This window comes from Ammodytes marinus (assembly GCF_949987685.1).
Source record: "Ammodytes marinus genome assembly, chromosome: 22".
Lineage (NCBI taxonomy): Eukaryota > Metazoa > Chordata > Actinopteri > Uranoscopiformes > Ammodytidae > Ammodytes > Ammodytes marinus.
The window spans coordinates 10,671,037-10,743,125 of NC_137226.1; the positions used below are offsets into that span (position 1 = coordinate 10,671,037).

Sequence of the window (72,089 nt, forward strand, 5' to 3'; positions counted from 1 at the left end):
ATTTTGGGGCGATTTACTTTGAATTCCATTCATTTTCTGTAGGATTAGGGTTGGGCTAGGGTTGCTATATCCCACAAGGAAAGTCTGACACTCATGAAACTTACTCCACTTATTAACATCAGTCATGCAAATATACCCACCAAATGATTTGATTCTCGGATGAAGAGAAATCCATTTTGAGAGGGGGTGCTTTTCACAGCAACCCAGTCCATTTTTGGGCTTACTTTACTACTCTCACTTGTTAACATTAAGAAATAAATTTTGAGAGGGGGTTCTTTTCAAAATTGATTTCTCTTCATCTGAGATTCAAATCCTTTGGTTGGTATATTTGCATGACTGATGTTAATAAGTGGAGTAAGTTTCATGACCCTAACCCTACAGAAAATGAATGGAATTCAATGTAAATCGCCCCAAAATGGACTGGCTTGTTGTGAAAAGCACCCCCTCTCAAAATGTATTTCTCTTGATCTTAACATATTCTCAGAAGGGGGTGCTGACTAAAAAAAAGCTCAGCCTGCGCTTGACTTGCAGCTCGCTACATTGATAAAAAAACAATGCTATATTGTTACATTCAGCGGTGATGGTCATATACCTGCTTGTATACGAGTTCTACTTGTCTGTGGCGTTAGCCTACTATGTTGCTTATTGTGCCTAGATGTTTTTTTTACTAATCCCACACTGCGCTCCCACAACGGAGCGTAGTCTGAGAATGGCCTTTTTTTTTTACCCTGTCGTTGTTCTGTAAATGTGCAATGACAAATTAAAGCTGATTCTGATTCTGGTCCGAATATCACCACCATCACAGCTTTTCACCGGGTGATGCGCTTGCCTTTGAGTGTAGGCTATGCGCAACTGAAGTTGTGAGAGACGGAGAGGAAGAGAGAGAGAGTTTCGTCTCACACTTAAAGAAAAAGTGATTAGTGAATATCAAAATAAAATTTTATATTTTCCAAATGACCACATTTGACTATTATATTATTTCCCTTGTAAAAACAGTATCACACATATTAACTTAAATATAGCAAATAGCAGTGGTGGGCCGTCGGGGCCAGCAGGGCCTTCTCTGCAGGCCCTGTCAAAATCCAAATAATATATATATATATTTTAAATTAGATTAATTTGTGTTTAAATGTGTCTGAATTTAATAAAAAATGTCAGTACGTTACAATAATAATTCCACTTTCTTTGGAATATAGTTATTTTTTGTGAGGCTGAGCTGGATTTCCCAGGCATATCTCATCTAAACCTATTATTTACTATCTATGATCTAAACGCATCACAGCTATGTGGAGCAGCGGGACCTGCACTAGAAGTAGTAGAAATGATGTGCATACAAAAAAAGTTACTTTTCTAGTATACTTCTACTATGTAAAGTTTTATTGTGGTAGGAGTAAAGGAAAAAATTAAGCCTATTTGGGTTTATTTTGGGCATGTATGATTAGTGTAGCTCATTTGCATATTAAAATTCATTTTCAAAGAAACTTGTAATAGCCTACAAATAATGTTAATTATCATGGATACTTTCATTGTGAAAAGTTTCATTTTGATAGGACTAAAGGAAAAAATAGCCCTATTGGGATTTATTGGTGTATGGCCTTATTGGCACACATCTCGGATTGATGAGAATTAAACTTCCTCAACTAGGATTCCTTAGGACTTTTAGTATGTTGTTCTGGACACCTCATAGAAATTATCTGAGCTGAAAAAAATTATTTTACAATTTGTCTGTCGTAAAACGCTATTTTGCCGGCTGGACTAGCTCCTCCCTCCGAACGACAGCTATGCGCGTTCATGTTGCTCCTAATCTGGCGCTTCATCATTTTGTCAAAAATGGTTCAAAGCGCCCAACGCACCTACGCAGCTAGTGTCCCCTCCCCCCCCATATGTTTATTCCCCTAATCAACCATGGCTGCGATCAGACCCGACCCGACACAACAGCGATCATGTCCGTACAAAAACAACAACAACACGGCCAACAATTGTGCCAAAAGACAAATTAACAGCAACTGAACGGAACAAATAGCCTAGCTTGAAAACAGCATTGCAGATTCACACAAACAGCAAGGGAGCACCATACCAAACACATTTAGGCTACAGCAGCATTGTGTGCACGGCAGTAGAAAATAAAGGCAAGTAGCCTACATTACCCTACCTGGCTGTGACAGGACCGTGGCTGGCGTAGATAAACACCGGTGCTTCGCTGTACTTTTCGTGAAAGTTCCCCGGACTTAGCCGTTATGTTTCGGTTCATTATATGGAGCCGGTGGCCGCACACAACCGGGTGAGTTAACTAATGCTATCCGACCGGTGCTAACTTGGTTTATCGGCTAAAGCACAGCCGCACATAGGCCTCTCTGAATTAACCAGGAAGCCCATTCCCCTGGCTCACTTTCCACACGTCTTCTAACCCCGAGCGGCTTCATACAGCAACAGCTGCCCGCAAATACATTTCCTCCTCTGTGTTTCTCAGCCTCTGTGTACACACTGTCCTCCCACCGTGTTAGTTGTTGGTATCCGGGGAATGGTAAATTGAGGGTTCGTCGTTGCATAGATAGTATAGTATAGTTCGTTGGTGAAGACATTGCTATTCGCTGTCCGCCGTAGGAGAGCCAAACAGTAGTGTCAGACTGCTAGGGTCGTGAACGCTCACGCAACCGACGCATCAACGTCGTTGCCAAGTGAACGGACAGTCCCACAGCCAATAAGAACGGAGAATCTGAGCCTCGCTCTGATTGGTCAAAATTTACATGAGCGGTGGCAATTTTTGGGGGCAGCACACAGAGGCAGGGGGGAGCAAAGTCATGAAAAAATATTTTCAGACCACTTCACCTACATATATAGCTGAATGGCTATTATGACAGTTTTGCCAAATATTACAGTGAAAAAATTATCAACTCTAGCTTTAATATGCTGTTGTGAAATATTTGGCATAAAAGACCCCTCTTGCATGTTTAATTTTTGTTATTGAAGTGAAGGCGGGGCACTGGTAATATTGTCGCTATTAGTCCAGGCAAAATAGCGTTTTTCGACAGACAAATTGTAAAAGAATTTTTTTCAGCTCAGATCATTTCTATGAGGTGTCCAGAACAACATACTAAAAGTCCTAAGAAATCCTAGTTGAGGAAATATGTTTAATTCTCATCAATCCGAGATGTGTGCCAATAAGGCGAAACACCAATAAATCCCAATAGGGCTATTTTTTTCCCTTAGTCCTATCAAAATGAAACTTTACACAATGAAAGTATCCATGAAAATAAAAAAAAATTGTATTACAAGTTTCTTTGAAAATGAATTTTAATATGCAAATGAGCTATACACTAATCGTACATGCCCAAAATAAACCCAAATAGGCTTAATTTTTTCCTTTACTCCTACCACAATAAAACTTTACATAGTAAAAGTATACTAGAAAAGTCACTTTTTTTGTATTACAAGTTGCTTTTTAAATGCATTTGAATATGCACATGAGCTCCACACTTATTGAATATCCAATCATCCTACTGCCAATGGGTGATGGCGATGCTGTTTTTAGACTGGCCTCTAACCTGAAAAACTGCCTGGCTTACCTGCCAGGGGTATAACAGGTGCCTCTCATGAATTAGATTAAACCCTCCCTTAGCTAGTGTAATTTTTTACTTTTTTCAGTGCCATTCCCTTTCCTATGCCAAATAGACGAGACTGAAATGGCATGGATAACGAGGAGATTGTCAGACACCTTGGGACCAAGTAACTCCTTTGTCTACTTTATGCACCATACAGTGCTGCTTGAAAGTATGTGAACCCCTTGAGCCTTTATGAATTTTATTTATCAATACCAGTATTTTTTATATGAAATAACAGATTTTTGTTTATCAATTAAACATTTTTCTTTTCCAGAAATCAATTGTTAAAACAGATTTTAAAAAATGATTTGCCAACTTTTGTATGTGAAAAAGTTTGTGAACCCTGAGCTGCATTGGTAATCAGGTGGGCCAAATTTGTGATGAAATGGACCAATGTAATAAAGAAATTGGGTGGCACTAGATAAAACAGAGATCAAACCAGGTCAGTGTAGGCCCACCAAAGTGAACCCATACAGATCAGACTTGCCAAAAGGGAAAGACAATCTCAGAGGATCTCAGGAAGAGAGATGTGATGTTGCACATTTGTCTGGGGACAGCTATCAATTAATTTATTTGGTTCTTGTGCCATAAACAGCTTGTGTGCATTAAGATCAGCATGATGAAACAAGAGTACTAGCAAGTCTGTGTCATCACCTACTGAGACTGTGTCTTTTGTTCTGGCAGAGGCAATGGCAGTTTGGACAATGAGCACATCTGCATCGTGCTTTGTATGGTTTGTGATACACCATTTTTTGTCTTACAAGTTTCTTTGAAAATGAATTTTAATATGCAAATGAGCTATACACTTATCAAATATAGGCTACCCAAATTATATCCGCATAGGCTTAATTTGAACCTTTACTCCTACCACATTAAAACTTTACACAATGAAAGTCTACATGAAAAGTAAGACATTTGTATTAGAAGTTAACCTATAATGGTCAAGGCTTTCCAGAAGGGGTTGGTCGAACGTCAGAACAGGGGTCACATCATACTGCAGAGCTTGAGTTGCCACAAACCTCAATGTTGAGTATATGCAGGATTCATCACTGGGATCAAGATCAATCATTGGAAGGAATGTTACTGAAGCTCTCCCAGGGTGTTCATCTAGAAGATGCAGGATCTGCATCTTACCAGACCATGATGGCCTTTGAGAGTGAAGGAGGAGGGTTGTCTTCCACAAAACATCCAGCTGTGATGTTTTGTTATCTGCTGGCAACAGAGCCAGTGGCTGATACACAATAGGTTCACGTATAGGAGGAATCATAAAGTACTGAATGTGTATGCGACCAACTGCAGCAATATCTGCAGCAGTCACTTGGATCTTTAAAAGAAAAAATGAAGCCTATGCGAATATATTTTGGGTAGCCTATATTTGATTAGTATATAGCTCATTTGCATATTAAAATCAATTTTCAAAGATAAAAATGGAATATCACAAACCATGCAAAGCACGATGCAGATGTGCTCATTGTCCAAACTGCTATTGCCTCTGCCAGAACAAAAGACACAGTCTCAGTAGGTGATGACACAGACTTGTCAGAACTCTTGTTGCATCATGCTGACCTGAATGCACAGGAGCCGTTTATGGCACAAGAACCAAAGAAAGCAACAAAAATAAGACGGATATGGTGCATAAAGTAGACAAAGGAGTTACTTGGTCCCAAGGTGTGTGACAATCTCTTCTTTCTCCATGCCATTTCAGGCTGTGATTCTACGTCTCGTCTATTTGGCATAGGAAAGGGAATGGCACTAGCCTGGAAATCCAGACCTGCCACTAGGCGCTGGCAAGTTAAATGTGCTGCGCCTGTTGGTCTGGGCACTCTCCATTGAAGCTCATTAAATATGTCAAGAAATCCTGAGCTACATTTCAATTGGTTCTATCTGATATGGGCGGGCCAGAGCCCTATGTATGGTGCTCTGGGGCGGACGTAAACGGATGACGACAGTGCGCCGTCGAAGCCGTGATAGTAAACATCAAAGATAGCTGCGGATATGTTGTTTGAGTTTGAGACGGCTTTGGCCTCGACCCTTTACAATTTGGAAGACGGCACTCAATCTTTCATTAGCAAGTAAGAGGAATATTCTGTTTTGCAGACGACCACGGCAAAAGTTAAATTTAACAGTTAATCCCGCTGTTCGCTAAATGAACGGGGCTTAATACGGCACATTGTTCATTGCTCTGATTGGTTGTAGTGCTATCAAATTGCGTGCAGTGGCATTTGAAGAGACAAATCTAATTCATGAGAGGCACCCCTGGCAGGTAAGCCAGGCAGTTTTTCAGGTTTGAGGCCAGTCTAAAAGCAGCATTGCCATCACCCATTGGCAGTAGGATGATTGGATATTCAATAAGTGTGGAGCTGATGTGCATATTCAAATTCATTTAAAAAGAAACTTGTAATACAAAAAAGTGACTTTTCTAGTATACTTTTACTATGTAAAGTTTTATTGTGGTAGGAGTAAAGGAAAAAATTAAGCCTATTTGGGTTTATTTTGGGCATGTACGATTAGCGTATAGCTCATTTGCATATTAAAATTCATTTTCAAAGAAACTTGTAATACAATTTATTTTTATTTTCATGGATACTTTCATTGTGTAAAGTTTCATTTTGATAGGACTAAGGGAAAAAAATAGCCCTATTGGGATTTATTGGTGTTTCGCCTTATTGGCACACATCTCGGATTGATGAGAATTAAACATATTTCCTCAACTAGGATTTCTTAGGACTTTTAGTATGTTGTTCTGGACACCTCATAGAAATGATCTGAGCTGAAAAAAATTCTTTTACAATTTGTCTGTTTTTTGGCCCAAAAATGGGTTACTTTGCCTGGCCTATATACTAAATTCCCTACTGAAGGCCCTGACTGAAACCCCACGGTACGCTACTGGCAAATAGGCATTAGGCTCCTTCACTAAATGCTAAATGCCACACGTATGGCTACAAGAATTGGCTCAGGCACAAAGAGACAATTTATAGAATTGTATTTTAGAACGTGTGACTTGTGAAGATAGAGATCTAATGCAACGTTCGAATCAGACATTTTCTAACGGGTAGTCCAATGTATTTTAAAACAGAGATCAATCATGTGACGTGGGGAAATAGGATCTAATGCAACATTCGAATCAACAATTTTCAAATATTTCTAACTCCTTTCATATATATATATATTAGCATTCAGTTTACCCCCCAAATAACATTGCTACAAGGATTTAGTGAATTTGGGTTGCCAGGGCCTTTAAATACAGTGCTACACTGAAAAACAAAAATAACCAATCAGTCAACATCCATTTATTTTATTTTTCTTAAAAAAAAATAGACCTTGTGGACAGACCAGTTCACAAAAAAAGAAAGAAAAACAAATGGAAATCTTCACTCTTTGAAAACATAACAACATAGAGTCCTCTTCACAGATTAATTTCCATACAGGTCAAAACTTCTTAGTTCCTTTTTAGAATAAACAGTAAAACGTGCCTGGCCTTTTTCCAACGAGCGTGAGAAACAATCTTTTACATATGAATGTTGAAAAGAGCAAAAAAAAAAAAAAACAGATATACAAACTTAAAGGGATTCCCAAATGGGTAACAAATAGTCTTAAAGCAAAATGCTGCAAAATACATTATTTTTTCCAGCCGAGACGAGCAAAAAAACAATAAAATAAGCACTTTGGTCTTCCTCCTCACACATACTGACGATGATTATGCAAGTATTGTTTGTGTAATGTACTAATGTAATGGAAATGCTACAGCTTGTCACATTTGAGATTTTTTCTGAGGGCGCGATGGCTTCACGTACCATGTAGGATTTACTTCAGAGAGTGACGTGAACGCTGCTTTTTACAGTTCAGAGAAAAAAATTAAAACGTACTGCATCGAGTAAGGTGAGGTACAAAAAAAATATCTCAACATTGAAACAAAATTTTGTTTTCTTCCATTTTCAAACCGGTTGCTTTAAAAGTGGACATCTTCACTAGTGCTCTAGTTAAAGCAAGGCTAAAAACTGGGAAATCCCAATTAGAAGAACTTCAAAAAGTCTATTTAATTCACATTTAGTGTTTTCCTTGTATTATATATTTTGAATGGTTTGACGTGCATAGAATAGGCCGATGTCCTAATCTGCACTTAACAAAAAACAGTATTGAAGTGACATATTTGAACTAAATCTCATTAGTTTTGCCTGTTTTAATGGATGTCTTATGAAAAAGGTTTCTGTGAGGAAATAACCTACACACACACACACGCACGCACATTGCTAAACATACTGTCCAGACACTGATATGGGCCATGAAATTAAAACATGTATTGTCATTTTTGCTAAACCATACTGTAAATGTCACATTTCGTCTGTTATTTATAGTAACATGGACTAGATGATTGTTTCTATGCAGTGCTGATGTCGTTCAGCATTTCACCCATTTTTCTCTCTCTCCCCAGTGAGAACACATTCCTCAGGTAGGTCGGCAAATTAAGAGAGATGGTAACAGAAAGGTAATTGAAACATTTAAAAATGTCTAGCTTTCTTTACATGTTAAAGCTGGTTTTGAAAAAGGTTAGATGTAAATTAACTGAGAACTTAAAACTATACCGGAGGATCTACAGTCTGACTTGACAAATAGCAGGAATTACACAAAACCGATCCTTAATTTGAAGTTTTCTGAGATAATGAATGTATCCTTGTAACTGTACTTTGATCACAATATATTACAGCATTTGATGCACCTTTATAAAACGTTCTTACATATTTCAGGCTGAAATAAAGACACCGTTAAATTTAAGGTCATAACAATTACTTGAAGTTTTGTTTTGAAACACGCAAAATATAAATAATAGCTTTCAGTTAAAGCAAATAAAACACAGAAATACAACAATTTTTGCCTCATCGTCGGCTCAATACTTTGCCTACAGATTTGTGAGAAACTGCAGCTGAGAACCTAGAACGATCACGTTTAACATAATAATTTATGTTTAGAATAATAATACTAACACTTGTTGTAGACAGGTCCAAATATAGCATCGTCTTGTGTTCCCGAGAACACAACAAATGGAAACAAACTACAATTCAAATAAAGCCTAAGTAAAAACACTGAGCGGGTAAATAAATAGTTTTTGAATTGCACAAAGTGGGAACGTTGAATGTCGGGGCGGTCCGATATGTTGGATGCCGACGTTCAGTCTTACAGTCAGTCGAGTGTTTGGGCGAAGGGTAGTCACATCCGCACACTGTCATGATTTGATCTTCCACAGCTGTGAACAAAAGTTTTACAAAACGCTACAGGTTAGAGTGCTTTTTCACTTTATCTTCAAGTAAATATACTTCAGGTTGAGAAGATAAATAGCAAAAAAGGGATTTATAATATATATAGGTACTGTAAAGTAAATCTATGGTGGAACAGTTCCTACTCTAACCTTTAAAACTTTGCTCTGTTCCCTCAAACAGCTCTGGGAACGTCATGCAAGGCATTAGTGTAGATTTAATTGTGCGCCGAAAAATAGATCTCACACACTTTACCTTCAGGTTAAAACCTAACAGGTCAGATATGACTCCGGACACGGCGGAGAGGATGACCACCTGGGTGATGTTGTAGAGCAGAGGGTTCATAGTCAGGCCATACAACCTGAAGGGAGTGTCTAACTCCTGCACAGAGAGGGACATAATGGGTTTTTAGATGAGACAGATTTAAAAAAGGTGACAAACAGTGTGAAGAATCCTCATGTATTCGCACCTTGAGTAGTTTGGTCGCCAGTTTCAAGACGTTGTTGACCAGCGTCAGATCCTCTTTCTTGTTGGGCTTCTTCTCCATCTTCAGATACAGGTTGATCTGTGAAAACACACATTCGAGCCATGTCAGCCGCTGCATTCCAATACCCACACTTCCCTGCTATTTAGTAAGGTAGAAAAAGACTTAGGATGTCCTAATTCATGTGGTCAGATGCTGCATGCTACAAAATACCCGGTCATAACATCATGCAAACACCCGTTCATAATTTTTGGTATGTAAATCAGCAGGCTTTTTGGCCGATTCTGACCCACAAGCAACAGCGCACCGGAAGATGGGTTACATTCAATCCAATTAAACCTTTATTTATACAGACGGAGCGTATGAAAACAGACGGCAATGCAACGGATATATAAGCAAAAGGCAAGTTCAAGGTGCGATGTGATGATGAAATGAATGAGCAAAAAAATATGTCCCAATTGTAGGCCTACTGCAGACTAACTAATCTGTTTTATGGGTTAGCTGTGGTATGTAGAATAGTAAAAAAGTATATGATTTGGAATGCAGTGAGTTTTCGCATGGAGTGTTTTCCAAAGGCACGTATGCTGTGTACGAGGTTCCTTGAGTGTGTTACCTGTTCAGTGAGCAGTATGGAGGTGTTGCTGTACTTCTTGCTGGTCTCTGAGCCCAGAGTGACAAACCTGAGCAGGAACAGAGACAGACTGGAGCACCAGATCACCAGCTCCCAGTTATAGTGACACTCTAGGAAGGTTTCATGGACGTGGAGCAGCTGCAAGAAGAGATGAAGGGAAAGTTATTCACTCAGTGATAATGTTACGTTTTCAAACGGCCTGATGAATGGAGGCGCTGTGTCAGAGACCTGGGCGCAGCAGATGAAGACCACGGACAGCGTGAGCAGGAACGCCGAAGACACAATCACGTCCACAGAGCGCTGAGGACCCCGTCTCTACAAGACGCAACAGAATGGCAGTCATTCAAAACTGTTAACGTTTGTCAAATACTTGAGGTTGATTATTAGAAGAAAAAGAGAGTTTAAACCTTGAGGTAGGAGCGTAGCGACAGCCACATCTTGATGTTCTGAACTTTCTTCAGTCTAAAATGGGGGACCTCAGACTTCCTTGCTCTGCGGGCCGAAGTCAGGTGACCAAACAGCTTGGCGAACAGCAGCCTCTGAAACACACAAAAACATGTGAACATTGAAGACTACATCTCCCCAGTCTCCACAACAACTAGATTAAACCCCTTTAACAGCTACTCTATAGAAAGCTATGATGCAGAACATTACGGTCTCACCTGTTTGTACGTCCTCTCTGCTACGCTGAGCAGGAAGAAGAAGAGCCATATAAGGCAGACACGCACCAGGAAGCTGAGCGTCACCATGGTGAAGACCATAGGGTCTGACCCAGAGCCCCCTCCCATTGCTACAGACAGCAGCTCACTGACCGTGACTGAGGTCAGCTGATCCAGGTCGCGATACTGAGCCAGCCTGCAGGAGAGGGACCATGGGAGTTTAACAGGCAGAATATATAAATACTGACTATTTGTCATAACGTTTAGCCTATTAAAAGGTGGAGTGTGCAATTTTGGAGATTTTGGTGGATGCTTGTTTTCGAAAAATGTCAAAGCAAAAAGCATTCTCCAGAATCACCCACTCTACCTTTTAAAGGGAGATATCTGCAGTATCTTTCAATGCTTTTTCCATTCATTTCCCCCCATGTTATTTGACGGTGATGTGTTTAGTACCTGTATGCAAAAGGTGTGAGGCCGAGCGTCACTGAAACCACATTCCCAAACACCTGGTAACCGATACCAGGAGGGTGGAGATTGACCTGTGGAAGATAAAAAGTATTGTGGTAAAAAATAATACTTTTGATGACACGTCAGTGGGTAACACGTGAAAAGTGACTGACTTTGTTCATGATCATGCCACTGATCTCCAGGACTGACATGTCGGCCTTCTTACAGTCGTTTCCCTCCCACACGATGGCACTCACTCTCTCCAGACCGGGGTTAGAGCTGTGCAGCCAGGGAGTGTGACCCTGAAGACATTTAGACCACCACATCCACAGTATTACTGACCTGTCTTTTTCACCGCAACAAAGCTGCTTGGTAATAATAATTTTTAGTATTCCTAACTAATGATTGAATATTTTTATTTTTTGAGAAAAGAAAAATGTATTCAGGGTTTGTACAACTTTAACACTAAACCTAAGAGCTTCATTATCCGGCCACATATGGTATGCAAGAGGCTCCACAGACCTGATGGAAAGGGTCATCTCTGTATTCTTTTTTAGCAGGAGGACAGACGGGCGCAGTTCCTCCTTCTCCCTCTGCAGAGAAAAGAAGTCACAGCATTGATTTCAATGAAAACCCCACAGATTATGTATGAACAGTAAAAGCAGAGCTGATTATATTTCTGCAGCTGGACACATTTGCATTGATCCCAAGCTAGTCTGTCACCACTGACCGGTCTCTGAGGTGCAGGAGGAGCGGCACTCGGCACAGTGCAGGAAGTCTTCCCACATCAGGTCCTCCGTCTCTGACTCGTGTCTCGTGCTCTCAGAGTCCTGAGTCCGAAGACTGGAACATCTGGAGCTGCAGCTGGTACCAGACTTAGGGACGTCCTGATTAAAAACAGAGCGGACATGTTGTCGTTTTGTGAGAAATATAAAACATTTCCCGTTTTCATTTAATTTTTTTTGTCATTTGATTAAACTGCTTCGAAAAGTTCATTTGTGTTTGTGTCTACCTCCAAAGGATAGTGTTTCTTGTAGTGGTGTGTACTCTTGCGGTTTCGGAGCGTACAGTCACTGTTCATTCTCTCCACTCCCCTGCGGAGGGCGGTGTAGGACGCCTCAGGATCCTCCTCACTGGACGCCTCATCTGACCCTGGCTCCTGAAAGAAATCCTGCTGTGATAAGTCCATACATTTGAAACAAAAACTATTCTGACAAATATGTGTATAGTGAAAGCTCTGGTGTTTAACTTCTGTCGCAGAGAAAATATATATTTTTTTATATTTACAGAGGGTCGATCAACTTTGCGTCAACTCATTTGGCAACGGCTTGGATGTAATTGTCATTCATTCATTCATATGAAAAAGTTACACACTATAGCTCTAAACAGCACTTCTTCTGTCTGTGGATTTGATGGATCACCTTAGTGCCGCTCGCCAGCATCAGTGGAGCGCCTCGCGGTGCGTGAGTGTGCGTCGGCGGGACGAGGGAGTTCCAGCTCGCTTCGTCTGGCCGGCTTAGCAAATCACACCGCGGCTCGTGGAGCTGAAGCCCCTCCTCACTGCTGCGATTGGTCACACGGCCGTCCAGCGACACATAGCCGTTGTCAGTCTCTGTGGACTTGTCTATGGACAGCTTGGACTTCTTTGATCTGGAGGAGGAAGTGATGTATGAAGAGTGGGGGAGCGAGGGGGGAGACCGATAGGAAAAGGACAGACATGTGTAGACGGACAGATTGAGACGAATATTTAGATAAAAACAACGGCAGGGCGGTGAGAGTTTACCAGCAATGGAGACGGTCTCAGAAGCAGGGCATGCAGGATGCGTTGATCACAACACTGTGGAACATTCATACTCAAGTGAAAGTGTTGCATGGAATGTGACGCAATGCATGAATGGATTAGAATTTTTAAATCTCAAACCTAGTTATTGATAATTTAGGTTGCACAAATACGTCTCAGATAAAATTATAAATAAGGTTAATATGTGAGTAAATCAGAGAATGAATGAATGAATGAATGGTGGTGTGTGTTTTTTAGCAGCAAATCAATAGATGAAGTTTATTTAGTTCTCAGAAACGTTCCACACTGTTGCAGTCGGCTGAAAGCTGCTCATAGTAAAAGCTTTGTGGAGACAACATCTGAGAGGATACTATTCAGATTATAAACTTTGAATTGTTTAAAAAAAATGTGTGTGAAATGTTCTGATTTATCGGTAGAATTCCCCCATCGCTTCTTTTGAACGCAGCTCAGTCAGCAAGTCATGCACATGAGAATCAGCTGCAAAATCCCTCATGAAGTCAACACTGAGAAATGTTTACATCTCAACAGAGATGAAAATGTAAAGCATGTGAAGAGGGAGGGATGTTGCAGCTGAAGCAGCTCAGGTCTGGGGCGAGGCTGGGCTTCAGTTCAAGACGCCAATGACAGTTTATTTACCGTCTAAACATACAACTTTTTGTGAAATAAAACTTTCATAATTTGATGAAACTCCAGATTGGGAATTTCCTGTTTTTCACCAACTCAAACGATTTAAATCTGGATCATTAGGGCAAACTGAAGCCGAGCCCCCGTTCTTTTTGTACGTCATCTTGTTTTTTTGTTTTGTTTTTAGGAAATTGGGAAATGAAAATACACACCCAGCTTTACAGATATCATGCCAGAAATCTTGGAAGAGTGCACCCAGGCTGTAAGTGGTGCTGGCTGAGCGGGAGTGTGGCGCCCCCTCCTGTGTGTTATCGGTAGTGCTAGACCCATCACCTTCCCTATGCACCTCCATCTGAGAGGCCTTCCTCAACTTCCTTTGGTTTGGAAAGAATAGAGGGGTGGAGAGAGTCTTAGAGCGGAAACTGAAGGCTAAAGAAGAACTGAAACTACAGCAGTGTGTCCACCGGGGAACCTGGATTTGTAGTAGTACATTTGTTATTTATTTAAGGACGCAATGCAGCCCCATCATGTTTCAAAGAACCAGACTCAGGCACCCGCTGGACACAAAGGCTGACACAGTTAAAAAAAGGAATTCTACAAAACTCCTCATTTATGTTTTTATTCTGCAAAAGTAGATAATTTTTTTTTATTGTGCGAGTCTAATCTAGAGAAAATTGAATCGGGAAAACAAGTCTTGTATTCATAGACACTTTATGTTTTTCTTAAGTAAGCAACTTTTAAAACGTGATTGAAAACGTTTATTTATTTTTAATTTTTTTTATTTGATCAGGAAACAGCACATTTTAAAATATATTTTGTGTTGGTCAACTTTTGCAGGATATAAACATGAAAATCAGATTTTGCAGAATTGCTGCTTAAAAATTTGGTTACTAACAAAAAAAGGACACAGAGGAGAGGTGTAGGTGTCTTTAGGATTTACAAAATAACAGGCAGGAAGAAAAGGTTGGTTCAGAAAGGCTTCCATCTAAAAACCAGAAATTGCAGGTTTTGAATCAGAAGATTGAAATGAAAACGAAAATATTGAAGCTAAGATTTTCCATGAACTGTAATCTTTGCGTCGATGAGATGAAATGTCTTTTACACTTGGACGATGAAAGAAGAAAGACAGAAATGTACTGTACAGAGGAAAAATAATAGCACCGTTTTTATGACCAAATATCCTTGTGTAAGTGAATGAGGAAACGAGGTGGATTCGGACGGTGGCTACCTCGCTCCCCTGAACTCAAAAACCTCCCCAAACCCTTTCCAAAAATGTGGCACGGTCCAATTTTCTTCCCAAGAGCCTGAAAATCTTATTTTACATAATTTTTATACCAGTAAAATAGCAGCCGCACACTGACAAAGCTTTATAACCACACACTGCAAGTATAAAAAAAAATACAAAACACAAAGAGTAAATGCAAACTACCTTCTACTTTCACACACACAACGGATCCCATTTATTCACAACCGGTGACGTTAGCTTCATCATGGAGAGATTTCCTTAAGACTCAAAGGGAACTTTAATTCTCAATCAAATGACTCCTTGTCTAATTTTCATTTAAAAATAATCCACTTTGCATGTAATCTATTCTAGATACAATGCTAATATATAAATGTAATCTGAGAAAAAGAGATTTAAGACCGAGTTGCTGACTCCTGAAAAAATATCTCCATGATACACATGCTTCTGTGAAAGAACTTGGCAGGAAAACAATCAGCCAAAAAAAAAGACATATTCATTTCATTTCCACACATTTCTGATAGTTTGTGTTCCAATTATTTTCTTCTGTGTATGATTAATCTATTCATCAAAATGTATGTGTATTATTCCTACTTCTTCTGTTCCCTCCTTCCTTCTGTATCAACCACCTCCCCCTATACTCCTGCACTGTTTCTTGTCTCTTTTTTTTTAACCATTTCTCTCCTTCACATGCATTGTATTTTCCCTGTTGTGTACCTGCGTCTCTTGCCCCCGCTGCTGGACACAGGTTTGGGCGTCCTGGTGGAGACGATCTGACAGTGGACGGTCCCCAGAAGCAGCATGAGCCAGGTGGCTCCAAACACCTCGGTGGCAGGTATCCCATGAGGCTTAGGGATGACCACATACAGGACTGCTGCTGCCACTGAGAGAGAGAGAGGGAAGCAACATGGTTAACACAGGAACTAATTAACAGTGTAGAGGTTATTTTTTAACACCAAACTTTTTTCATTTTTCTTTTTGACCTGATGAAGATCCATCTGGGTTCCAAACGTAAACCATTTAAATAAATGTGCACTTTGGCGTCAGTGTGCGTGGATACGGATTTCAAGTATCTTTCTTTTAACATGTGATGTGCATAGAACTAAGCTCCTTCTATGACGGGGAAAGATCCAGATATTACACCAGATAAATAAAAGTCAAATAAAAACTGACACATCATTTTGCAAATATGTAAAACATTGCTCATAATTAAAAAACTAGTTCACACACACACACACACACACACTTACCTTGCACCGAGTACAGAGCCAGCAGTAAGAGGTAGATGGCTCTGGATGTGACCTGGATCCACCATCGGTAGAAGAAGGGGAAGAGGACCACCCTGACAAGGCCCTTCCTGGTCAGCGACGTCCACGGACTCTCTGGTTTGGCTTTGGCAAACGCCGAACCTGCATACAGGAAGATGGTCAAATCAATACACACTCACAATGCCTGATAAGGAGAATGCATTAGGACCAAAAGACTCAGCGTTGAACAGGATAGCCCATCACCTAAATCAAAATGGAGTCACTTAAAATCTATCTTTAAATCAGTCCCTTCTATCTATCTATCTATCTTTTTTTTTTTAAAGATTTGTTTTTGGCATTTTTATGCTCCATTGATAGTGTAGAGAGAGTTGAAATGGGGCAGAGAGGGGAGTGACATGCAGAGAACGACCACGGGCTGGAATCGAACCCGGGTCCGCTGCTGGCTGAGGCCCATGGGGGGGGACGCCCTACCAACTGAGCTAAGGGCGCCCCCAGTTCCTTCTATCTCATCCAAAACCTCTTCTATCTACCAGTCAGATACTTCTCTAGTTCCCCCTCTCTTTCTCCATTTCTTTCTTGATCGTCTTTCCATCCTTCCAATGCAGTGAAATAGAATCGAGGATATATATCTGCGTGTGTGTGTGTGATCACACCGATTGGATGAATTATTAAAAGCGTGATGAATATGAGACAGATAGAAGAGGATGAGAGTGCAGGCAGAGAGGAGAGGAAAGAATGAGTGAGGATTAGGATGAGTGACAGGATGTTGGCACGGCAAAGGATTGGGATCTCAGGTTCATGTGTTTGCGTTTTACAAAGATGTTGTGTGTCTGGTGGTTTTAGCATTAGCGAGAGGCCTGTCTGTCTGTTATCTAATCTCATTAGCTTGATGGAGAGGGCGTTTGCGCGCGCGCGCGCGCACACACACACACACACACACACACACACACACACACACACACACACACTCCACTCACCTCTAACCAAGTCCACGTCTATAAGATCTGGTTTGACATGTCCAGTCTTCTTTGGCTTGTTCCTCAAGCCCTGCAGGTGGAGACAGGGAGACACAAGAGTCAAATGGCAGACAAAGAAAGGAACAGGAATACTGATGTAACACATTTTCACACGTGTGGTTTTACTGCAAATCAACTATAGGAAGCTCTTCGTGCACTTAATGCCTTCAGAAACACACATGCACACTCAAGTGTTTGAGGAGGCACACGGTGCATTCAGGCTCACACAGCTCATCTACTCACATTTACTAGATTTACACACCACATGTTCAGCCCAATAACGAACAATTCTACACTTTAAAGCATTAGGTTGGTAAACATTTAAAGTCTTTTGTGAAACCAGCTGTGTCACTTTAAAAGCAAGTGTGTACGCGCAGTCGTTCATCCCAGTGAGGTTTACCGTTAAAGCTGTAGAGTTGTGCAGTTTATTGACCCTGGGAATAATGCTCCCCTGTTGACTTCCTGTGCCAGCCACTCACTTCCTCCTCCGACACATACCCCTCATGTCTGTGTGTGTGTGTGTGTGTGTGTGTGTGTGTGTGTGTGTGTGTGTGTGTGTGTGTGTGTGTGTGTGTGTGTGTGTGTGTGTGTGTGTGTGTGTGTGTGTGTCAGCTCTGTCAGCTGTCAGGGCAAAACTGTATGAGCGACTGTAAAAAAGAATTTGAATGAGGATTCACATCAATGGTTAAGTCGAGTAAACACTGATACGACCACAGCTCTCTATGAAGGTACACTATTACCGATATTATCAATTACTATACTAAAATATTTTGTGTATGGTTTTTTTTCGTGATTATACAAATTATTTAATGGCAGGTCAGATTGCTCTAATCTCAGCTAAAGGTGTTGTGCCTTTATATAAAAACATGGAGTCATGGACTTGTTACGTAATTTTTTAATGTAGAGTTCAAATTGAATATCCATTGTATCCTATTAAGGTCACATCTGTCCCCGAGTGCACTGTGGCAACCAAAGCTGTGAATAAACAACTAAACTGATTAGATATTTCTAAAACGTCTTACATTTTAGACTACATTATTATTTTCAAAATAAGGTATCAAAGAGTGAGATAGTGCACATTTTAATCCTGTGAGTTCTATACAACTGGACTGTGCAATATCACACCAAGCCGACCACTTGAATCTGAACGGCTCATGCTAATATTTACATAAAGGACAATCAAGTTCTGTGTTATCAGTCAATGGTCTGATACAGAGCACCGATGGAGGCCCTTATCTCTAAACAGCAGAACTAAACGAGATAATACACTGCGTGTGTGTTTGGGTGTGTGAAAAGAGAAAGTGTAAACGAGCAGGGTAGCAGAGTGTGTGTGTTTTCAGGGTGTGTGTGCATGTGTGTGTGTATGTCTGGGCTAAAAGAAGTCGATCAATAACTTCCTCCTGGCAGTACATTTACTGCAGCAGTGACGTCCATTACAACAACAAATCATTCATTTGCATTCTGAGTGCAAATTCTGAAGACAAAAGTGTTTTATTTTACAGTCTAAGGCAACTTCTCTTGTTGCACTTCATGTATTTTAACAAAGGGGGAATTTGAACCAAAAGATCAAGTAGAATAAATTTAAGTTTTCAGTTTGCACCGGCAGGTGGCGCTGGGTTTCCTCTGCTGAGCTTCCAACTGTTTTTTTTTTTTTTTTTTTTTTCACTAAAACCCCAGGAATAAACTCAAATTAAGCTGTGTGAGGAGCTCATTTGAAATATGTTCACCTCGATGAGAAGGTCAATCTTTGTAAAATAATTGAAATCCTTATATTGTCAATTTGGGTTCCTTTATGCTCGACTTAACAATGGATGGGCTTCAGAATGAATGATCTATCGGAGCAGGTAAAGTTGATGCAATAAAACTGTTGTGATATAAGGATTCTTGTCTGGTTTGTTTTTTGCAAAGTCAGATGGGAAACAAAATGGAAAAAAACACTTAATAGATAAGATGGACGGATGGAAGATGGATGATCTTCTCTAAACAAAGCATAGGAGCCATAAAAGTCAATAGAAAGCGAATCTGCCACGCCTGGCTTTAAAATGTCCTGTCTTTAGCAGACAACAACTGAGGTTTATAGTGACAGCTTATCCAAAGTTTTTACGAGCCTATAAACACTACAATTACCACTTTGGAGGAGGTGCAGGGTGGGCACATGTTGTATTCATACCATGCTGAGATAATCTCTACTGCAGCTCCAGAGACCCTGGGAAACCAATTACCACAGCCAAGGTCGCAGCACTGTTTACTTTTATGTGTGTCTGTGTGTGTGTGTGTGCCAGCCTGTGCGAGTGTGGACTATGAGTTCATTAATGAGAGTGACTCTAACCTCTCAGTTTACAGGACCAGAGGTACAGTATGGAGGTAGAGAAGGGACAGTAAAAACGGCTGAGCCAACAAAATGTAGATGTAAACACAATTTTGCTTTCCGTCCCACTCATTCATTTAGAAAAAAACTAAAAGTAATCCTGCTCTAAAAGCTCTAAGAGACTGATCATGTTCTCTAACCACCCATTGGGAATGTTAGGTATTCAGATAATGTGTTGACTATCGCCCCAGTCTTTCCTGAAGAGAGACACTTTACCGATATTACACATTCAAATCAGTTAACAGATGTTGACATAATGTAATACTCTTGTATAAAGCCTTTCATTAAATAGCCTTAAGTGATGACACTTGACTTGAGTCACCACAGGATGCTAAAATGTTTTTTTTTAAAGTCTGCTTGAGGGGCTAGTAGCTTGAGGCTACATTAGTCCTTAATAGCACAACACACCCAAGGCTCTTACGAACCGTTTCTCTGTGGATTTACATTGTGAGTAACATGGGCACAAGCTTTTGACAAGGAAGAAGAATGAATGGAATTTAAAAAAAATAGTTGTACTCGTTTAAGAAACTGGTGGCTATGAAAGAAAAACAGCTTCTTGAAACTCACCGATTCATGTCAACGTGACACTTGTTTTTCCCTCTTGTTTCTATGACGATACCGCTCCTCAGGGTCCCCCCTCCTAATATTATATCCTTTTTATGGCTCGAACTGTTTACATGAAATAGTTTGGAATATCATAGCACACTAAATCACACCGAAAAAGAAGGAAGCCGTGACAGCAAGTGACTTCCTGTGCACACCAAAATAGCTCATGTCCAAGCTTTCAATCTTCAGATTGAATTTATCTCAACTCTTCTGGTAGATTTTCCATTTATATAACTTATCCTATATACTTACATCCTTTATCCCCCTTTAACATTGTTTTAAATGTCGTACAGTTTCAGGGTGAAGTCAGCCAGAGAGGGTTTTGTGTTGTTGTCATGTATGAGTGAACAAAATAAAATATGAAATCTGTCACCTAACATAAATCATTGTTGTAATTTTTTCATTCATTCATTCATTCATTCATTTATTTTATTTTTAATTTTGAGTTAAAGAAGTTTGCTTGGTGTCACCCTGATCATGAATCATGCTAATCCAGCTGTGTGTTCACACCATGTAGGCCACAGCTGCGAGGAAACCACTTTGTCCTGCAGCTTTGCAACAGTGTGAACACAGAGTGTGAGGTTAATAAACACACAGGGGATTGGACATGGCAACTGGGCTGAGCGATCAAAACCAACCAATCACAGTCTACATCGTGGGGGAGTGACGTCCCGCCCTCCCGCCGTGTACTCACCAGAGAAATAAACTGTAGAAGAGGAGGGAAAGATGGATTGACAAGAAGAGGTGGAGATGGAGAGAGGAGAGATGTGCAGGTGACGCCAGGCCAGGAGGGCGCAGAGCAAAAGAGTTACAAAGTAAAAACACTGGAAAAGAACTGGCAGTATGGTGAGAGGCAGCAAAAAAAAACAAGAGGACAAGAGAAGATGTTTGACAATGGAGGAAAATAAAAGGAGGGAAGTCTTTTAGAATAAGCAGAAGACGGAGATAAAAAGAGAAACGTAAACATGAAAACATAAGAGAAATAGTAACAGAAACATGGAGGTGTGTTGAGCAAACAAACGACGAAATCAAACGTACCTTTATCTCCCGCTGCTCCACTGATTTCTCCCATATCTGTTGGTCATAGGCGCCGATCTGGAGAGAAAAGAGAAAAGATTTATGATAAAATGATTTTCTTAACACTCGGCATGCCTGTTAGAGGGACAGTTTAACCCTGGAAGGCTGCATCCAACTATCAATGGAATCAAAGTGAACTGCCAACGCCCCTCCATTTCCTACAGCTGCACCACTATCATCATGCAAAGCCTAGATTACTAGAGTCTGTGGAAACATATCATTATGGTTAGAGTTTTGTTCTGTGTAGGAGTTCAGGATGAAAAAAAAAAAAAGCTCTTGCTTCATACAAGCGGCACTGTCACAATCTCATAAAAAAAACAAATCATGTCTTTGCAATAAATCTAAAGTTGGCAAGTTGTTGAATTATTATGTTTGCCTTGTGAAGTGACTGAGTGTCTAGAAAGCACTTGCAAGCACTATAATGTTAAATCTATTATTAAAATGTCACAGTAAATTAGGATTTTACAAAAGGCCCCAAGAGAATTCCATTTCAGCAGGATACATCTGAAAATGAATGATTAAAAAACCTGTAATAAACCCGCTAAACAATATTATATATACCCTTAAAGTAGCGTTTGAAACAAACATCCAATGCCACACCTTTTGACAATATTACATATTATGTATCAACTTATGTGGTCATTAAAGCAACATATACGCGGTGTTAACCTTTAGTTAAATAATAAACCCAAATGTATATTTTTAAGATGCCTTCAGTTGCCTTATATATGTTTTACCCCAAAACCATGTCTGATATTACCAGACATATTTAACATACTTAAGCACCAAACCCTCAATAAAGCCTTTCTGTATAACAGTTCCTCTTCCTCCTTTTCTCTCTTATTTACTTTTCAGCACTCTGGACTAGTTTCACAGGTTCAGTAAAGACAGAGAGGTCAGGGAGTGCACTGACAGCTCGTTCTTTTTACTACATTCATTTATCAATGTCATAACACACACACACACACGGAAGTGGGGAGGGTGCAGCCCTGGGGAAATGCATAGAGCGCCAGCCTTAAGACAACCCAGGGACCTACAGAGTTCATACACATTTATATGCCAGCTCATAATTAGTAGATAATACTCAGCTTTTACTGTTGAAATACATGCATTTTTACACCATGTGTGTGTTCAGAGACTTAAGAGAATCAGCCAATATACTGCCCTAAAGCAGATGAATGTGTGTGCGCGTGTGTGTGTCCAAGTCAGTGAGTCTGGGTCACCCCGCAAGCTCGCCAGTGGAAACTCTGCATCTTTAATGAGACGTCATTAAAGATGGATAGAAAGATAGGAAGCGAGCGAGAGAGAGTCTTGAATCTGTTCTTCAAGCTGCTAATGATTTCTTGTTACCAGTTACACCAGCATGCAGCAGTGTGTCTACATTGTGTCCTTCCCGCATTCCATGCACATGTACGACCTACCTTGCGCTTCTATTTTCTAGTGCATCACACTTTCAAGGCCTTGCTTAATTAGCATTTTTAAGATACTGATATTTTACTGCAGCTTGTGGCAGTCATGACAATGCCACTATGCAGGTCACACCATCGTACAGACAGGGACTGCTTCTTCCAGGTCAAATCAAGGCAAACAGCAGTTAAACAGGGACCAATTGAATGAAGGCTGCAGGGAGATCATGTGATCCCACTGAAAATAACCCAAAGCAGATCTAAAATAAGTTTGTGGTCAGACCGTTCTGAAGATATTGGTCTACGATAAAACAGGGCCAATTTTAATAATATGAGAAAGTCACATTTTCTTCCTTTCCTCCCATTTTAGCAAAAGGGCGACAACATAGCGTGGACTGTACAATACCAGAAGCAACAATGACCTGTTCACAATTCTCCCAAATGAGATTACCAGTTTGTACCGGTTTGTAAAGATCTGTTTTAAGTCTTGTCTCTGTCCATCTCAGCAACAGGAATTATAGTTTGGAATGCCTCAGAGACTTATTTCATATTGTTGAGATTTTTCTGACCTCAAACACACTTCGTCGTGTCTTTTAACGCTGCAATAATGCACTGTAGAATACTCCTGTGGGTGAGTTAGCTCCAAAATTGCAATTCTTAAATCTGACATTATGATTGAGGCTGTGACTTCCTGAGCACAAATGGCCCATTATGAGAACAGGATGGCATTCAATCTGACGTCTGACTTGGTTTTACTGTGTGACATTTGGTCTGACAGCTTATTTTCCACATCACCCCGCCTATTAAAAATAAAAACACACACACGCGCAGACACACACTGACAGATTGAAGAGGATATTGTTGAGTACATGCTAAAGGACAGCCAGAGGGCAAACAAGAGCAGACTAATAGAGAGCAAAAGATAAAGAAGGAGAGAGAGGGTGTAGATAAGGAGGAGTGTAGGTATTGAAGGAGGATAATTTCTCTCTCTCACACACACACACACGCACAAAATAGTAACTGCCATGGGATAGCTTTGTCTTGGTTAAATTGCACATGAACTTCATCGAGAAAAATCAGACACTCTAGCAATTTGACAAGCAAATGGAGCGCCGAGAGTGCACCAGAAGGGATGATGACAAGGCCAAGTGTGCCGCTGCGGCAGTGCTGCTGGGGTCACCATGGCGACGGATGGTGGGATGATCCAGGGAGAGAGAGAAAGAGAGAGAATGGAGGGCGGAGGAGATTATGTCCGTTTGTTATGCAACTGCCTCCTCTGCAATCAAGGGGGTGTCACACACATGCACGCTCACTAGTAGACACGCACGCACATCAACATTGGATCAAATGAGCGTCGTGAAGGGTGTGTCAGTCAATGCAATAAAGAGAAAGAATAAAAACCCGACACTCAGAATATGTATTAGTAGCTAACCGTTATGGGAAACCTTCGTACTCTGCACTGTGATCCTGTGGCTGTGATGGAAAATCCCTCACCTATTTATTTACATTTCCAATAAGACTATTGATGACGGATCAAAGCCAAACATATTCAGCTTACAGTCAACAAAATTAAACAATTACTGCAGGTGAACTTATTAATTTATCAACCATTTCTTCATAAAACCCAAATATGTGGTCATCTTGTAGACAACTTCTGTATGTAATACTATTATCTGACAATTTATTTAAGATGAAAACTAAACATAAATATTTTTTGAATAAATAACTTCTATTAAAAAAAGCAACAAAACAACAACAAAAAGAAATTTAAAAACACTGCGACAGCTGGTTGTGGCGTGAAGATAAACCCCTCAACTTTGTTTTTGAGGTGTGACCATGGCAACACACACAGGGAAGGTGTTACTAGAGTGTGTGTGTGTGTGTCTGTGTGTGTGTGTGTGTGTGTGTGTGTGTGTGTGTGTGTGTGTGTGTGTGTGTGTGTGTGAATGTGTGTGTGTGTGTGTGTGTGTGTGTGACAAATGGAAAAATCCTTCTTTAGCAGCCAGACACATAAAGGACATTTACCATTTTCTATGTTCACTTGTCAATTAATCAACTAGACGTTACAGCTCTTATATTTCTTTGAATTATAACCATTAACAAATAAATAACAACGGGTTACGTATGTGTTGTCTCCTCTATTCTTAATTTACTCATGTCCTATTTACATCCACACAGATCTTGCAGCCCACATACCAAGGATCTGAACTGTGTCACTTACGTCTTAAAATAGGCCTTTTTATTTATTTTTTAAACCTCAAATATATCATGGACAAGTCCTAGAAAAGCTAGGCAATGGCTTCCCACTGGGTATAGTAGGAAGCACTAGATATCAGGCATTTAATAAACAAATACAGACAAACGAACAAGGAAGTATGTCTGGTGCTTTGTAACGGATATAGACAACATGGCAGCATGGGTCTTCACTGTGACATGGGCATGTGGCATGACACTATGGTGAGAGAAGGAAGAGAGAAAAAATAAATAAAGGCAGCCTCCACACAAACATCACGCTGACTCTATTTGTAGCCCGTCTCCAGACATAACACACACACAGTTAGCTTCACATCTTCAAAGGCCTGTTTGGAAATTTGAACCTTTCACTACAGAAAAAAAAAAGTATTTCCCAAACCATCACAGCCCCCCCCCTCCCCCCATTCATTTTCCCACAGTTCTTGTAGCTTCACAGTTTTAAAAATCAACACTCAAATGTGAACAATTTGGTTTTGTCTGGCCAGGTTTGTGGATTTCTGTCACAACAATAGAGGTGATGGCAAATGTTGTATGTGGAGTTCACACAGCATTGAAAACATACACAACATTTTTACATGGAGTATTTATTCTGTATAGAAAGTAGTCCAGAGGACCTTGGAACTACTTTCTAGTTTTTTTAGTCATGTTTTGTGAAGTAACATGGACTTATTGGTTTCTGTAGAGAGATGCAATCTGTTGAATATTTTCAAATGCCATATGCCGTAAGCAAGACAAAGGGCAGTGCATTCACCTCCATTTAAAAAAGGAAATGTACTCACTTTACGAGGGGCTTTTTTTGCCCATGTGAAATATGTTTCAGGGGCATTTTGGATCATTTCCAGGGCAACTTGATCAAATGTTGGGAAATATCTTGTCTCCTCTATCTGGGGTTACCAAATCAAATGAAAGACTTTAAGCCCTTTTTTTAAAAATACCACTTAGAATGAAATTCAATGCCAAGTGCACTCGCATGCAAGTTTACAGAACATAATGGAGGATCAGTATCGATTCATTGTGTGTGAAGGGAAGTACTACTGATGTCTAAGCTGTCTGTTTTCAACTTTGGCATTGCAAATGCATATTTATACTGTTAAAATTCCCACTATTTTTCAGGGGCATTAAAAGACCTCACTCCCCCCCCCAATTTCCTACCCTGCTGCATAGCTTAATAAATCATAACATATCGCCCACTGTTGAAAGTCAAGTTGAAAAGCATGCAGGTCTGAAATGATGCCACCAGTCAAACAAGCCAATGCTACATAACTACCAACAGGTTTTCTTTCCACCACGCGCTCGTCAGGAGCAGCAAACAAATTTAACAACCCTCTCGCACCTAAATACTCTCCTGAGGGCAGTGTTTGTTTATTTGGCAGGATTTCAGGTGTTTGCCTAATGCCAAAAGCCAAAGCCTCTCCCCTGTGCTCTCTCTTGTATTTTTAGCCAAGCCTATTGCTGAGCCGGACGGAATATAATAGCCGAGATGAAAAGGTGTTATGCCCTTTGGTCGGGCCGCCTATCACGGGACCTGGTAGATATTCTGAATTATTGAAGATAAATCAAACAGTCCTCGTACTGGTGACTCAAAAGACGGGAGGGACAACTCGTACTTGTCTTAAAAAGGAATGTCAGCGATAAAGAGGCCCGGAGGACAGTCAGACAGGTGCGATCTGCTCCTAAGAAAGAGGGATTTATTCATTCATGACTCAGCAATTGGCGTCACTGGTGAGCCTCTGCCCAGACAAGCTCAGCTAGAAACACACAAACTGTGTGTGGCGAATGTGTACCTCGAAACCTAAGAGCTATCAAGGTTAAATCATTTAAAGGAACAACTGATTATCTGTTTCTAATCCTAGGTTCTTGGACTAATTTTACTAATTTGTAGATTTAAAAAGGCAAAAGTTGGAGATTTGAGACGTTTGATGGTACTAGCAATGAAATTTAAAAATATTGTCAGCAATTCTGGAGAAAGCTTTTTGTCAAAAGCATTGCACTTTTACTCACACTCCGCTACCTGTCCATACTGTATGCACGCTGGGAAAAAAAAATCAGGTGTTAATACACAGACTAGGCACTGTAAACCGGCATGTTGCTAGCTATGGTGGTATTTTTTTCAGTACACACACAGTACTAGTATGGACAGGTAGCAGATCATGAGGAGATATTCACTGATCTGGACAAAAGGTGATCTTGTAAACAAGCTTTCTCCAGAATGGCTGACTCCACCTTTAAGACTAATTTAACAACAGAAAGTTGGTACAATACACTTGGTACAATACACTTGACACTTGTTCTTTGTCTCAAGCATACTGTGGTGTTGAGGCTTTGTCTCATGTTCATATGAGTCATCTTCATAGTGGTGTGATTCAAGGGAAAGGTTACGTCTACGTCCGTATCAAACAACTGCCAGGTGCAAGCAGAAGATCAGAGAGACGGGGCAGGTTGAATGAAAAATAATAACAGGCGAAAGCAGCTGAAGAAGAGACATAGAGGGGGTCCTAATGACAGACAGACAGGTTTGTGAGGACAGAGAGGTAGACAGACAGGTGTGTAAGCTGAGCAGCGCATAAGTCCAGCAGAGGATCTGATATCTGAGACCATGGAACAAAAAAGACACACAAGACCGGTCCGGTTTCACACTGTGCCCAACGGAACACAGCAGAGAGAGGGGGAGGCCGAAATACTGAACATCACAAAGAACCTGCACTCTGAATATCTGGACATTATGTCGCCAGGGGGAATAATATAATAATAGGAAACAGTATTGAAACGACAAAGTAAAAAATAAATAATAAGTAAAATAATTAGTCTCCACAACATGCAGCAGACTGCTTATTAAATTCAAAAGTAACATCCCGTTATGAAGCAAGGCTCTCAAGAGTGAATATATACAAATATTTAACAGCAAATGTAGCAAAATATGACTGCCATCCTATCTCTTGCTATCCTTTCAAATATCTAATGGTGTATGAATTTCTTTAGGGAAAATACACAGCAATAATACAATCAGCACGTACATTCTATATAGTGTGTTTCTCTTTTATGTTTTTGCCAGTGTGCAAATGCAAGAAGAGAAGAAGAAAAAAACAGCGACTTACCTTTTTCTGGTACCACACCACAGCATCTTTTACTTTGGAAGCCATTTACATTTCCCTTCTCCCGGCCTAGGGCATCTTAGACTGAAAACACACAGCAGGAGAGAGAGACAAAGAGAGAGAACAGTGTGAGTGACAGAGTAATGAGGAGGACTGAGCTCTATATACCTGGAATGACAGTGTGTCACCACAACTGAAGAAGGAGGGACACAGGGACACACACACACAATCAAGTGTGATTATGCAGATTTGAGCTAAAGGAGATCACTTTGTTTTTCTTCCTACATGAAACACCCAGACACACACACACACACTATTAATAAGGCCAGCCACTATTACATGTCGTCACCCTTGACAGTGACACCAGTCAATTATAAACAAGCACAGTCTGTCTATAAGCTGGCCTAAGAATAATTATCACTGCAATAGTGTGTTTGTAGAGCTGGTTGATCCCAATGAATCACAGTCTGAAACACACACGCTGGCGCGCGCACACACACACACACACACACACACACACACACACACACACACACGGTGTTATATATTTTCCGGGAATAATTTGGGAACGGCTGTTGGATCCCTTGCGGTGGTTTGGGCGTGTAATTGATTGGCGAAGACAGAACGTGCTAATAAGTTATACCAAGACAAAGTGTTGCTGAGCAATTCTCTGAAACACCAGAAACCAGGTTAGCTTAGCTTGCAGTACCCTTATGAAGGAGGAAAACAACAGCTAGCCCTGCTTTGTACTTTGGAAACCAAACGTCCTACCAGCACTTGTAACCATGTGTAACAATAGGTTGCAGTTTTACAGAGAATATGCAAATAAAATGAAGCTCCAATGTCCAGCTCTTACTTTAAGAGTCATGCCTGCAGCCTGCATAAAAACACGATGTATTATAATCACATGTGGAGTGCACTCCGTAACTGCTTGTAAATGCTTGTGCTCGTCAGTGCTTGATAGCAACTATTACTCTCTAAAAGATTTATTTTTCTAAAGGGCAGATAGCAAACAGGGAAATAAAGAACATGTGTGATAAATACAATATGTAGGACCTTCTCTACTCATCTGTTTCTCTTCCATCCTCCTTTGTCTTTTATTCTCTTTGCTTCTCTTTTCTAGTTTGCCAATTCTAAATGCTGTGTGAGTGGGATGATATGGAGGAGCATAAAGATGGGAGAGCGGTGTGGGCAGTGGCTTCAGGCCAGGTGCAATTTCTGCTAAAATATGACTGAGCCCATGAAATATTGCACAAGCAGGAGATTGTACACTTGTTTCTATTCTCAAGTTTGAAGCTTTAGTCAGAGGTGGCAGAGTGAAGAAGTGATTTGCATGCAAAGGCTTGTTTGTGCTGCCAGCCTCAGTCTGCAGCAGCACAGTCCCTTCTTTATAGCTTGCCTTCCCAGGGAGTCATCCTCTACAATGCATTTGCTTCTAGTAGAAACAAATCGTATTCTCTATTTTTCGCCATTTTATGAGTCAATATTGTGGGGGGCCTGCAGCCTGTGTGACCCAGTTTACCATGAGAGAGATGTGTGATCACACTATGGGGACGTTTGACAGCTCAACGGTTGATCTGCATTAACCAAACCACAACACTCTTTACATGCGATAGAGTCCCCACCTCAGACAAAGAGAGGAGTACTAGTGTGTGTGAGCGCGCTGCATGTCACAGGCCTTCGTCTTCCAGCAAGCACAGTGTGTCACGAATGGCAAGTTCAAACAGGAAGGAGAGAAACTTTGCAGTCAAACACTGAAGTCTGCTAGAGTTTAAGCTGAGCACACACGCACTGCAGGTCACACACCCATAAGTGCAGTATGCAGGCTATATTGTGTGTGCGTGTGTGTGTGCGTGAGTGCACACTTTTGCCCCACAAGGCAAGAGACATTTTTAGCAACAGGAAGAAAGTCTCTTGCTTGCTGTTGTCTACAATCATCACTTCATCTTAAGCAGCTGAACCACACAATTCCTGTCACATATCACACGCTTGTTACCCACACACACAATTTACCCACAGATAAAGCATATCTGAACTTTAACTTGAAAAACAGAGAAGTAGATATAAAAGTATTAGCGTGGAGTGGACTAAGCTGGTTTGTCCCTTTCATGTGCAGTGGTTGCACAAGTTAATGGGTTTACAGTGTCAACAGAAGCATTCATATTTAAACGTGAGTGGGAGAGATTAAGATTGAGAGGCGGCTAAAAAGAAAGGAATAATGGTCAGAGAAAGGAGGAGGGTGTGTTTTAAGGGACAGACAAGTTTCCACAACTTAAAACTCAAGAGAAAAGAGGAAGAGTTTTTTTGAGTTCAGCTCTGCAGTAAGAATTTTAAAATATTCATTACGTGAGATGGCCCAAAAATGTAGAAATGTGTACAGTGGTGCACTTTTAGGGAAGAAGATAGAAGTGTCTGATTCCACAGAAATAAGCCTAAAAAAAGGTAGTAGTCAAGCAGAATAACCACATTAAGTTTTCCTCATTGCAGTGAATGAAGTTTATTGACAACTAACGGACAAAAAAAATAATGCCGTTGTCAGAGTTTGGTGTTGCATTGTTTGTTTTGTCTGATAAAAAAAAAACTATTTTATGCATAAAATCAGCATCACATCTGAGCTGAAGCCAGAGAAAAGTTGGACAGGCAAAGAGTTGATCAGGTCAACAAAAACTACAGTGAACATTTTACATTCAATTCTGCGATATTTTGGTATTATTATCAAAAAATGTCCCAATGACTGGAGAGCAAACGTCAGCTGTGTGAAAGAAATGACAAACTGTCTGACGACGCAACCATTAAAAACAACAATAGTAAGCATAACCACAGGGAATAAAAACAAACATTTAGCCAGGCAGACAAAAACCAATGGGAGCGAAACCCTGTCATTAGTGAAGAGTTGAACCACAAACAGGCAGTATTTTCAGATGCTGAGAAAGCTTTAAGTCTTTTCAAATCCTTTCCCCAGTCCAGAGACAGTGATAAGACAAAAAAGCAGATCCTCCCTGTTCAAAGCCTCAATATCCCTCCACCGTAACTCCCTGTGAAGCCAGCACTGATACACACACACACACACACACACACACACAGACTATCATTGCCTAATACGGCTTCATATGCCAGGATTAGCTTTAAACGGCGGGGTTATTATTTTTAAAGCTGGAAACCATCACAAGAAGAAATAGGCGCGCAGTTTTTTCCTAACACACCATTTTCCAAAACCACACACTCAAACATTCCCAGAATACACTGCTAGAAGGGTATTTAGGGAACACACACACACACACACGATTCTTCAACCTTGAAAAGAAAAACACAGTGTAGAGAGTTCCAAGTGTTTTTCATTGATCCTCCTAGATTTGAGACTATGTTTCTAACCATATGTACCATTACACACACATATGTATATATATATATTTGTTAGTTGTTAAGTGTGTGCGTCTCATTCATCTTTCTCTGGTTAATTTTCATACCGGTCACAGCAAACCCGCGTGTAAACAAGAAGCTTCGTTCACAAAAAACCCATTACAAAGCTCTCAAGGAATTTGACAACTCCGATAACACCCACACACACACACACACACACAGAGCCCTTGCCAAATCTGTCTGACCAGAGTGGTTTGTCTGAGCTGACCCATTTACAGAAAGAGAGCAGAGAGCGAGAGAGTGGCGGTCAAGTTAGACAGTTTGTATTATATGTAGGCAACAGTTTAAATGAGGGCTCTTTTGTGCCTGTGTGTGTGTGTGTGTGTGTGTGTGTGTGTGTGTGTGTGTGTGTGTGTATGAGAGCAGGAAATGGTTGAGTGCAATTAGCCACGTGTCTACTGCAGCTACTGTACGCATGCTAACTTGAACGAACGCCAGCAGCAGAAGAAGTCTGAGGTTTGTACTTTGCGGTTAAAACCACCAAATGTGTTTGTATAATGTAAGAGGTCCTCCTCCCTCACACTCCTAATATTTAAATCTTTAAGTTATTACGTGGAGGCTGATCATGTTTGGCATGTTATCTGTACTGAAGACGGTCATATAACTGCCAGCCGTTGTGGTTCTTGTAGTTCTAAAATGGAGGTGGAAGTCATTTTAGAGCAGAACTTGTAGCGTGTCATATTCTATTAAAAAAAGTTACATCAGGACAATCTGTCAGCAGTCATCTGCATTTAGAACATTAGATAAAATACTAAAATAACCACAACACTGGGTAAAGGCCCAATATAAAAGGCTAAAATACATAACACTGGATTGATATTCTGCACCTTTTTGGTTTTATTGACTTGACAGAAATATAAAAAAATAATAAATCAGTACTGGGTGAAATGAACACACAATGGCATGGCCTAGTAACCCAATGGCATTTAATATAAATACATTTGAAACCGGGCCAAAGTGGGTAGAGGGTACATATACCCAGTACTGTGTTAGTTTACGGCAGCATTGTCTCCACCAATGTCAGAGGAAACTCTTGACTTTCGGGAAAAGGTGTTGGGGTACTCCATCAAATTGCAAAAGGCGACGTATTTAAATGACCACAGTTTAAACCTTGTCTGAATGAGGACACTACTTAATAGATTTGCTACGGAATTGGGAAGGATTTAGAGTAGTAAGAGGATTTGCTACTGGATGGATGCTGATTTGATCTGATAAAACGCTATCAATACCATGACCTTAACAGAATGACTCAGGCCTTTGTGAACTCTGGTGGCGTCGATGTTACTGTAATCAGGAGAATTATTTTGAAGTACCCAGGAGATAGCTTTTCCCTGCAAAAGGATTTTAGTTCAGCAGAGCAGGGCGGAAATACATTACGGTCAGTTGGGGTTTGCGTGTACGTACGCTCCCTAAACCTTTTGATGTGTAATTGTACGCGTGGCTGTGTGACTAGCCTTCTATACGGTATGTGGATGTCATGAGAGGTTACATAGCTGAGGACATAGCTCAGTATCAGCCTTACACTCACAGTTCACAGGTGGGTGACTTTTGACCATAACATAAACAAGAGAATTGGACTTTGAAAACACAAATTCGCTTTCGGGGAAGTAATTATTTCTGCTTGTTTATCCACTGTGTACACTGTGCAAACCAAGTTGCTTATTTTGGCCAGAGAAAAAGAAGACACACAAGTTTAAATATGGAAAGTGAAGTGTTACGAAGCAAATACTGCAGTTATTACCGAGTTGATCGAAAAAGCTGGTTTCAAAACACACAAATTACGGAGTCAAACATTTTTTTTAACTAGTGAGAGGAAAATAATCAGCTGAAACGGAAAAGACGTCAGAACTGAAAAGAGTTGAGTGAAAAGTTTCTCTGGGATGTCTCATTAAAAAACATAAGCACAAGACAAGAGGAGACCCGGTCACTCGTGATGTGTAACACTAGCTCTCTCTCTCTCTCTCTCTCTCTCTCTGGTTGCTCCATATTTCATGATGGGTGCAGGTTACATCTCCGAGTTGGGCAGAGAGGTGGCATGTGTGTGCATGTGTGAGTAAGTGTGCGTTAGTGCATGTGTATGTTTTTGCATACAGACAGGAAATACGAAACTGCTCAATCAGGGGTCGAAGGTGTCGGGAGGGGGAGTGTGTGTGTGTGTGTGTGTGTGTGTAACTAAAGTGGCTGGTGGGAGATGGGGGATCGTGTTACTCCTTGTGGTGAATCCCTGATCGGGTAGCACCAAAATGACACTCCACTTGACCTATAAAGAGCTTTATCATATAGCACCGTACAGCAACACACAAACTACAGTTAAGTTAATTGGTTGTTTACTGTGTCAATCATGCACTTTGACAGGCCAGCTTCAGTTATACACAAGGAACAATTCCCAGTCGTATATCATCTAACACACACACACACACACACACACTCTCTCTCTCTCTGGACTCACCTCTGGTCAGGGTGTTTAGCTGACTGGTGCTTCGTCCTCACAGCCGAATACGAACAGGAGGCTGGACAATTGGGGACAAAACAGAAACAAAAGAGAGAGAGAGTTGGTCAAGTCTGGGGTGACACAGGTCACACAGACTACTATGTCCAATTTCCTGTGTGTGTGTGTGTGTGTGTTAGCGTGTGTGCGTGCGTGTGTGTGTTTTAAGCACTGTGTAATCGGGCTTGGGCTGACTTCCACATGAGGCAGCGTGTGTCTCTTGCTGTCTCTTCGATCACACACATTCTATAAACAGCAGCATTTCTCAGAAACAGTAATGAACAGCATGGGGCAGAGTAGGACGCCACGGGCAGGTCAAACCTTAACTGACAATGCAGCTCTTGTGGAACAAGACTGACGCCCACCACTACCGTCATCATAATAACAATCCTTACTTGGTGACCATCAGTTTACCAGAAGGCCAAATAACATGGTCATAGGAATCCTTTACTAAGCTTTCAAACAAACCTACTGCAAACAGCCAAGTTAAAGGATGACTAGTACAACCAAGGCCGCCCATAAGGGGTAGAAAGTGGGAAAGCTTTCTAGGGCCCAGCCCTTGGGGGGCCCATGGTCTTCAGAGGCCAAGAACCTAACTAAGCTCAACTTTATTTTTAACAGAAATATTCACTACAACCATTTATAACTTGGACGACCATAACGACAAAACAAACATTTTAAATATTGAAACTTGGGTAAAATGTCAATATCTCCTCCTCCGCTTTATGTCCGTTCTCTGTGTGTGTGTGTGTGTGTGTGTGTGTGTGTATCTACTCCTCCGCTTTATGTCCATCCTGTGTGTGTGTGTGTGTGTGTGTGTGTGTGTGTGTGTGTGTGTGTGTGTGTGTGTGTGTGTGTGTGTGTTGTGTTCCGAATCGCATACTTTCTACTATATAGTTATAGTATGTAGAAAAAAGATTTAGGATGTCCCGATTCTTGTTCTACTTCATCCGGCCAAGATTGTTAGTGTTGAAAAGTGCATCCTATTTGGGCGATTCTGACCCACAATCCAATGAGCACGTGAAGTGACGTCACATCGACGAAGCCTCCATATGAAAACAAACAGGGATGCGACGGATATAAAAGCAAGAGGCAAGATACACAATGTTATGATGAAATAAAAGAGAAAAAGAATGTCCCAATAGTATGCCTACTGCATCCTAACTAGATAATTTTTATCGTCGGATGTAGTATGTAGAATAGAAAAAAGAAAGAGTATGCGATTCGGAACGCAACCTGTGTGTGTGTGTGTGTGTGTGTGCGTCTCCTCCTCCGCTGGCCTCTGCTTTATGTCCGTCCTGTGTGCACGGCACGCTGAAAAAAAGTAGCTAACACCAATTTTAAAAAGCCTGGCTCGGAGACATCAGTCGTTTATATTTACCATTTTGAGTTTCGGGGAACAGGCTGGGTGGGGTACTGAGAGACAAATATTAACGTGGTTAGTATAAACATAAACAAACATTCGCCAAGTGTTTCGCTAGAGATTACCTATATGCCTTTTAAACATCATAACATGATGTACTCCACCAGCCTTACCCAGGGCAGGTGGACTGGGTACCACAAAACTTAGCTGAGGGGGAATGGAGGCTGGCCAGGGAACATGTATAACTTATAATTTGACCCCTTATACAGTATGCCTTGTAGGCTTCCCACCAGTAGTTGTAGTAATGTGTTAATCAAAAAATAAATATCAATTTGTTCTCCCAGGAATTGTAGAATCTTTCAGCCCAGCATCCATTTAATTTGAACTCTCAAAAAATACTTTTTTAAGTTTGAGTTACAGTAAAATTATTTCCTTGATGAATTCAGGTGTCTCCATATCAGATAAATGTAGTTCTTTAATAAAATTATGCATTACTTTCCTTTCCTTTTTTGTGTGCCATTTGGTTACAAAATTTGGCTTTGATATATTGTTGTAGAGTTTTGGCTGGATTATTTTACCTGAGTCATCCTGCTACTTGTGTCTGGGTGTTATTCTATGAATTGTGAAAAGTATGTGGACCCCTCAGGTAAAACAGAAAACAGGTGTTCCTTGTCCACTTTATAAGAATGAAGAAGAACAACAAAAAGGAACACCTGTTTTCTGTTTTACCTGAGGGGTCCAAGTACTTTTCACAATTCATCGAATAACACCCAGACACAAATGGAGCGTAGCAATAGTTCAGGCAGGGTACGGACGTCAAGCGGCTGTCATCTGTGCACGTCAGCTGACAGCCAGGTTACTCCCCTAGCACGCCATTGGCCGTACACTCAAAGTGGTGCCTTATTTAAGCTGCACTAGCCTACCTACTGGTGCTGCTTCCTCTGCAAGCTCTCGCAACCCACCTCCACCCCACCACCTCCTTGTTAACTGTATTGTCATCAATGTCATTTCTGTTGTCATTGACGCTTGTTCTGTTCTACACCCTAGGGGGTCCTTGCTGCAGATCTCCTCACCTTCGGTAATCCATGTAGCTCATGGAGGTCAGAGGGATGGCTCTCTCTGCCTAAAAGCTTTCCACGCGGGCGGATCAGAACCATACCGCCAAATATAATTACTGCAAAGTATTCTGCTAATTGAAATAAACTTCTATTTTGACTAAAGTATTCCTGTCTGAAGTAGCAGAACGACTCAGGTAAAATAATAAAATAAGGCTGGGGGAGTACATCATGTTATGATGTTTAAAAGGCATATAGGTAATATCTAGCGAACACTTGTTTGTTTATGTTTATACTAACCACGTTAATATTTGTCTCTCAGAGCCCGTTCCCCGAAACGTCAAAATATATATAATATAAACAGCTGATGGCTCTGAGCGGCTTTGTAATATTGGTGTTAGTGACTTTTTTTCAGCGTGCCGTGCACACAGGACGGACATGTAGCGGAGGGAAGCGGAGGAGCGCGCACGCGCACACACACACACACACACACACACACACACACACACACACACACACACACACACACACACACACACACACACACACACACACACACACACACACACACACACACACACACACACACACACACACACACACACACACACACACACACACACACACACACACACACACACACACACACACACACACACACACACACACACACACACACACACACACACACACACACACACACACAGCGGAGGGAAGCGGAGGAGTAGATACATACACACACACACACAGTATTACAATAAATTGGTAAGTAAGTCAGAAATGTGCTACTATTTTTAAACATATATAGTATAATAATCACAAAAGAGTCCTTTTTTTCCACTTGAGCTACTGCTCCCCAAACTCTTGCTGCACGTCCCTGTTTGATAAGATAGTTAGTCTCTCTACAAATACATGTATGTGTTTATTTAGGGATGAGCGCACACACACACATTGATACAAGTAAAGTATGAGTAGGGGGGCCCATTGACCGGCGGTTTTCAGGGGCCCAGCCATTTGTGTGGGCAGGCCTGAGTACAACCACATCAGACTTGTGCAATGTAGAGGGCAAATGATACAAAAAAAAACACAACCACAATCACAGGTCGGCCACGCGCTTGGGATTCCAGGCACGAGTTAGTGGAAAATATTTGCTGGATGCAACATTGCCCTTGACAAAAGCTGCAGTTACAGAGATGTTTCTCTCAGATGCAAGCAGAAAACCAAATAAGAAAGTATAATGTTGGTGGTTTATAGCACCTCAATAGGGTGAGGACTAGAAGTCTAGTTTGAGGTAACAATGTGGAAAGGAATTCAAAAGTAAAGAGGCATTTTTGAAGGGAAAAACACCATATTTCTTAGTAGTAGTAAGTAGAAGTAATTTTATTTTGGTCTAATAAAGAGTTTTCCATAATAAATACATGTGAATATAAATAGATAAAGGCATTTGATTTCATTTTATTTATTTTTTTAAACTAAAAGGTAAATGTTAAGCAAAAAAATTAATAGTCAAAAAAGGTGTCATGAAGGTGACTTCAGCGTTGCTATAGTCCAGGAAAGGCTGCCATGTGTTTAAATTGTCCAGCTTTCCCTGAGATCTCATAATGGATTTTCTCCATATGTAGCGCACTTGAGAACTCCATGAGCCACATATCGAAGCAGGTTGGGATGGAGGATGTGGCCGCAGACATCTGAATAACAACGAAACACTCTTGACCAGAAATGTTGGAGTCTAGGACAGAACCAAAACATATGAGCCAGGGTTCCATCAGAGTTCTTGCACCTAATGCGAAAGGGTGAGGAGGAGGGATAGAATGAATGTCATTTGACAGGCGAATAGTGGAGCCGATGTACAACCCTATATTGAATGAGTTGGTGCCTCGAGGTTAATCGAACAAGAGTGTATGCTGCGAAGACACTTAGGTTGCGTTCCGAATCGCATACTTTCTACTATATAGTATGTAGAAAAAAGATTTAGGATGTCCCGATTCTTGTGGCCAGATTTAGGATGGTTAGAAGTACCCGGATGTCCTACTTCATGCGGCCAAGATTGTTAGTGTTGAAAACTGCATCCTATTTGGGTGATTCTGACCCACAATCCAGTGCGCACGAGAAGTGACGTCACATCGACGAAGCCTCCATATGAAAACAAACGGGGATGCGACGGATATAAAAGCAAAAGGCAAGATCAAGGCGCAATGTTATGATGAAATAAGAGAGTAAAGTATGTCCCAATAGTATGCCTACAGCATCCTAACTAGATTCTTTTTATCGTCGGATGTAGTATGTAGAATAGAAAAAATAAAGAGTATGCGATTCGGAACGCAACCTTAGCCCAAGCCTCCTCTGAAATGTCTACTACCATTTCGCTCTTCCAGGAAGAAAACATTTTTTTTTTATATAGTTGTTGATTAGAGTAACAGGTTAAATTTAGGTTTCCCATCCTTGCTGTAACACTTGATTCCATAGACTTCACCTAAGCAACTGTGGCTCATCCCAACGAAACACTTCCCCTTTATTTACTAACAGAACCTGACATTCTACTACAGTACAGCCGGGCTCCTAATGTGGCACTTCTCTATAGCCACCGCGATAGCCACTTGACCTTTTTATGCTCACGATAAATCCTGCGGTGGCTGCTGCTACATATCTATGAATTATATCACTGGTGGACATACGGGCCACCCTGCAGCTGAAAAATAAGATGATCGGGCAGTCTAGTCTACTGAGTGATGTAACTACATTGCAGCGGATGATGTAACCGGCTCTGCAGGGCAGCAGCACAATGCACACAGCATCGTCTGAGAGATGCTCAGAAAGAGAGAGAGAGAGAAAGAGAGATCGAGTAAAAGAGAGACAGACAAAGACAAAGACCACAAATACAGAAATACAAAGGAACACGCAGATCAGAGAATATAAATCTGTCAATTAAAAACTATTTAAAACATTTTAGACACTAAATTAGACAGTCAACCACTACAAATGATGCATTATGTATAAAAACACACCACAATGACTGTCTGGTCGCCAGCTCGTGAAACACTGAGGACCTGCACTGCTATATTGACTGACAAGTACTACCGGCTTCAAGGATAACAAATGAATCAGCGTGTAAAAAGGCCCAAGCACCGCCCTATCCATAAAGTGTGTGAGTGGGTTCATAGGTAAAAGGTAGAGTAAAGGGAGGGTTATATTAGCACACCACCGTTCCTATCTGAAGGCATGACACAGCCAAAATGATTTCATCTTCTCATCCCCTATCTGTCAACAAGTGAAGAACGACGGCCCTTTGCAAACTTTTGCTGAGTGCTAATGCAACCACCACAGCTTCCTGCTGCTTCCCACTGAACTGCATTAAAGAAAGTGCCTTGCTCGAGGGCACCTGAAGGCTTCTTATGACATTAACAACTGTGGCACGTGTTAGGTCATGTTAATTCTGAATTACAATAGCATCAAGTTGCCACAGGGGTCAAATTTAAAGGTTTGCTTCAACATAACATAGCGGTGATAGGTGATGTTTGTTTTTTGAAAGTAAGTCTTGATGTAATAAGAGAAGGCATACTACATTTTACAGTGCTGCTGCTGACTAGCGTATCTGACTGCCTGCAGGTATAACAAACCATTTAGCGCATGTCATGTCTAACAGCTGGAGCAGCAGACTATACAATACTGCCCTAGGTAATTTTCTGCTCCTGGCATTATTTATAACATGATTTACAACTACAATATACAGTCTGATCTGTTCTGCTTCTTAAGCCCCGGATGGACATATAAAGATGGCATCATCCACCACTGCCTCTTTCCACAACATCAAGTGATGAGGTGAAGATGCATTTAGTTATAGTACTTCTTCTTTGTCTTCAAACAAGTGCATTTCCCCAGGACACCCATTGTTTCTATATATAAAAAGGTACATTCTAAAAAAGGTAATAAAAGAACAACTTTTATTTTCAAGTGATTATTCATTTATAAAAAAATACTTATTATCTTCCATTTCTAGTTTTCTACCAAGTCTGTTCTGAAAAATGCCAATAAATAATCTACACACTGACTGCACCTTTAAAGGAGTATATTCGACTGTCCTGGCTGTGTGCTAACGTGACAAATTCTGACAGAATGGTGTGGGAAGGTTAACTTAGGGGTCACATTAGGATTGCAGTGGAAAATCTGAACGAGTGATGACAGTGTTTAGTCAGACACTGGAACAGACAGGCGGGCCTGGCTGGCTGGCAAACCCTGTTGGATAATCAGACAGCCTGCCAACCGGCGCGCCTGACCGCCTGCTGGAGCCTGCGACAATTTCTACTCAAGGGACAAGAGAGGGAGAGAGAAAGCCAATGCACTGATTGTAGAATAGAATAAGATAGAATGAGATATTCATGTGTATGTAAAAAAATAAAAAATACACAAAAACATGACAGAATTGAACGGAGTAGGATACAATTTGGACCTAAAGTCCATTTAGCCATTATTCAATTAACATATACTAATAGCCAACTATTTCAATAATTGTTATAAGGAAACACATTTTACGGCTTCCAGCCTCTGAAATACATTGGTTTTCTTGATGTTATATGATGCTAAACTTGAGATGTTGGGGTATTGCTGCAAAAAACAGGCTATGTAGAAAAGCTATGTCATTGTCGCAGTTTATTGGATATTTTTCTCTATTTCCTGATTTCTAGTTTACAGATCATACGATTATCAAAAGATTAACTGAAGAGCAATGAAATCCACTGGCACCTCAAATCATAATAACACTGGTTTTCGATATAGACGATAGACAATATGATATTCCAAAGTCATGCAATGTTCTCCATAGCTTATGGAAAGCCACTCTGGGTGATCACAAAGACAAAACCTGGGAAATGTTTTATAAACCAGGTCTTCTTTGTGCTTTCAATTTTAGTTTGTATACAACAGGGTAAACAAAAGTCACAATCATTGAAATAGATTAGATAGGCCTTTGCTGTGGAAAATAGCACCTTTACATTTGCTTCAAGGTGAATGTTAAAAAAAAATGTATTAATATTTTAAAGGATTTTAGGAGAGGCGACCCATCTCCAAGAACACCCAGAGAGAAGGCCTATAAAAGGAAATAGAGGTTGGTTGCAGTGCAGAATTTCAGAGGACATTCTCAAATGTCTTAGAAGTGTAGGAAAAGAGTCAAATGAAGTAAGTTTATATAATGGTTTTAAGTACATTGGTGTCCATGATTTATAGCACATTAGTGTCCTGTAAGTACAATTCAGAGGTTAAGTGCAGTATGGCATAGCCGTATGTCACTTAGCCCCCCTGAGTGTTTTCACTCCTTAAAACGACAAGAGCTATAAATCAGCTAATCTTATTGCTAGCCTCCGTATAGATACAGCTACGGTGTTTTCACTTTTCAGATAGTGTCCACGGTTTAGTTCACAGCCTGTCTTGCGTTCGCTCCCTCCTCCTGTTAGCTCACACCATGCTACATAGTTAGCTGGTTAAGCTACCGGCAGGCACAAAGAGCCCACACAGCTGACCCTCACGCCGAATAATGTGGGAGTCAAAAACACACCGTGCACAGCCGCTCAGTCTTACCTCCTTGACAGCAACGCCTGCTCCGAGTCCCCGCACGCAGACCCAAACCTTGCTCCCTCAACTTGATTAACGCTTCACTGAGGTGGTGCCGACCGTATCCACTGTGCAAGAAAGATGCTGAGTGTGTGTTCGCCGATGTTGGAAGCAGTCGCTTTCGCCTTTCGTCTCTCGTCTGGTGAAAAATACAACTTCAGTCCCATGCCCGTAAACCAGCGTATAAAGGCGCCGTTACATTTCAAGCGTAGCTAACGGTTACAAAAAAGAAAGAGGAAAACGACAGAGCGAGGGCTTACCAGGGTTTGCCACCTTAGCAAACAAAATAACCAGAAAAATCTAATAAATTAAAACAGCAAAATGTCGCTTTTTAATGACGAGTTAAGGTAAATCGAATTGAAACACAAACCACCGGGAGAATTAGAAAGAGCTGTGCTTACCTCTAGCGGACGTTAGACCTCACTACAGTGGTCACCCACTTATAATTCGCTTTTGCTATGGTCTTTACGGTAGAACTAGACCGCGAGAGTGATGGGGGGTTAAAAACGTGACGTGACAATGCCAGGACCAATCGGCTTCAAGTAGGGGCGGGACAAACACAGATAACGGACCAGAAGAAAAAAAAATCTTTCCGTCTGTCACATAGACTGTATAAGGACTGTCATCGTTAACGGACTATTTGTTGATAATTATGTGAATTAATATATGTCACGTACTGATTTTTTGGTGTGTGCCATACGTGGAGACGAAAATGTTGGCCGCAGAGCTAGAAATACACTGAGGTAAGTCGGGCTTCGTCTTAAATATAACACCAACTGGTTAGCTTAATGCTAGCTGTCATTGTCATGCGAGCTAACTAACGATGGATGAAAACATTCAATTGACTCCAGCTAGTACCAGCGACTTGTTGTTATATCTGCTTAACAATACTGTCAGCAACTGTCTATTCCTATTTATCGGGATTCTTGCTGTAATGCTCCATAAACCAAACATCCATCACAATAATGACATGTCTGATTGTTTGTGACCACTTCTGTTTCCTTCACAATGACGCATGGTCTGTCAAGCTTCTTCCTCTGATCCGTCCCCAGTCGGTGAGATGTCTCTGGCTCAGAGGGTTTTATTGACCTGGCTCTTCACCCTGGTCTTCCTCATCATGCTGGTCCTCAAACTGGACGGGAAGGTAAAGCTCTTGTTTACATACCAGTTTACAGAGCCTACTAGGCTGTGTATTAACACCAGATTTATTTTAAGGCACGCACACACACAGTACAGACAGATAGTGAATCGTGAGGAGATATTCACTGATTTTGACAAAGTGTTTTTGACAACAAACATTCTCCGCAATTGCTGACTCCACCTTTAATGTCTGTCTCTTTTTGCAAGTCTCGATAGTGAACTATCTTCTATCCTCTCACCTAAGCTAGAAATTGACCCACCACACTGATATAGGCAGAAACAAGCTTTGACTATGTAACTGACATTATACTCTTTCCCCCAGGTGCAGTGGAACTGGTTCCTCATCTTCCTCCCTGTCTGGGTGTTTGACGGCATCCTCATCCTCATGCTGGCCATCAAGATGGCTGGCCGCTGTAAGCCCGGGTACGACCCACGAAACGGCTCCCCGGACCTGCGTCTGCGTGCCTGGTACCTGACTGCCATGCTGCTCAAGCTGGGCTTCTGCCTGACGCTATGCGCTAAGCTGGAGAAGCTAGCCGAGGTCAAGCTAACGTTTGTGTGCATTCCGCTGTGGACCATGTTACTGGGGGCACTGGTGGAGCTGGGGCTGAACATCTTTCCTGAGAGGAGGGAGGCCTGAGGGGGGGCAGGGTTACATCACATGGCCAATAGTCAATCATTTTACCAAAATAGCCGAAGATAAGATTTGTCTCCGTATGACCATGACTTTTTGAAATTTGAGTCTTTGTTTTGGCCTGATTGGGATCCCCAGAGAGGCTCAAGAAGAGAGACTCAAACCCCTATCCTCTCAGACATTTGTATTGATGTTAGAAAGATGGAGAAGAGAATAAAGAATAACAATCGTAGTGTTTTAGACGACCGTGGAGTATACGCTGTGAGGGCTTTGGCAGGGCACGCAGTCTGCTCAGCTATTCCTGAACCCGTCTCAATACATTTATTACAAATGATCAAAATTGCTCAATTTGATCCGTAAAAAAGACTACAAATGCTATAAGGGGAATCATCTGCACTTGTATGAGACTACTGTGAAGCCTACACTGGAAAAAAACATAAACGTTGTTTTAAACATTTGCTTTTTGTTTTGAAAAATCAACAATGTTCAGTATTGTTTTATTAGTGCTTATTTTGGCAGTGTTAAAGCTAGCACAGGATGCTAAATAATATATTGTTAGTGTTTTGGCTGCAGCCAAAATTAATTCACCCTTGGTACCAAAATAATGGGGTGTGAATTGAATGTTATTAAAATGTTTTATTTTTTTAATATGCTTTTTAGATATTCTGCAGCTATGTTTATGCACACTACACTTTGTCTGTTCATTCCTGAGTTGCTGGCCAAATATTATTTCCGAAGTTCTAAATTATCTTCAAGAGGTGTTTGTGATAACAGCTTGGTTCGGTTGCAGGTACGTAAGAAGTACATAAATTAGACAATTTAAGAAGTAATCTAATCTTGGAAAAACTTGTGATGTTCTTCTTTTTTTTTATCCCCCACAAGCTGCTCTGCACAAGGTCTCTTTTGTACCATGTTAATCATCATGTGCCACATACAAATCAGGAAAGCTGTTAGTGCAAGGTCCACTGGGGAGAAAAACAACAACATTGCTACATGTACCATAAATGCTAACCAAAGTGATACACATTTAAATATGGAACACTCTAGCTGTGTATTTAAAGAAAAAGAAAAAAAAAAGTTGATCAATGATTCATGTTTCAACTTTGTGGTACAGCTGACACTGTGACGTTTGTTCTGTGCCATTGGATTTTTTTATTAGCATTTCAAAAAAATGATTTTCATTATTTTGCACTTTGTTGGAAATGCGAAGGAACCGTGTGTTGAGGTCAAAAGTATTTGATAATTATCGCATGTCTTGTAAAAATAAAAAAAATAAAACAGTTTCTGTGAATTGAACTGTGTCAAATAGTCATAACGATGCTAGCATAGGAGCAACAACAGTGTGTGTGTGTGTGTGTGTGTGTGTGTGTGTGTGTGTGTGAACTCTTCTAGGGAAACTCCAGCTCCTTTCACACACAGAGCAAACAGAAGTCTTTATTTTTTTCTCCTGACTTTCATCTTTAGGCTAAATATCGCAGTATTTCTACGACTAAAGTTCACATATTTAACTAAGAGATCAATCTTTACAATCTTCCAAGCCCCTCGAGGAACTGAATAACCATGTAGCCCTGTAGTCAGTTTCTAAAGCGGAAAGAGCTCCAGTCAGCCATCGATCAAAATATTAAACACTGGCCTATATTGCTAAAGATTAAACCAGCTTGTGACCCCTCACATAATAAAGCAGTGTCTTGTTGGGGACCTGTCAGCAGCTCCATACAATCTATACTCTGATAAATGTAATACTTAAATCATATTTAACAAAATGCAAGAGATCATACTAGAGAAAAGCACTTTCTACCTTGTGTCTGACCCCTCAAAAATTGATCTTGTAACCTTTTGGAAAGGACCAACCCCTATGTTGGGAACCACTGGACTAAACTGTAATTATATAAGAGTGAACTAAAGTAGTTTCAAACTTCTTTTGCAAAACAAATACATTTATTTTAATGTCGAACTTAAATCTTTAATATAGTATTTTTACGTTATTGTATTGTAACTTTTACTGACTTGTTAATTTCACAAATGTAACTTATGTTTATTGATAATTAACATAATGAAACTTGACCTTGAGGAGTGAGCAGTGTGTGTGGTAACGAAGACAGTACAGTCTGTTGTGTACGCCACTCACACATACACACGCACGCACGCGGTTCAACTAAGTTTTTCCAAGAATTGCCTCCAAAAACCCTTTCTTTGTTTCAGCTCCGACTTCCTGCCCTCACTCCCACTCTCCCCATTCACTGGTATAGGTCAACAAAGTTCCTCTGGCATGAGAATGAGTGTATGAAAGGCTGTTTTGGAATGGTATTCGACTCGATACACCAGCCCTGGATTTAACGGGTCTGATGCGCTGCATGTGTACAGGTTGTGCGCCCGCTCAGAGCTCTCTGCTAGGTAAAGCTGCTGAGCTCATCGCTGCAGACTGTAGCGAGTGGGCGGCTTGCATAACAGCAGCAGACAGAGGAACACATATTAGGCCAGTGTACAGCAGGAAAAGGGCAAGGTATAGGTTCTTTCAATAAGAAATGCTGCTCTGATCAGTACTCTATTAATTCCTTTAATGCTTAACTTTATTAGTATTGTTTTCAGCCAGAGCAGGCTGCAATTTTAAAGCTGCCCTGTGGAGTTTTCCTGTAAAACACCTAAAGTTTTGTTTACATTCAGTGTGCACATTCGTAGTGTGTAAATTATTTAAGTTAAATACAGATGAGCATTTCATATTTGAAATCCTGTAGGCTAGTCATGTTTGCTTCCTCGTAATCTATTTCTCCACATCCTAATTTGGTTGCATTGCTACATTTGTTGGCACCTTATTGCCCTTAGATTAGATGTTAATCATTAGACTGGTGTGAAAATGAAGGGCTTGCTCACAAAAAAAAGGAACTCATTAAACAATTGCTCAACAAGCGCCAGAGTGATGAAAAACTCCAGTGTGTCTTTAAACCACCAGACAAGGAAATAACAATTCTTAGCCCAACATCTTCCATTCATTGAACCTTTTATTAGCTAGGCTCATATTTAAAGTAGAAACCACACTACAAGTTTGTTTTCCTCTTTACAAAAACTTCTTATGTACACATACAGTGCTGACAGTTAAAAATCACATGAACAAAATAGAAAAAGAAAAAAGAACTTCAGATACATAAACTCTCCAGCCCCTGAAAACTCAGTTTGTGTTCAACCATAATTTTGTCACAATTTACAAAAAAATATATAAGTTCCTTTCAGTTGTTTTAGAATAATTCAATTTTTTTTATGTAACATCTGAAACCCAAAAGCATAAAAAGAGCTGCAGAGCGCCTCGCAAATGGCATCAAGTTCTTCATCGTCGCCTCGCTCTCTTTCCACATGTCACAAAGAGAAAAGCTCTGTCCCTGAAATGAAGTACTCAGGAGAGCTGACGGTTTATATTTCATTTTCTAAAATGTTCCATGGTCGCGGTGAGACTCATCATTAACACAGTCCTGCTTTTAGGACACCGTCTCACTGAGCCACAAAGTTTGACTCATCACAACTTTCACCGCAGATATCTGCAGTTTCCAGCGGCTTTTCAGAGACCAATTTAAAGCTTTTTTTGCTTTCATTTTTCAGGAACAGAACTCCTTCTCTACATCACTCTGGATTCATTTAGTAGTTCACAGTTAAGGACAGGCACTGGGGAAACATTGTGGGCTACATTAGCAAGTGGGCTGTACTCAGACATTGAGAGTTAATCAAGACAGGTTCATGACAAAATAATAATAATAAAAAAAAAATCTCAACATCAAAGCACTGAGATAGAAGATTTTTTTGGAGAAACATGTACTCTTCATAGTTGTCGCTTCAAAAATCTAAAATAAATCAATAATTTATTGTACTTAAAAAAACAACACACAACCAGTCCCTGGTCTTTATAAATATTTTGTTTTCTTTCAATTGACAGTATGCTCCACACTTTAGAGAAACTGGGAGTGGACTCTCGACAGTGTACTTTTTGTTACAGAGTCAATAAAGAAAAAAAAAAACATTGTATCATAGTTGTGCTGAGACCTGAATGATTCACCTAATAATCCTGGAAGAACCTGAAACTTGCCTCCGGATCGCAATATCAACTGTATTCTGCAGCTGTTAATAAAATCCATGATACGAAGTGCAGTAAGGAGTCACATTTGGGAGGTCTCTAGGCCCACTGCATCTGTAAAATATTATCCAGATGCTGTGAGATCTAAAGTGAACTCTTAATGTAGCTGCACTAATACAATGTGGCCGAATGAATAATATTTTGATTGTCCTTTGTGGTTACTTAAACTACGAGCTCTACCACTGGTGTGGAGGAACAAGGACAAGATACTTTGCAATACTAATAAAAAATGGTTTCACAGTGTGGGAAATTAGTCTGCACAAGCTAGAAGCTACTGGCAGCTGCTTAGCTTAGCACAAATACTCTCTTTTCCCAAAATATCAAACTATTCCTTAAAAAATTGTGAGTCTCCTAATGTTGTTACACAATGCTACTACACACTGTAGCTTTATATACTGATTTATTTTTAACACAGGGTTTATCCTTTTGCTTAGGAACACTAAAAACTGCTCTAATATTCATCTTGGACAATAAAACACTGTAACCGATTACAAAGAATCGCCTGTTAATAAAATTAAAGAGCTTCGCATGAATGTTTGACTCCTCAGTAAACATGATTCAATCGGCTTTTTATCAATAGCTTTGAAATCTGACTAAAAATAGTTTATGCATATCAATAGATGGGAAATGCGTTTATATTTATATTCAGTGGATTATTGCGGAGCATTATTGCTCAAAATACAATATTCGGGAAATATACTGTATCGATTAATATGTATCAGTACAATAAATTAGAGGAAATGTAGCAATATCAATACAGTGGTGTGCTGTATTACATGACGCTTTGACCCATCATTATTCCAGAAACAGTCTTCTTGTGCACAAATAATACACTAGAAAAAAAAAGCCACAACATCGGAAGCATTAGCTGCAAGTTCAAAAATAAAAAGGTAAATCGTTGTGTCCTTTTTATATAAATATCACACAAAGTCTGCAGAAATGTAACCTCTCGTCTTTTTCTTCCTACTTCTGATGGCTCACAGGTATTTTAATATTTGAGGGGTTGCGCTCACTTAAAAAAAAATCGGACATCAGTTTTTTTTCCGGACTAAGGCCCATTTGAATTTTGAGCCTAAATGAAAACTTCAGTGCATCCAGAAGGTCAAAACTACCAATAATAAATTCTCAATATTTACGAACTTGAGCATCAATACAATCTAACACGGGTCCAACTCTGCTTTTTATAAACTACAAAACTGTGTCTTCTTTGATAATTCCTTTTTTACATATTTTACGACTACACCGCCAAAATGAAACCTTCCTACATATACAGTCATTTAAAAACAGTGTCATTATTTACATAGAAAAAAAATAAAGAAAACTCCTCTAAAATCTGTCTCCGCTCCTCTTAATGCGTGGAGGGAGGGGAGGGCTGCGGGGGAAGGGGAGGTGGGGAGGAGGACGGAGGCGGAGGTGGGTGAGGGAACGAATGGGTGAGCTGAACCTGCGCTGGGGCTTGTGGGTGCGTTTGGTATTGCGCTTGGTTTGGTATCGTTTGTAGCGGGTAAGAGCCTGTCGTTTGGGGGTACGGGTAAGAAGACTGAGGAGGGAGGAAGTGGTGGGAGGGGAAGTGTGGGGGGAAGTACTGGTGATGGTGTGGGAAGTGAGGTGGAGGAGGAGGATGAGGATGAGGATGAGGGTGAGGGAGGGACTGGGAGCTTGGAGGCTGCCAATAGGCTTGAGACTGCGTGGTGGAGAGAGACAGGTTGGGCTGGTGCGGGTAAGGCTGGCTTAAGTGGACCGAATGCGAATGGGGGCTTGCTGTCTGACCGAGGAAAGAGTTGGAGAGGTTTGAGATTGGGTTCTGGGGCATCATGGGAGTTCTGTGAGGAAGGTGGGAGTGTGACATGAAAGGGGGGAAGGAGGGAGGTAGCATGTGAGAGAGGTGAGGATGAGGAGGAGGAGGAGGAAGAGGAGGAGGGGGGAGATGCTGCTGCCTGGGTGCGTATTGCTGCATGTACGATCCTTGCTGTGGGGGCATGTGTGGGTTGGCGGATGTCCTGGAGTCCACGCCACTGGTCCATTTCTCTCGGAGTGGCGTGTGCGTTCGAGAGTGTGTTCGCGTGTCCGTGTGTGTTTGCACATCCACAGTCCTTTTGTCTGAAGGGATGTCCAGCTTTAAGCGAGGGGAGGAGTCCCTTTTGTCCTTCTGCTGGTCTGAATGAGACGGGAAAAGCGTCCGGGAAGTTGAGGACACTGCGGGCTTGGGACTGGATGTGGTGGAGGGTGAGATGGAGGAAATAGATGTGGACTGAAGAGGAGATGGAGTAGAGGTCGATGAAGGACTGGGTAAAGACAAGTCTGATGATGTCATAGAAGAGGAAGACTTAGAGACGGGGGATTTGGAGGAAGAAGTCGCACTGGAAGACATTGTTCGGTTTTCTGAATGATGGCGATGGCGGTGTTGATGGTGGACCTTTGATGATGACGCTGCTTTGGGTTTCGTGTCCTGATGAAGAGGAGGGTGAGTGGCAGGAGGGAGCAGAGGCGAAGGGGATTTATTGGTGCGGAGAGGAGGCGGCGGAAATTCTGCTTTCACCTTTGCGGGAGGTGAATCCTGTGGTTTGGGTTTCCCTCCGTTTTTTACCCTCTCTGTCTCTGTGTCTTTGTCTGCTGCGCTGGTGGACTTGGTGTCCGTGGGAGGAGACAAGAGAGGCGCATGAAGAGGAAGATGGAGCTCCTCTACCTCCTTTTTGACAATGGGCAATGTCCTGTTTTCCCCCACTCGGACCTTCTCCTTTAGCCAGTCCTTCACTCCTTTCTCACAGTACTTTTCTCTCCTACCCTTCTCTCCCTCCACCGTTTCATTCTCTTTCGATTCAACTTCCACTTCCTCTTCCTCTTTCTTCACCTCTTCCTCTTCCTCCTCCTCCTCCTCGTCTTCCTCAGCGTGGTCATATTGTCTTAAGCGGACGTGCCAGGCCAGGCTGCAGACAGAGGACACCGTCTTGAACTGGTGGACCACGTTGCGAGGGATGAAGTAGACATCGTCGTGGCTCAGGCGGATGCGAGCGTAGCGGACGCCCTCGCGACGGAGCTGGTTGAGTTTGGCGTCGTCCACCCACTGCACACACTGTAAAAGAGTGATAGAGTACATGAAGGAAGGGAAAGGATATCTCCAACAGGATACAACGATAGCTACTTTTAAAACTGACTAAATTTAAAAAGGTGCTCCGAGGAACTTTCAGTTTTTGTTCATTCTTGCACCCCCTTTGGACAAAAGCGGTAGTGTTTTTACTACGCCAGCTGTTGTTCCTGGGTGAGCATGGACATAGACATTAAGAAAAACTATATAAAAATAGCATTCTTTGCACTGATGGTCTCGTTTGGTGTTACATGTAATTTATGATCATATGATAGGAAAAATTTGAACGTTTCAGAAATGTTTAGAAGTTCTTCATAGCACCTTTAAATATCATGAGAAAAACATATACTTTTCTCATATGTTCTTCTTTCTGTTCAGTGCATTGAATATATATTTTGAGAATGGATAAATAACCCTTTTGTTTTGTAAAAGATAATGTTCTGTAATTCCAAAGGTCCAAATAAGTTCCTTTTTTTCCAATCTCCACACCACAAGAGTTATCAAAATGATAAATGCATAAAAAGGGAATATTTCTGTGTTTGCCTTCATTTCTGCAGTTCCACTTAGCTCCACCAGGTAGCAGCATCTAACATCAGACTATATTACAGCTTGTTGACACCTTATTTAGTGTTGGATAACAGTCAGAGTTGTATAAAGGTAACACTGAGGATGTTATAAGGATGACTTTACTTGAGTTAATGTAATATGTGAGTATGTATGTGTGTCATTTAACAACCTGAGACAGTGGTGGTTCATGTAAGTCCAGCTGCAGCCTCTGAACCACTTGAGGGAAATCAGCAGCGTTGAAACACACAACGTCTTTGGTGACACGAGGAGGCTCCGAGCTGAAAGGGTAAATGAATGAAAGTTTTTATTTGGAACATGTAAAAACAATACAATAGAAGCGCAAACAAACTGTAACAAAGGAAAATGACAAAAAAATAAAAAAAAAATCCGAAAATGAGAAGGAAGAAGTATTATGCTTATTAAATCTCCAATACTCAGTCGTTAAAAATCCTCATATTGGCTTCATATTTATATCATATCCTTAATACATTGTAGACAAATTGCTAAATATTTTCATGTATACCCACACATGAAAAGAAAACAGGGATTATATGAATAATATGTATATTTGGGTGAGTAAGCAGTGAGTCTAAAAACTGAGTGTGTGTGTGTGTGTGTGTGTGTGTGTGTGTGTGTGTGTGTGTGTGTGTGTGTGTGTGTGTGTGTGTGTGTGTGTGTCTCCCTATTCATTCCTAACCTTTCTCCAGAGCATACGGCCTTCAGCACTCCAACAGCGGCGGTGGTCTGACGCTCAAAGCCCTGACCGATGTGGTCTGCGTGGGCCCTGGTCCGGTCCTCAAACAGCATCTCTCTGGGCTCGCTGGTCCGGGGCAGACACTGAAGCAGGTTCTTCACCTCATTGCTGGAGCTGAGAACAGGACAGAGTAAAAAAAGGAGCACGGCTTATTTATCGGTTTCCATGTCTTCTCCAGGCAAAAAAATAAAAAGCACCACACAGGCATTATCTGCTGTTTTTATATTGGTTGACTTGGTTGATTTATAATAGCTACTTGTGTATTCAGGTAGTGTAATCTGCTGGGATAGATACCTCACTGAATGGTTAGGTTTGTAAAATGTCAAGAGAAATAGTCAAATAATAAATGTGATTACAATTTCCTGAGGCCAAGGCAGACGTATTCAAGGGTGTTTCTTTTTTGTCACACAAATACCCCCATGTCATTCAATTTATTATCATATAAGACTAAGAAAATCTGCGAATAGGCCAATTCATATTACAGTTCATTCCGAGGCTATGATTTGTTGTGCAATTAACCGGTCGATTGTAAATAAAATCAATCAGCTTGAGAAAAAGAAGTTATTCATCAAGCACATATACAGTAGTATCATTTGGTTTAAATTCTTAAATATGAAAGAATTCTCTAACTTAAGTCTCTCTTTTTTGGACTGCTGAAGATGTAACCTTGGGTGCTGGAAAACACATCAAATGGATGGAGGTATACCTTTTTCATCTTATTCAAATTATTCTGAGTTTCCCCCCCCCCGTTTGCTGGTGGCTAAAAATGATTCTTCTTGCATGTTTCTATACGGTGTCTATTTATATTTAAACTGAGCAGCAGTAAAAGCTTCAAAATGAGCCGTGATGCCATTCCAATAGTACTGCAGTCAGCTCACGACTGGATCAGTGACTCACAGTGGAGCTGCAGTCACATTCAAACAAGAGTATAAACACACACAAACAGAGTCTGCAAGAGATTCCTTCGAGAGCGTGATATACACACACACACACACACACAGAGGCAGACAAAACAGCGGCGAGACTGCCCGGGCTGAACACTAAATTGTGCATTCATTCACTCCGAGATAAGAAGAGAGAAGCAGGAACGATTGAAAAAAGAAGAAAGAAGCAGAGGACCCCCAGTGAAGGGAGTAGGGGGAAATCAACACACACACACACACACACACACACACACACACACACACACACACACACACACACACACACACACACAGCTCAGTTTGTCGGAGCTGACTGCAGGCTGACAGTAATGGATGTAAAACCAGGGAAAGCTGGTGAGTGAAACACTGAAAAGAAGAGAGTGCAGAAGGAGGAGTGCTGAACGTGCACAACTAGATTGATGTTTGACGTTTGTTCTGGCACCATATACAGAATGTCAGAAGGCAAAGGAGATGATGAAACTAAACAGGAGATAACTAGTTAAAGAGGTGGTGATGAGAGGGATAAGGTAGAAAGAAAAGGAGAGGAAAGAATAGGGAGAAAAATACTCTAGGTGACAGAGGGAACCACAAGCTCTGATGACAAACACTGGTATGTACAATGGAACTCTTAAAGCTGCAGTACACACTGCCGAAAAGGTGGATCATCATGTTAAAAAGGTATGAACTAGGATTTAAGATTATTGATAAATCAGTGTAATATTAACATAATATATAAAAATTACCCAATACATTTTATTTAAAAAAAAAAATCTTCATCTCAAAATAATAATTCAATTTACAATTGTACGCAATAAAAGAAAGAAGAGTGTTCTTAAGATATGACTACAATTATTAACTGCTAAAAGAATTTCTATCTATCTACTATTAGATTAATGGACCAATCATTTCAGCTCTCCTTGAGACTCAGCAGGCTCCCTGTTGGCACCACCAGTCTGTCGTCCATCATGCTAGTTGTATGTAAACAGAAGCAGCATGTTCTGTGTCAGGCCGCTGTCCTGTATCTAGTGGTTGCTGCCGTTACTATGCAATTACTGTAAATCTCTGGAAGCATGGCGCTCCATCGCTAGAAAGCTGAAATATTTGGGTTTATTTTCATCGGTCCGGACCACTATAATCAAGCGGGAATTCTCAGACTGAGAGTCTCAGTGCTGTCAGAGATGCGTGACAGCTTGACCCTTTCCTCTTAAACCACCAAGAGACAGAGATGATGCTCCCACTAAACAAACATACGTCCTCACTGCCTTCCTTCCTTACAGCATACAGTCATACACTGCAGACATGGATCACGGTTTTCAACAAAGACACAGTTTTGATGCCGTTCTTCTTTATCAACGCAGACGAACATAACCAAAATAAATCTTGCACTGCTAGGAGTGTTTACTGAAAAAAAAAACCTTTCTTTAAGAGTTCTCAAAAATGAAGGGCCGGGTAATAACGCAATAAATCAACTCGAAGCAGGGAAGGGAGGTCAAGAGGACGAAATGGAAGATGGATTGTAAGAGAAATTGAGAAAGACAGGGCAGATATTCAGAGGTAGCGTGAGGACAAGGGCAGAGGAATGAAGGGAGGACTGGAGGAAAGGAAAGGAAAGAGGAGTTTGGCAGAGAGGAGAGAGCTGGGAGCCAAAATGGAGGAATAAGTAGGAGTTTACACATAGGATTTTGTGGATGTCACTTATACTCATAAGTCAAGGTATTTTATGTGTGATCAAGTCAATTGATGTGATGAGAAATGACACAGAGGAAAGAGAAGGGCACAGTTTAACCACCTCTCTCTCTGTGTAGCCATCCATCTGTGCCTCTATATAAACACATTCTCTCAGCTCCAGCTGATACAACACAAGTGTTTCTGACAGCACAGTACACACACACACACACACACACACACACACACACACACACAAACGTTCACACTGACGCACCCACTTCCCTGAAAGCCTCAAACATTGTCTAGTAATCACCGCCACATAATGTGGATGCATTTTGCAGAACAAAAAATGTCAAGGTATTTTTTCTACAAATGTATAAGAAGATTATTTTTCGGTCTGATCGTTTAATTTCCTAATTAAAAAATTATACAATAAAATATCTGAAATAATACGCTCTAAGTGATCTGACTACCACCCAGCAGAGACAAGAGAGCAATAAACTGCAGCATGGAAGGAATGTGTGTGTGTGTGTGTGTGTGTGTGTATGTGTTGTCCCGTGCTTGGCCCGACGCCATGTGAAGTAGCGTCTGATGTCGACTCTATTAACATAACCATGATCTCATCTGAGTGGTGAGCCGCATACCACTCACATCACATTCGCACACAGACGTTCTCTCTCATGGTCTCGATCACAGAAATCATGTGTGTGTGTGTGTGTGTGTGTGTGTGTGTGTGTGTGTGTGTGTGTGTGTGTGTGACAGAGCTTATGATGTGGGAGCAGCAATGACACTGTGACGGAGACAAACGGAGAGGGTGTAATTGCCTCATCCGCCGTTGCCTCGGCTACAACAAAGCTTCCTGCTGCTTGCGCGGCTGCTGCTGCTTCAGATGTGAGCGTGTGTGTTTTGGTGGCGCTTTTCTTTCCTAAATCTGTCCTTGTGGGGTGTGTGCAGAGAGTACATAACACAGGCTGGCTCAATGACACACACTTAACATCCATAAAGAACTTGTTCTCTCTATGTCTAATGTGCAGTGCTTAAGCAACACAAAATATTGTCTGGCTTCATATACGTGTGTATGTGTGAGTGTGTGTGTACGTGTGTGTGTGTGTGTGTGTGTGTGTGTGTGTGGACTCACCGTCTTCTCTTAAAAGGGGACTTTGGTATATCAGCTACAGGTATCATCTGCTCTCCTGGTCTGACCCACATGATAGGACCGTCGTCACTCTCTGTGGGATCCATCTGACTGAGACCGGAGAAGGTTCCCCAGGGAAGAGTCCGCTGCAGACAGACAGACAGACAGACAGACAGACAGACAGACAGACAGACAGACAGACAGACAGACAGACAGACAGCATGAGGTAAAAAATAATCAAAGCAAAATGCTAGCTAACACGTCCCTCACTGTTTCAGTTGGTTAGCCAATTCATCAAGTTATTGTATTTATTCCAGAGAAAAGAAATCCCAAGAAACTGCCCTCCCCAACCCCCCCCCCCCCCCCCCCCACGGCAAAATGTTGTCACGGGAACCCGAGATGCTTGAGCGGTTGCAGCAGAATCAGAGCCAAAAGCCCTAGACAGATAGGAAGTGCTAGACTGAGGAGGATGTGTGTCTTCTGCTATTCAGCATACGGCGTCCATCTTCCACACTGCATGCAGAGAGATTTGAAGCTTCAACGCAGAATGTCAAACAGAAGAAAAAGCTTGTCACGCAACGCTGTATTTTTGGTTCGGCTGCTCCAGTGCAGATCATTTAAAACAGAAGCAACATTGTGAACTGAAGCGGGAGCCTGATGTACTTCTAATCACTCTGGAACACACCTCACTTAAAACCTCGGCGGCCACCAGTGAGAAAATAAGGTGTTTTGTTGTTGTTGTTGATGTTTGTGTCAATGCATTCAAATATTTGGCACTAGTTAAATTTTGTTTTCGATTTATAGGATCAAATAGTACAGTAGCACACAATGAAACTACACGACCACAAGACAGCACCTCTTCACTCAAGCATACTTTTAAAAAGGTACATTTTTGGAATTGTGTGTAAACTATAGGATATCACATGAAAAGATCAAAATACATTCATCACAGTTAAAAATGATTGACAGTGCGTCCAAAGTCTATATAATAATACAGCTTATTTCCCTGTAGTAAACCACAATGAGACTTGTTATTCACTGTAGCTCATTTTGAACCAGTCCCACATTCACCCTCCTGCTGATTCAAATAGGCATTAGACAACAGAAAGTGCGTCTTGTTATTTCACCCTTTTTACCAAATAAAAATGATATATTTGAGTTAATAATGTATGTCCAGTAGAAACAACAAGGCTTGGGGCTAAGTGCTGATTACAGAGTGAAGAAATGGTTGACAATTACAAACATTCTATTCGAGTGCATCAACTTCCCTTACAATTCTGCTGTTGTACATATGAGTCCACCTCAGAACTAGTAATGCCTTGAGATAAATTGCCCTCGACCTCACATACAATATTGTGTAACATGTCGTTCTTGTTTGAATACCATTGTGACTTTCTCATTCACCTGCCCACCCCCTTGTGTTTAGCATTAGTGCCATTCATCCTGTCCTGGCTCACCTTGAGGAAGGGCGACTCCCCCAGCATGTCAAGGAATTCTGGGAAATAATCCCCGACCTCCTCGTCCACAGCTCCCACCAGGCTGATCTGTCTCATGGCCCCGGCTCTGTACGTGCCGTTACTGTAAGTTCTCTTCACCTGCGGTACAACACAGGGAGAAACACATAGCATTAGACAATCATATTATGGGACTAATTTAACACAGCAGTTCTTAACAATTATATTTTTTATTTTGTTTGTAACAAACATTGTATTGCATCTTCATTGTTGATCCAACAGCAACCTATATTTAAGTGTTTTTTTAAAGAGAAAATAACAAACGCAGACTTTACAATATGTATTTCAACCCAGCTTTACAAGTCCCAATACACTTTTTGCAGACTCCCTCAGCCTAAGTTACAATTACACTTAAGGTCCGGTCTCCTCCTCAACCACAACCACAGGATAAAACATACATCACATCACACACAGGAATCTGTTTAAATGATGTGAAATAAGTGGTGAAATGTCATAGTTGTCCAGGCTCTTTCCCAAAAACAGTCACCTTGACTCTTCAGATTAATAGCGATATCATTATATAATTGCGTTGCAGCAGAGTCAGTCGGGTAATTATGGAGACTAAATGCCCCCGTTGTTGTGAGAGGGATGGCACCACCTCCTTTGGTCCTGAATTGCTCTAGGAAAAGCTTTTGACAAATATCTTTGGCTTTTGACCTCTTTTTACACTGCAAGAAATATTGAGAAGTATTAAGTTTAAAAAGAAAAACATAATTTGGTGTAGCAGAAATTTGTTTTTCAAATCTCCCTCATTTTTCTTAACAACCATTTTGGATAACAATAGTGTTTCTAACATTTTGTACCTTAAAAGTATATTTTGATAAAGTGTGACTTTACTAGGTTGTTAGATATGTACCCTGAGAAGTTTTGGCCAACAGGTTGCAGTGTTGGTTATAAATCCCTTTAAAGCTGTTTGATTACAATAAAAGACAGGGGGAAATGAAACTAGACACTGAAATGGAGGATGGAAGCTGTACAACACTACTGTTTGTGTGTGTGTGTGTGTGTGTGTGTGTGTGTGTGTGTGTGTGTGTGTGTGTGTGTGTGTGTGTGTGTGTGTGTGTGTGTGTGTGTGTGTGTTGGCAGTTTCACTTGGTGTTTCTGCTCCATCGGTGTGGCTCAACAGACTGTTTGCTGCTCTTCACTTGGTTAACAGAGCCTAGTGTCTGTACTAGTCCCCCACAGAGAGGGCAACACAGTGTGTGTGTGTGTGTGTGTGTGTGTGTGTGTGTGTGTGTGTGTGTGTGTGTGTGTGTGTGTGTTGGCCAGATCCTTGGCTGTTTGCCTCTAGTAGTGAGTCACCACTTGACAACAAGGCAGAGATAAAGAGGGAGAGAGGGAGAAGACAGAAGGACCAGAGGGAGGCGAGAAAGAGAGATAGAGAAATGATTCAAAGGAGAGAAAGAGAAAAAAAGAATGAGGACAAGAGAGACAGATAAGAGAGACGTTTTGAGAGGAAGAGGGATAGAAAGGGATGCACTGGACAAGAAAAAATAAACGGAACAAATGTGAGTGACGGAAAGAGAAAATAATGGAGGAGAGGAATCAAATGACTTTGCAGGTGAATAGGAAGACAACATGAAGCAAGTTAAGGGGGAAGTATTGACCATGGAAACAATGAATTAGACAGAGACAGAAGGAGATGCTCAGCAGCTCCCAGGTGTGTCTTTGACAAAAGGCACAAAATCGGCAAAACAGCTGCTCAGAGAGCTATCATGCAAGACAGTAGATCGATACAGCTCTCGGGTTTGCGTGTGCGTGCGTGCGTGTGTGTGTGTGTGAGCAAATGTTGTCAGTCCGGTAGGTTATATTTATACAGGTTGTAATACAAATTGAGATTGGCCAATTTATTTTAACTTAAAATAACATAAACAATCAGAGTAATTTGTGACCAAGATACTAAGTGAGAGGTTTTACATCTCTTGAGTGTATAAGCAATATAATGTTCCAAAATGTATTATAAGTGGCATATATTGTTTCCTTTTTGGCTGATATAGACAGTGATAGATATATTTTTCTACAATAAATTACTATTAGCCGAAATGTCTGAAACAAAACAATAGAAAAGTTACAAGCATTTATTCTTAGTATGATCATGTATACAAAATGACTTATGTAGTAGGGCTTTAGTAGTGAGTATTCAATTATGTAAATGTTCTGTACATGCTTGTAATTTGTTACCGCTATATTTTTGGCTATGTACATACGTTCAATAAAACGGAATTTTCCTAAATCTGAAAGGAAGCTCGATATGTAAAACTAACTAGCTTACATATCGCTATGCAAAATGTTGTTTGTACTTAGGCCTTAAGAGCCATTGGCAGACAGACAGACATTTGGAAAGTCACAATGGGGCGCAGTTGCGAATGCTCAAAACATCCTAAGGCCCCCGTTGCTCAATCCTAGAGTAAACACTGGTGTGATATAAACCGGAGAAAATCAAATCTGCATATTTTAAAAGCTGAACCAAGCAAAATGTTAGGCCTTTTTTTTCTACGGTAAAGGACCTCAAACATCTACTGCTTTGGATATGCTGTTATTACTGAGTGGGTGAAGCATCCTGTTCATGCTGCAGGTACAGGGCACAGAGGTGATCCACTTTAAAGTCAATGGGTTGTCATGTCTACAGTACAGTAATGTTGTTTTTTCTTCTTTTAAACCTCCAAATTGCACTTACTGCATGGATCAAATAACTGCCTATTAGTGTTTATTTAAAGGTGACGTAGGCGATTTATTTATGTTAATATAAGTGTTAAATCGCTCTTTATTCATACAATGATCACTTATATAGTGTGCGTGTTTCATAAAGCCAATCTCTCAGTCACTCGCTCTGCATGTAATCGGCAAATAAACTTTTCGGGGATCCAGAAACTGGTATCCAATCACAAGAGAGAACGCTACAAACCGGCACCCGTCTCACTGACGGAGCACTCCCAGAGCTCCCAGACAGATGGGTGAATGTGTATGCGCCTACAATGGCGGAGCAGGTAAAAATCCTTCCCAATGTCTGTTTTGATGGTTTTTAATCATGTTTTATCACACTTATGGATCTGAGATGATGCTAGATAACTCGCTGCTTGAAACCCGCAGTGCATTAATGTGGTGACGTAGGGACGACGGAGGGGACTGCTAACTGCAGTCACTGACAGGAAGTTAGCTAAACTCACCATTCCGCTTACTTCACCTTTAATCTCTGATAAATTAAGATAAAATAAAATAATAATGTTTGATCATGCACGGCCAGGCCAAGCCATGTGGGTTTTGCTAGTAGTGAGCTCACTTAATTCCACTGCATCTGTGCCCCCGACACACTGTACAATATCATGAGAAGATGATGGTGACTAAAAGCTCGAAATACTCCCTCCACACACATAAACACATCGCAACTTTAAATAGTCTCACTGAGTCAATGACCTAGATACTGAGAGGGAAGTGTGTCTGTGTGCACACACGGATTCAAACGCCTTGCCCGCTTACAAGCACTTATAGTCTGCCACAATGTTTCTCAGCCAGTGTGTGTGTGTGTGTGTGTGTGCACATTCATCTCCCTGCATACTCATAATCTTGTGTGCTTATTTTGGCTGTGTGACCGTGTGTATACACACCATGCATAATTTAACAGCAGAATAACCCCCGCGTTGTCAACGAAGGAGAAGAGTCTCTCGATATCACTGAAGAAGTATTAGGGAACACTACGTCTGCCTCAAATGAAAATGGAAAAATTTAACAGTGGGTGACTCACTCACTGACTACCACACACACACTCACACAGCTTGTCTGTAATAACTGAAGGCAAACAGAAGGAAACAGGAAATGTGACAGACTTCCTCCTATGTGCTACATTTCAAGAAGCTCCAGCAGTCCTTTCCTCGACCTCGGTGTACGTGCGTGTAGACACACACCCTATTGGTAAATGACAATTGACCAAATTTAGCTTTTAGAATTATTTTTCTATACTTCTCTATTACTAATACTAATAATAAGCTTCATTTCAAAAAGGTGAGAGGGAGCAGCACAAACAACACAAGACTTTAAATAAACACAAGAAGAAGAACATTTTACAAGAAATATTTTTTTTTAAAATGATCCCAATTTACTGCATCTCAATTCTGGTATTTACAGGGTCCGCAAAATTCACAAAAATTAAACAAGCCGACATTATTGCATTGCATCTAATTAACATCCCTCTGTCATCTCTCGGCTGCAGTCACTTTCTCTGGCTGAAGGCAGAGTGTATCTTTAAAAAGGCAAAGCGATCATCTTGCTGGTTTTACTCAGATGATGATGTGTTTTTCTCCAGCCTCTCCATCTGCTCCTCTGTCTCTCCTCCTCATAATGCTATGGGTCCCTGGTGGGAAGTCTATTAGATCAGTCGTCTCTCTCTCTCTTCCGTCTCTGGTTCAGCGGCTGTATATCCACTTCCTAATGCTTTAACAACTTCCCCCTCTCCTCTCTTTCAATGCATCCTTCGCTCTCTGTAGCCGAGTTGATGTTGTCTTTCCCTATTGTTACTCTATCTGACCTCTTCACAACCTCTTTAAGTCTGTCCTTCACTGCTCTGTGTGAGCTTTCTAAATCATTATGTCTACACAGCCTCTAGAGTACTCAAGTCAATTAGTCCATCGATTACAGAACATGTGCCTTTTGCCAGACATGCCACTGTGGTACACATAAGAACGTATTTAATATGACATTTAAAAGCAGCCGTCTGACTCTGTCCTTTAGCCATGTACTAATCTTCTGGCGTCTTAACTACATTAATTTATCACACAGCAAGACTATACAGGAGAGTCCAAATGATCTCACCGTGGGAGCACATTGTGTATATCAACAGTCGGGCTGCACTTGCCCTAAAAAATGGGAGTGCTGTAATCTATCTATAATCCCTAGCACCACTGAAACTCACTGCCTTCGTGTCTCAAGGCAAATCTACACACTTGTCAAACACAAGCACAGAGAAACATTGCAGGCAGTTGCCAATGTCTAAAATGATTTCCTTGTTTTCCTTGCAAACAAAAACAAAAACAAAAAAAACAGCTGAGAACCTTACAACCTTTAGTGAAGGTTAATAGAGGCAGAATGACAGAGCAACTACTGAGGGTGAGGAGAGCTCAAAGAAAGAATGGTAGAGAACTAAAATGTGTTAGAGAAATCATTCATCTCTGTGTGTTTACACCTGTGCCCTGTAAAGCCGTGTGCTTGCTCACATCTGTGTGTGTGTGTGTGTGTGTGTGTGTGTGTGTGTGTGTGGTCTACTTCCCAAGGTCACTGCCGAGCGTTAGGGAGGAAGGGGGGAAAAAAATTAACAAGACCAGTGGACAATGACGTTAGGCCTGCAAGGAACACTGACTCTTAAAGGGCCAGCGCAGGACATGGGTTTAGCAGACAGAGCTCGGTTTAGACAAATGGACAATTTGGGTTTATAATTCACTCATTTTCTGGATTTAAATTTGTTCTGTAACATCCAGAGATCAAAGATGTGTTTGTGGAAGCAGAACCTGAAAGAACAACACGGAATAACATTATGAATATTTCATACGAAAAATAGCCAGGAGAGCGATAGATAGGGAGCATAAACTACTCTAAACCGCCCCCATGGTGCCACACACACACACACACACACACACACACACACACACACACACACACACACACACACACACACACACACACACACACACACACACACACACACACACACACACACACACACACACACACACACACACACACACACACACACACACACACACACACAAACACACACAAACACACACACTGTGTGTGTTAGCTGGTGCCGCTCACATTGAAAAAGAATAGACAGTATCTCAATACAAACCACTCAGGAGGTTTGCGGCAACAAAAGGCTTTTCATTAGTGAACTATAGACACGGGACAACTGTAAATGAAGACCTCTATCTGTGTTACTGTGCTCAGAGGACACAACCCAGACAGACATAACCACCAGCTAAACACACACACACACACACACACACTTCTTGTTTTTCCAGTTCCCTTCAAAAGGTAGTGTAGTATTATAAGGAGTGTATCGGAGGCATACGACAGCTCCCATACGTTCATCTTTTGCAGTCACCCATTGTATCTTTGCTGACTTCCTCTTCCTTTCACACTGTAAAAGATGCTGTCCTCTTGCTTTTGATTGCTGTTTTTGCTCTCACTTTAAATTTGTTTTGTAAGATTAAGTAACACTAATGCTGGACAGATGGAGACAGATGCTTTCAACCAGATGGTTTAAGCCTCGAGAATACTAATTTTTCATCACCATATGTACAGATGGGACACTGACTCGCATAAATTCTCTCTGAAGTATATTTTACAAATCCCAGAGTTAGAGTCTCCAGCCCAAAATCCTATGGACTACAGCAACCAGAGCCAGAAATACTAAATAATGTGTGTGTGTGTGTGTGTGTGTGTGTGTGTGTGTGTGTGTGTGTGTGTGTGTGTGTGTGTGTGTGTGTGTGTGTGTGTGTGTGTGTGTGTGTGTGTGTGTGTGTGTGTGTGTGTGTGTGTGTGTGTGTGTGTGTGTGTGTGTGTGTGTGTGTGTGTGTGTGTGTGTGTGTGTGTGTGTGTGTGTGTGTGTGTGTGTGTGTGTGTGTGTGTGTGTGTGTGTGTGCGCGTGCGTGTGTACAACAGAAATGACAGATTTAAATTGCAGTTCCTGGTAAGGCCTCAAGCTCTTCCTGTGTGTGTGAGAAAGTTTGAATAACACCATGTGCTGTGCAGACGAATGCTGTAACCGTATCTTGCCGGCATCTCTTCATGCCGTGCTTCACCTACAGAGTGTGTGTGCCCTCCAGCTCATGACCGCAAATGACACATCTTATGCTGCACCATGTGGCCTTACTAGAACTATAGCCTTACTTTTGCAACAGAAAAACCTCCTATTGGTAATGAATCACATCTCTGGTCAACAGGTCCTGTGTTAACGGAGTGTTGTGATATTCATCCAAATAGATTATACACAGATGACAGAAACTAAGAGGCTTGGAGGCACTTGGCTATTTTGGACTTCAGACTATTTTTTTTTTAAATGTCTGAAAGCTCACCATCTGCTCTGTCCTCTTTTGAGTCTACTGCTTTAGAATGGAATAATAACCCCAAGGCAAAAGCTGTGTGAATCAGCTTTAAGATGAGCCATTTGTCAGTTCGGCTGCAGCATTTTAGTACATATTTCCCACCAAGGTCCAACACTCGTTCTCAATGGGTTCTTGTGTGTGTGTGATTGTGTCTTCTTGACTAACCTGAGAGTAGAAGTTAGCCATTGTGGTGGTTTCTATGTCCTTCTTTCCCAGTATCTCTATTTTGACAGGAGCCGAAGCGAAATTGTCTGAGAAGTAATCCAGGAAGTCCGGTAGGTAGCTCGCTTCCCCGTGGACAATTCCCATGACGTAATGCGCGGCCTGGAAAACATAGTCAGCAGTCAGTGAAATTATGATTTTTTTCACTTAAATCTTTATTCACAGAGACAAAAGCTGGCAAGACAAAACCAGCAAAAACATAAGGTCTAAAATCCTGAAGATGAATTTATCTTTTAATTATTTCTTCATTTTGGAGTGCTGTCCAGCGTCGATTTTTCCCATTTTCTGTCTAATTGTGCTTCATGAAGTCTCAGTCTGTGTGTCAATATCTCCATTAAAAAGATCTCTCTAACAATTTCTTCATTGGTGGTGTTTCCTTACCTAATGCCTAGTGATAGCTTTCTTACAGTATTTCGACTCGACACATCACTTGCAATTACTTTCTCCTCTTGCAATTAACATAAATAGAGCACCAAACTAATTTTTTTGGACCTCATAGCTTAATATTTGCTGTAGAACCTTATACGAAAGAAAATCTTATTTACAGCATTTACACAACAGCTGAACCAAAATGCACTGAAGCAACATTCACACAGACCGATCAGATCGATATCTATCATACCATACCTTGGATGAGTTCTCACTGAAAGCCAAGGTGACAAACTCCTGGGCGAACCTCTGCCTCTGGGCCTCGGAGAGAGAGGAGAGCTGGGAAGTGTAGGCGTGGGCCACCAGAGCCCCTCCGTTAGGCTGGTTCTCTATGTGGATGTAGGGGGCAAACTCTAGGCCCGCCGTGCCCGGATGGGCGCACTGTGGCTGGGCTTTGTTCGGGGAAGGCGGTGGGGCCATGATGGAGGGCGACAGAGAATTGTGGAGAGGGGAGTTGAGGAGTGCAGTTTTGTTGTTAGGCTGAGGGTAAACAGGCAGAGGGGACTTAAATGGAGACAGGGGATCGGAGGATGGAGAGAAAGAAGGGTTGGGCGGAGGAGAGGACGCAGGGAGGAGAAGCAAGCCGGCACAAATGGTCTGGCAGGAGCGGTGGTACATCTTCACTCGCTTGTGCTTCTCCCCCTCTTTGTGTTTCTTCTTCTTTTTCTTCTTCACTTTTTTGATTTGCAGCTCCTCCGAGTTGATCTTGGCTTTTTCTTTCTCATCTGAGAGAGAGAGAGAGAGAGAGAGAGAGAGAGAGAGAGAGAGAGAGAGAGAGAGAGAGAGGAAGCATTTGATTACTTTGAGGGAAGACAGGAAATTCTTAAAAAGATCAACACAAAAATATGAATAAATAAATATAATTTTGGAAAAAGGCTTGAAGGGAGTATGGATTGATGGATAGACACATCATTCATGCAATCTTTCTAAAGATAATCTATTGAAGTCTGCTGTATGATGTGTAATTGATCAACCGACAAAGCAAATCCTCTCGCAATGACGAAAGATCAGAGAAAAGAAGAGCTCTAAACAAGCTGATAAATTCATATCTAAAAAAAAAACAATATAACTGAAAAACATTGAGCCTGGTCTATTTTTAAGTGAGTGTAGACAGATGAGTCATAGTTTCCCCAGATGGTGTCCACCACCCGAGGGGACACACATAAAATAAATCGAGAGAGTCCTGCAATGGAATCCCTTGAGAACATCAGATATGACTAAGCCAGGAAAACCAGCTCTAAAGCAGCATATCTGAACAGAGATAATGCTGTACATGCTAGACAGTCTATTTAATGCCTCAGGCGGGACAAAGTGGAACATGCAAATTTATGCACAGTGCTACTGTATGTAATCGTATCTGTGTGTGTGTGTGTGTGTGTGTGTGTGTGTGTGTGTGTGTGTGTGTGTGTGTGTCTGTGTGTGTCAGAGATATACAAATCTGTTTGCAAACATGTTGCTCACTGCTTTTGTTCTTATCCAGCGGTTGTGGAAACAAGTGGCTGTGTATACATTTACTATAAATGTGTGTGTGTTGCTTTGATATAGGTCCTGCTGCTTCAGCATAATTCAAATATCAGCTATCATCACATTCTATCGCTCTCTCTCTCACACACACACACACACACACGTCTAGTTTGTACCCCACACACGTTCAAAGCCAGATAAGAGACAGAATGAAAAACAGCACAGTGAGAAAGAATGTAACATAGTGTGTGTGTGTGTGTGTGTGTGTGTGTGTGTGTGTGTGTGTGTGTGTGTGTGTGTGTGTGTGTGTGTGCAATAAAGAGAACAACAGCAAGAAGGTATTTCCACTACAATACCCAAGCGACTAATCCAAAAGCTCTTTAACCACCCATCCCCCAAATTCTCATCTACACAGGCAAGCACACACACACACACACACACACACACACACACACACACACACACACACACACTAAAATAGGCATGATGGGCCAATAAGAACATTTTCAAACTGGAATCACTTTACCTTACATTTAGTTGAGAAACGCATATTTGTACTGGATCACAAATAGGAAACACAACGTTATTTTAACCTCAGACCGATTACTGAACATTAACATTTCCTTCAGTTGGCTTCCACGCATTCAACAACTGTCGGCAATATTAAATAAATAAATAAATACACCCCCATACAAACTGGGATCAAACACATATTTGGGCCAATTGGCTGGACGGTCACAATCAGTTTAAGGTCAGATAAGTACACACACACACACACACACACACACAGACACACACACACACACACACACACACACACACACACACACACACACACACACACACACACACACACACACACACACACACACACACACACACACACACACACACACACACACACACACACACACACACACACACACACACACACACACACACACACACACACACACACACACACACACACACACACACACACACACACACACACACACACACACACACACACACACACACACACACACACACACACACACACACACACACACACACACACACACACACACACACACACACACACACACACACACAAATAGCCTCAGTGGCAGTTACTGTCAGGATAGCTGTTTGCTGCTTATTGATTTCCTATACGCGCCTCGTCGCCCATTTCAAATCGTAAACTTAACACTCTCACTGATTACATTTCTAACTTTGCCTTCTTGACTCGGTCACTTCCAAACTTAACACAGGCTGTGATTAAATACCGTCAGTGCAAACCTCTTCTCTAGTGGTGTAGGCCTCTCTCCATCTGATTTCTCCCTCCACTCTGATTCAATAATATCCCAGCGTGTCTCTATTATCCTAAACACACATGATTTAACAGCAAGGCCTCTACAGTAGCAGGATGACTGCAGACTGAATCTTCCCATCACCCTCTCCCCTCTCTGTCAATTCACCTTTCCAGCTATTTTATACATGGTCTTTGTCCAATTCCCACTAGGAAAAATGACCCAACATATCGAGGACAGCTGTCTGCACCACAGAAAACTATGAAGATTGAAAAGTTGAGCTGAATTATCCGGTCAGTTGTTGTCATCTCTCTAGCAGCCGCTGGCCATAACATTCCTTCAAATGTCACAGTGTGGTTGTGGCATAACAGCACAGAGACAGACAGAGCTTAGGGCCAAATCAATCACAATACAACTGGCATCCGTGAATACATGATGGCAGTGCCAGTGTGTGGTTTGTTGTTTCCGTGTGTGTGTGTGTGTGTGTGTGTGTGTGTGTGTGTGTGTGTGTGTGTGTGTGTGTGTGTGTGTGTGTGTGTGTGTGTCTGTCTGTCTGCCTAATAAAAGGTCAAGTCAAGTACACAAATAGAGAAGGCTGTTACATCACATGTTTGCACTCTTGGAACTATTCCCTCGTGTTCATAAAGAGCAAACAGACATATACATAAGACAGACCAGTGGGCTAACTGTGGCCGTTCACAGATCTGTTCTTATTGCTTTTGTACATAGTACATGTTTTATAGGTTGTATGGTTATGAATTTTCTGAGCTGCATTTTCTCAATTCAAGGTTTGAGAGGTTCTATATTGGCAAAACTATTTACGTTAAGTGAGGCCTATATAAATAGTGCAGTTTTGTTTATATTGGTTGCAGCAATCACATATTGGTCATACAGGAGAGATATATAGACCATGTTGCACTACAGGTTGTTTTCATAATGATTTTTTTAACGATAATTATTAGGAATTATTGGTTTAGTGTATAACATGCGGCAGTGGTGAAGTGGGTAGGGAGGTCGCCTCTGGAGTGCAGGGTCGGAGGTTCGATCCCCCGCCCTACCTACCACATGTCGAAGTGTCCCTGAGCAAGACACTGAACCCCAAATTGCTCCCGATGGTTCAGAGGGCGCCTTGCATGGCAGCTACTGCCGTCGGTGTATGAGTGTGTGTATGAATGGGTGAATGTGGTAAGAAATGTAAAGCGCTTTGGGGCTGAGAAAATCGGCTAGAAAGCGCTATAAGTCAAGTCCATTTACCATTAATTACTGAAAAGAGCCTGTAGCAGAGCCTAGCTGCTTGTTTAGTTAATTGTGGTTCATTAAAGTTCTGTGTACGATTGACTGATGAATAAACTGGCATTTCAGCACTACTAACTTTATTGTGTTCTTGGTTGTCTTCCACCTTAGTCAAAGTGAATGTTAAGAGTCTTTTCCTAACATTATTTTGATAAGAATTACATTATAAACAAACACAAGGAAGGCGAGACAGACACAAATTAAGACGACAAGGGGGAGAGGAAAACAGAGGGGATGATAGAGTGAGAAAGAAACAGACAGAGAGAGAGAGAGAGAGAGAGAGAGAGAGAGAGAGAGAGAGAGAGAGGGATGTGTGTAGTAGGGTAAATTGCCCTGCTTTGTCTCTCAGTTTCTCCTGTTACAATCCTCCAAGCGTGTAATCCGCGTGTACACACACACACACACAAACAAACACACAAAAGGTCAGGCGAAAATAAACCCAGCATAAAGCATAAATTCTTCTTGTGTGAGCAGCAGCACAGTGCAAAGGCCAAACTAATGCCAGGGATCTAATTCTTCAAGTACAAATAAAATAGGTGAAACCACTGTCACACTGCCTTTTTATTGTCTCCCACTGGGAGAAAATAAAGATATAATTAAGATTTACTGTCATTTACGGTAAAAGTGGGCCAGAAATGTAATACCTGTAGAAAAATGTAAGTATGATATCAAATTCCTAATGATATTATTAATTGAACTATCCAAGTGGTATACTGTAAAATGATTAGGTGGATAAACCAAATAAAACTGATCATTTAATAATTTAGGTTTTTGCTTAAAGTGACAGTTGTCAATTATGAGTCCATGAGCTCCGTTGTGACAGTTTTTGCCAAGGGTCCGACTGAAACTACACATAAGGAATGAACATCCTGCCAAATATTCACTGGCCCTTCAAATGTGAGATTTACAGTAGCTTGATCCCATTTTAAACAGCGTTGCAAATCGAATACTTTTTAGTTTGGGCTGTTGGTTGGACAAAAATAAAGCTATTTAAAGACACCACAATCGGCTCTGGCCAGTGACTATTATTTTCTAAAATGTCTTGCTCTTTCATGTTCAGCCCCTAGATAAATCATTTGGGTGTGTGTGTGTGTGTGTGTGTGTGTGTGTGTGTGTGTGTGTGTGTGTGTGTTTCCCCACCGACCTTTAATTGGCTGCTTGACTTCTCCGTTCTCCCTCTTGATCTCGTTCACCACTTTGTGTTTCTTCTTCTCCTTTTCTCTCTCTCCGTTTTTGAACTTCGTCTTCTCCCTCTCCGCTCCGTCTCTCTCTTTCGCCTTGTCCTTGTTGGAGTGCTCTGTGAAAGCACAAAAAAAATTAGCATTTAGCCAACAGATTTACTCACACAAAACCACACGTATTACAATCCATTCACATTGATTTTTTTTTCTCTCTTAACCAAAGTCTGGCCTAGTATTTCTCCATCACTTTTAACATACGCAAATCAAATCAGTCCTTCCACGGAGCCTCTACTCTTATCTCTTATGTTTTCCTCAGCACTGTAATTAGCCTTTCAAATCCCTATAAGACTGCCGCAGTCACTCCTAACTGTAAAGCTACATCTCATGGGGATATACCTGATGTTTTTCCCCAAAACTCAACCCCGCCCTGTGTTCTAGCATCTACTTACTCCAAGAAGCTTCCCTAGCATTTTGACATATTTTCTTTCTCCTTCCAGCTGCACGTCTGACAGAATCCTTTGAGTGTTGGGGGGGGGATCTCACAGATCTTTAATGTTGAACTTTAATAATTGCCAAAAATTGCTCCGGATGAGAGCAGCAGTCGAAAATGATAATATGATGCCCACACACACACACACACAGACACACACAGTTGTGAAAGCATTAGAAGATCACCACCTTTCCTTAAATAATCATTTGATTGTGTATTTCCTTTAATTTCCATATAAAGACATGTTTAAAAATCCTTCTTTTTTTACACATTGTTCTTTTGCTGAATCTTTCTTTCTTTCTTTCTTTCTTTCTTTCTTTCTTTCTTTCTTTCTTTCTTTCTTTCTTTCTTTCTTTCTTTCTTTCTTTCTTTCTTTCTTTCTTTCTCTATTCCAAAGAACCCTTTTTCTCTTTGAACTCAGTCTGATCTGTCTTAAGTAGGAAGCTGTGTTTTCACATTGTTCACTCTCCTGTGGACCTGTACAATGTTAGCGCGATCAAAGGGAGAAAATGCTTTGAAAGTTAAAAAAAAAAAAAAAGAGGCCGGCTGAAGAAGCAGAACTAGAATCCATCGATACACCCTTTTAATGACGCTTTTAAAATAAATACCTCCACATTCTTAAAGTCTAGTGGTTTTCCTTTGCTGCCCAACATGCAGGTAGCCAGCCATGCCCCTGGCCCTCACGCCCTGTGGTTAACAGGAGGAATGCCAAGAATGGTAATAAACCATTTTAAGAACTATGCAAGAAATAAATGCTGTAAAGTGACCACACGCCAGGTGAAAAAGAAACAAAAACAGCCTGTTTCAAAAACACCAATTTAGCTTCAACAGGAAGCTGCCTATAAAAAGAAAGGGCTCCCTCTCATCCATTGCCAAAGATTTATAAAAAAAAAAAAAAATGTCAGACAAATGAAGGGCCTGGAACAATTCATAAACCTTAGATCTAGAGGCAGAAGGAGATAAATTAGGCCTTATTTAATACGCTAGAGAACAAGCTGATTTACTGTAGCTTGAGAATAAAAGAGACCGTGCCGTGGTTTAGGGTCACAAGTTCAAAATGGTCATTAAGGCTTAATAAAACATAGCACAAAACCTGAGGTGTAAGCCAATCACAATAGAGGATTGATTTTTTTTTTTTTTTTTTTTTCACTGAAACTTTTTCCTGACTTTCTTGCAGCCAGCTGGCGGTTTGGAAGTGGAACACAGCAGGTGGTTCTTCTCACTGCGTGGATGATCACAGGAGAGACAACGCTTTGAAAGAGACAGAGAGGGCCAGATTCAGTCCAACTAACACCAGCACTGAACTGCTGCCTAACTTCACA

The 72,089-nt window shown here is 41.1% G+C and overlaps 3 protein-coding genes across 4 annotated transcripts in view; 1 reads left to right on the plus strand and 2 right to left on the minus strand.

Moving 5' to 3' along the window:
- Positions 1-6,877: 6,877 nt before the first annotated feature.
- On the minus strand, positions 6,878-41,863 carry LOC307268568 (protein PHTF2). 2 transcript variants are annotated; one of them, XM_080051254.1, is made up of 21 exons: positions 41,727-41,863; positions 33,699-33,759; positions 27,833-27,913; positions 21,040-21,096; positions 16,989-17,058; positions 15,994-16,152; positions 15,461-15,626; positions 13,713-13,874; positions 12,497-12,725; positions 12,088-12,234; positions 11,806-11,962; positions 11,598-11,668; positions 11,249-11,377; positions 11,082-11,167; positions 10,632-10,824; positions 10,377-10,508; positions 10,198-10,284; positions 9,952-10,107; positions 9,324-9,419; positions 9,110-9,235; positions 6,878-8,844 (listed from the first exon to the last, which is right to left on the minus strand). In XM_080051254.1, exons 3-21 carry the CDS (start codon positions 27,875-27,877, stop codon positions 8,824-8,826), a joined length of 2,289 nt encoding a protein of 762 aa, XP_079907380.1. In that variant the 5' UTR covers positions 27,878-27,913; positions 33,699-33,759; positions 41,727-41,863; the 3' UTR covers positions 6,878-8,823. The 2 variants fall into 2 exon arrangements, with proteins under 2 accessions (XP_079907380.1, XP_079907381.1); XM_080051255.1 differs by lacking the exon at positions 13,713-13,874.
- Positions 41,864-42,364: 501 nt separating this feature from the next.
- On the plus strand, positions 42,365-44,733 carry LOC307268357 (transmembrane protein 60-like). Its single transcript, XM_080050943.1, has 3 exons — positions 42,365-42,502; positions 42,788-42,903; positions 43,222-44,733. Exons 2-3 carry the CDS (start codon positions 42,820-42,822, stop codon positions 43,537-43,539), a joined length of 402 nt encoding a protein of 133 aa, XP_079907069.1. The 5' UTR covers positions 42,365-42,502; positions 42,788-42,819; the 3' UTR covers positions 43,540-44,733.
- A 4,268-nt stretch (positions 44,734-49,001) lies between these two features.
- Positions 49,002-72,089, minus strand: part of LOC307268766 (uncharacterized protein) — a gene marked incomplete at its 3' end in the record, with an annotated part of 27,987 nt that continues 4,899 nt past the window's right edge. Inside the window, exons 2-9 of the mRNA XM_080051512.1 lie at positions 70,241-70,393; positions 65,246-65,772; positions 64,562-64,720; positions 57,243-57,380; positions 55,789-55,931; positions 52,003-52,173; positions 51,475-51,583; positions 49,002-50,726 (exon numbers count right to left, since the gene is read on the minus strand). Of these exons, the coding sequence (XP_079907638.1) occupies positions 49,002-50,726; positions 51,475-51,583; positions 52,003-52,173; positions 55,789-55,931; positions 57,243-57,380; positions 64,562-64,720; positions 65,246-65,772; positions 70,241-70,393 (3,125 nt within the window). The remainder of the gene's footprint in view (positions 50,727-51,474; positions 51,584-52,002; positions 52,174-55,788; positions 55,932-57,242; positions 57,381-64,561; positions 64,721-65,245; positions 65,773-70,240; positions 70,394-72,089) is intronic.

Bases quoted from the DNA above. Each gene is read 5' to 3' on its own strand.
- LOC307268568 (XM_080051254.1), bottom strand. From the start codon at position 27,877: ATGGCTTCCAAAGTAAAAGATGCTGTGGTGTGGTACCAGAAAAAG. The intron at 16,153-16,988 runs GTGAGTGGAGTG...TCCTGTATGCAG, and splicing joins AGACGTGGACTTGGTTAGAG to GTTCGGCGTTTGCCAAAGCC. The intron at 10,285-10,376 runs GTTTAAACTCTC...TGCGTCTTGTAG, and splicing joins CGCTACGCTCCTACCTCAAG to AGACGGGGTCCTCAGCGCTC.
- LOC307268357 (XM_080050943.1), top strand. From the start codon at position 42,820: ATGTCTCTGGCTCAGAGGGTTTTATTGACCTGGCTCTTCACCCTGGTC. The intron at 42,904-43,221 runs GTAAAGCTCTTG...TCTTTCCCCCAG, and splicing joins TCCTCAAACTGGACGGGAAG to GTGCAGTGGAACTGGTTCCT.